Below are 72,089 nucleotides of genomic sequence, written 5' to 3' on the forward strand. Positions count from 1 at the left end.
GGGATGGCATTAAAAGGGAAATTAAAGAAGCGTGCAATAAGGGCACTGCAGTCATCATGGGTGACTTTAATCTACATATAGATTGGGCTAACCAAATTAGTAACAATACAGTGGAGGAGGAATTCCTGGAGTGTTTACGGGATGGTTTCCTGGACCAATATGTCGAGGAACCAACCAGAGATCAGGCCATCTTAGACTGGGTATTATGTAACGAGAAAGGATTAATTAGCAATCTTGTTGTACGAGGCCCCTTGGGTCGGAGCGATCATAATATGATCGAATTCTTCATTAAGATAGAGAATGAAGTAGTTGACTCAGAGACTAGGGTCCTAAATTTAAATAAAGGAAACTACGATGGTCTGAGGAGCGAGTTGGGTAGGATTGATTGGGAAATGTCACTCAAAGGGTTGACGGTGGATAGGCAATGGCAAACATTCAAAGACCGCATGGATGAACTACAGAATTTGTTCATCCCAGTTTGGCATAAAAATAAAACAAAAAAGCTGACTCAGCCGTGGCTAACAAGGGAAATTACGGATAGCATAAGATCCAAGGAGAGGACATATAAATTGGCCAGAAAAAGCAATAATCCTGAGGATTGGGAGCAGTTTAGGATTCAACAAAGGAGGACAAAGGGATTAATTAAGAAGGGGAAAATAGAATACGAGAGTAAGCTTGCAGGGAACATAAAAACTGACTGTAAAAGCTTTTATAGATATGTGAAGAGAAAAAGATTGGTGAAGTCAAGCGTAGGTCCCTTGCAGTCAGAATCAGGGGAATTTATAATGGGGAACAAAGAAATGGCAGACCAACTAAATACATATTTTGGTTCTGTCTTCACAAAGGAGGACACAAATAACCTCCCAGAGATGCCGGGGAACATAGGGTCTGATGAAAGGGTGGAACTGAAAGAAATCAGTATTTGTAGGGAAACGGTGTTAGGGAAATTGATGGGACTGAAGGCCGATAAATCCCCAGGGCCTGATAATCTACATCCTAGGGTACGGAAGGAAGTGGCCCTAGAAATAGTAGATGCATTGCTGATCATATTCCAACATTCAATGGAATCTGGAACAGTACCCATGGATTGGAGGGTAGCTAATGTTACCCCACTATTCAAAAAAGGTGGTAGAGAGAAAACGGGGAATTACAGACCGGTAAGCCTGACATCGGTAGTGGGCAAAATGCTAGAGTCCATTATAAAAGATGTAATAGCAAATGCTAGAGTCCATTATAAAAGATGTAATAGCAGAGCACTTGGAAAATAGTGACAGGATCAGACAAAATCAACATGGATTCACAAAGGGTAAATCGTGCTTGACTAATCTACTGGAATTTTTTGAGGATGTAACTGGTAAAATAGATAAGGGAGAAACAGTGGATGTGGTGTATCTGGACTTTCAGAAGGCCTTCGATAAGGTCCCGCATAAGAGATTAGCATGTAAAGTTAAGGCACATGGGATTGGGGGCAAGGTATTGACTTGGATAAAGAACTGGTTGGCAGACAGAAAGCAAAGAGTTGAAATAAACGGGTCTTTTTCCGAATGGCAGGCAGTGACTAGTGGGGTACCGCAGGGATCGGTCCTTGGACCCCAGCTATTCACAATAAATATAAATGATCTGGACAAGGGAACTAGATGTAATATCTCCAAATTTGCAGATGGCACAAAGCTGGGTGGGCATGTGTGCTGTGAGGAGGATGTCGAGAAACTCCAGGATGATTTGGACATGGGTGATTGGGCAGAAACATGACAAATGCACTATAATGTGGATAAATGTGAGGTTATCCACTTTGGTGGCAGAAACAGGAAGGCTGATTATTTTTTGAATGGCAATAGATTGGGAGAAGGGGAAGTGCAAAGAGACCTGGGTGTTCTTGTGCACCAGTCGCTGAAGGTAAGCATGCAGGTGCAGCAGGCGGTTAAGAAGGTAAATGGTATGTTGGCCTTCGTAGCAAGAGGGTTCGAGTACAGGAACAAGGATGTCTTGCTGCAGTTGTACAGGGCCTTGGTGAGACCGCACCTTGAGTATTGTGTGCAGTTTTGGTTGCCTTATCTGAGGAAGGACGTTCTTGCCATGGAAGGAGTGCAGCGAAGATTCACCAGGCTGATACCTGGGATGGCAGGAATGACGTATGAGGAGAGATTGTGTCGATTGGGCTTATACTCACTGGAGTTTAGAAGATTGAGAGGGGATCTCATCGAAACCTATAAAATTCTGTCAGGCCTAGACAGACTAGATGCAGAAAGGATATTTCCGATGGCCGGGGAGTCCAGAACCAGGGGTCATAGTCTAAGGATAAGGGGTAAGCCATTTGGGACTGAAATGAGGAGGAATTTCTTCACCCAGAGAGTGGTGAACCTGTGGAATTCTCTGCCACAGAGGGCGGTGGAGGCCAGTTCATTAAATATATTCAAGAAGCAGTTGGATATATTTCTTAAGGCTAAAGGGATCAAGGGATATGGGGAGAAGGCAGGGACAGGGTACTGAATTTGGATGATCAGCCATGATCTCATTGAATGGCGGAGCAGGCTCGAAGGGCAGAATGGCCTACTCCTGCTCCTATCTTCTATGTTTCTATGACAGGGTACTGAGTTTGGATGATCAGCCATGATCTCATTGAGTGGTGGAGCAGGCTCGAGGGGCAGAATGGCCTACTCCTGCTCCTATCTTCTATGTTTCTATTGATCTCACTGCTGTTTATGGGACTTTGCTGTGCATAAATTGGCTGCTGCATTTCCCTATATTACATCAGTGACTACATTTCAAAATATTTTAGTGGCAGTGAAGTGCTTTGGAACATCTCGTGAAAAGCGCTATATAAATACAAGTTCTTTCCTTAGTCACATGTGGGAGTATGGCATCTTCATTATTTTATATTATTACGCAGATAAGCTACACTGATTAAATTAAGCAAATCTAATCATAACTGATGGTCTGTATGTTCATGTATGAAATAAAGCAGCTTAACGATTCATATCTAGCTTCATATCACCAAGTTTTCTTTGATCATCCTTCAAAAAGAAACATACATGCAAAAGACACAGGTATCCAGTTCAGATCACAAGGAGGTAGTGTTAAACCCCTGGGTTTTGCTGTCGTATAGTTCAATATTGGGCAGTATCGGCACACCCCTAGATGTATGGCACTCAGATAGCTCAGACACTGGATTAACCAGCACCACTCTACCAGAGAGAATATCTGAGGCAAGGCCCTAACCTTGTAATACTAGCATTCAAAGAATCACCAAGTCACTGCAACATAAAATCATTGTTATGTGGTTTATCACATGAATGTCATGTCTTGTCTTTAAAAGCTTGTTCTTTTCGGTGTCAATGGGTGTCTTTTCATCAAAGGCTCCTGTTGCTGTGTTGGCTTTAGTTCTGTCTCAGGTTGCTGTGCTTAGTTGTGGCTGTAGTTTCTGGTCTATGAACTGCCTGATTAGCTCCACTTGTATTACGAGGTGTGTAAACAGATTACATAGAAACATAGAAGATAGGAGCAGGAGTTGGCCATTCGGCCCTTCGAGCCTGCTCCGCCATTCAACGAGATCATGGCTGATCATCCAAACCTTAGCACCCGGTCCCTACACCAACAGCCACCCACCCAAGCCCTATCCCCGTAACCCCACATATTTAATCCCCCCTAACACTAAGGGCCAATTTTTTTTTTTTATCATGGCCAATCAACCTAACCCGCACATCTTTGGACTGTGGGAGGAAACCGGAGCACCCGGAGGAAACCCACGCAAACACGGGGAGAATGAACCCGGGTCCCTGGCGCTGTGAGGCAACAGTGCTAACCACTATGCCACCGTGTAGCTCAGGTGTAGCTACAATTAATAGTTTTACTGTTTTCCACAGGTGTCCCTAGTTCTTCTTAAAGATTGTCCATAGATTGTTATGTGGCATGAGAGTAGAATTGACTAAAGTGGACTGGGAAAACAGATTAAAGTGTAAGACAGTACAAGAGCAGTGGTCTACATTCAAGGAGATATTTCACATCTTTCAAGATAAATATATTCCACTGAGGAAAAAGGGGAGTAAAAGAAAAGACAGCCATCCGTGGCTTAGTAAAGTAATAAAGGATAGTATTCGACTGAAAACAAGGGCATATAAAGTAGCCAAATCTAGTGGGAGGATAGAAGATTGGGAAGCATTTAAAAGCCAGCAAACAATAACTAAAAGATTAATTAAGAAAGGGAAGATAGATTATGAAAGTAAACTAGCAAAAAATATAAAAAGAGATAGCAAGAGTTTCTACAGCTATATAAAAAGAAAAAGGGTGGCTAAAGTGAATGTTGGTCCCTTAGAGGATGGGACCGGGAAACTAGTGGTGGGGAGCATGGAGATGGCAAAGACGCTGAACAAATATTTTGTATCAGTCTTTACAGTAGAGGACACTAAAAATATCCCAACACTGGACAAACAGGGGGCAATGGGGGGTGGGGGGGGGAGGAGCTAAACACGATTAAAATCACTAAGGAGATGGTACTCAGTAAAATAATGGGACTTAAGGCGGATAAATCCCCCGGACCTGATGGCCTACATCCTAGGGTCTTGAGAGAAGTGGCGGTAGGGATTGTGGATGCACTGGTGATCATCTTCCAGAACTCCTTGGACTCAGGAAAGGTCCCGGCAGATTGGAAAACTGCTAATGTAACACCCTTATTTAAGAAGGGAAGTAGACAAAAAGCTGGAAACTATAGACCAGTTAGCCTAACATCTGTGGTTGGCAAAATGTTGGAGTCCATTATTAAGGAAACAGTAACAGGACATTTGGATAAACATAATTTAATAGGACAGAGTCAGCATGGTTTTACGAAGGGGAAGTCATGTTTGACAAATTTGCTCGAATTCTTTGAGGATGTAACATACAAGGTGGATAAAGGGGAACCAGTGGATGTAGTGTATTTGGACTTCCAAAAGGCATTTGACAAGGTTCCACACAAAAGATTACCGATCAAGATAAAAAATCACGGGATTGGGGGTAATATACTGGCATGGGTGGAAGATTGGCTATCTAACAGAAAACAAAGAGTTGGGATAAATGGTTCGTTCTCGGGCTGGCAATCAGTAACTAATGGTGTTCCACAGGGGTCAGTGCTGGGACCCCAACTCTTTACAATCTATATTAACGATTTGGAGGAAGGGACCGAGTGCAACATATCCAAGTTTGCCGACGATACAAAGATGGGAGGGAAAGCAGTGAGTGAGGAGGACATAAAAAACCTGCAAAAGGACATAGACAGGCTAAGTGAGTGGGCAGAAATTTGGCAGATGGAATATAATGTTGGAAAGTGTGAGGTTATGCACTTTGGCAGAAAAAATCAAAGAGCAAGTTATTATCTAAATGGAGAGAAACTGCAAAGTGCTACAGTACAAAGGGATCTGGGGGTCCTGGTGCATGAAACACAAAAAGTTAGTATGAAAATGCAGCAGGTGATCAGGAAGGCCAATGGAATCTTGGCTTTTATTGCAAGGGGGATGGAGTATAAAAACAGGGAAGTCTTGCTGCAGTTGTACAGGGTATTGGTGAGGCCACACCTGGAATACTGCGTGCAGTTTTGGTTTCCATATTTAAGAAAAGATATACTTGCTCTCGAGGCGGTTCAGAGAAGGTTCACTCGGTTGATTCCAGAGATGAGGGGGTTGACGTATGAGGAAAGGTTGAGTAGGTTGGGACTCTACTCATTGGAGTTCAGAAGAATGAGAGGCGATCTTATCGAAACATATAAGATTGTGAGGGGGCTTGATCGGGTGGATGCGGTGAGGATGTTTCCACTGATGGGTGAGACTAGAACTAGGGGGCATAATCTTAGAATAAGGGGCTGCCCTTTCAAAACTGAGATGAGGAGAAACTTCTTCACTCAGAGGGTAGTAAATCTATGGAATTTGCTACCCCAGAGAGCTGTGGAAGCTGCAACATTAAATAAATTTAAAATGGAGATAGACATTTTCCTAGCAGATAAGGGAATTAGGGGTTACGGGGATTAGGGGTTACGGGGAGAGGGCAGGGAAGTGGACGTGAGTCTAGATTCAGATCAGCCATGATCCTATTGAATGGCGGAGCAGGCCCGAGGGGCCGTATGGCCTACTCCTGCTCCTATTTCTTATGTTCTTATGTAGGATCCGATATCCACTTGTCGTTGCTGGTACCAAAGAATTTGATACGCTTAGAGAAGGAAAATTTGTCAGAATTTAGCCAACAGGAAAAGGAAAATGGTTGCTAGCAAAACTGCAACAGCAAGTGGATATCGGATCCTACCACATAACAATCTATGAAGCTAGATATGAATCATTAAGCTGCTTTATTTCATACATGAACATACAGATCATCAGTTATGACCAGTTTCAATTAATTTAAACAGTTTAACTTATCTCTGCATAATAATATAAAATAATGAAGGAGCCATAATTCCCCTCCCCTCTCACCCCAGTGAGGGTGTGGAAATGTACCTTTTAAAGCTGAATATAGTTACATGTGCCCCTTTTTGACAAACAAAATGGAGTCCCGGTCCTCCCAGAAGCCTCTGCAGAAATGTCCTCTATTCCTTCCTTAAACATGTTAACCTTGACTAAACACTGTACACCATTGCTTATCTGCGTTGTAAACAAAGACCATTTACGTGAGTAAAGGGAACCTTACGCAAGCCACCTGGCCAGAGGCTTGGCCACCAGATAACAGAAGAAACATACTGTATGAAATATCTACGTTCCAAACAATACTGATAGTCTTAATAGTCTAGAATAAACAACTACCCGTTGTATTATCAATAGTCTTTCGCTACGCCAGACTTTAGAAATATGTAGAAACTTAGTTAAGGATTGAAAAACTCTTTGTCCCTTTGTCTGACTTGAAACACATGCTGAAACCATAACCTGTTTACTTTACTGTATAATATGTTGTTAATCTGTAATTCTGGAGAGAGTCTCTGCTTAGCCTTTGACTCAGCGGGACGCTCTCCTTGCGGCAAGTAAAAGTTTATTAAAAGAACATCTACCGGAGCTGATCGTTTCAGAGTCTCACTGAGAGTCGAGATCTCGACAGAGGGCCATACTGGAGTGTTTTCAAGAACCCAGACCTGGATGTGTACGCAGGCCACGTTACTGGATACATTAACAGACTGGTGGATGAATGCATTCCTACCAAGACTGTCCGTTTATTTCCTAATTGGAAACCATGGATGAACTAAGACATCCGCAACAAACTAAGAGAACGGCGTACCGCTTTCAAATCAGGGGACACCGAACTCTACAAGAAGGCCAAGTATGACCTCAGAAAGGCTATCAAAACAGCAAAAAGAGACTATAAGAACAAACTAGAGTCTCAGTATGGCAGGGGCTCCGACGTCAGACGCATGTGGCAGGGACTAAGGGCCATCACCAACTACAAGGGGAGCTCAGCGGGAGTCACCAACACCGATCCCTCCCTACCAGACAAACTGAATACTTTTTATGTTCGCTTTGAGAGGGAGAACACTGAGCCGGCCATTAAAACCCCCAGCCACCCAGAGGATTACACATTACAGCTGACTGAATCCGAGGTCCGGAGAACCTTCAGGAGGGTAAAAGCACGGAAGGCAGCCGGCCCAGACGGGGTTTCACCCCGTGTCTTCAAGACCTGCACAGACCAGCTGGCTCCTGTGTTCATGGACATTTTTAACATCTCATTGCAGCAGTCTGTTGTACCAGTGTGCTTCAAGGAGACAACCATTGTGCCGTTACCTAAGAAGACCAAGGTAACAGGCCTCAATGACTATCGTCCTGTGGCTAACATCTATAGCCATGAAGTGCCTGGAAAAGCTGGTCATGACACACATAAGCAGCATCATATCCGATTCCTTGGACCCGTTCCAGTTCGCATATAGGGCGAGCAGGTCTGTAGACGATGCCATCTCCCTAACACTACACACCGCCCTGGAACACCTAGACAGGAGGGACACTTACGTCAGACTGTTGTTCATTGACTACAGCTCTGCATTTAATACTATTATTCCCTCCAAGCTGGTCCTGAAACTGAGGGACCTAGGCCTGGGCACCCCCATCTGCAATTGGATTCTGGATTTCCTGACTGGTAGGCCTCAAGTGGTGAAAATAGGGAACAACACCTCATCCACTCTGGTCCTCAACACCGGAGCGCCACAAGGCTGCTGCCTCAGTCCTTGGCTGTACTCTCTGTTTACACATGACTGTACAGCCATACACAGCAACAACCAGATTATCAAGTTTGCCGACGACACCACAGTAATTGGCCTGATAAGCAACGATGACGAGACGGAGTACAGAGATGAGATAGTCCAGCTGATGAGATGGTGCAATGACAACAACCTTGCCCTGAACGTTGGCAAGACTAAGGAGCTCATTGTGGACTTCAGAAGCCACCGAGGGAACCATCGCCCCATCAGCATAGACGGGACACCAGTGGAAGTCATCAGTTGCTTCCGATTCCTGGGACTGCAGATCTCTGATGACCTGGCCTGGAACCATAATACTGAGGCTATGCTGAAGAAGGCACACCAGTGCCTCTGCCCTCTACGCTGCCTGAGGAAATGCGGCATAAGCACACAGTGGCTTGTGAACTTTTACCGCGGCACCATAGTGTCCTGACGAGTGGTGTCAATGTGTGGTATGGTAACACCACTGCACAGAACAAGAAAGCCATCCAGAGAGTTGTGAATACGGCAGAAAAGATCATCGGGTGTGCACTTCCATCCATCAAGGAGATCTTCCAGACCAGGTGCCAGAACAAGGCCCGCTCTATCATCCAGGACCCCAATCACCCTGGGCACAAACTGTTCTCCCTCCTGCGGTCCGGACGTCGGTACCGCAGCATCTGAACCAGGACCAGCAGGTTTAAGAACAATTTCTATCCACAGGCAGTGCGCCTACTGAACTGCTAACCACACTGCCCCACATATTATAGTTATATGTTTATGTAAATATATATATTATATACTTATATATATTACCATATATATTTATCATATTACATTACTATTATTTCCAGTGGTAATGGAGGCTTTTTTGCACTATTCATCATATCCTGCAACTTGGACTGTTATTGCTATACTTTCTGCTTATTTGCTTATTGTTTTTATTTATACTTGTTTTTACTTTTATATTTATATGCTTGTATTGTGGGAGTGGGGAGTAAGCATTCCATTGTACTAGTTACATATGGCAATAAAATGATCTTGAATCTTGAATCTACTCTTATGTGCAGTCAGGGCCCTCCCCATCCGTCTCGGCCCGCTGTCAGGCCCCCTGCTCCCCCCACTTCGGCTCGGTCAGGGAGCCCTCCCCGGCCCACAGTCAGGCTCCCTTCCGCGCCCCCCCCCCGTGTGTCAGGGAGGGACCACCCCCTCAGCCCAGTCAGGGAGGTTCTCCAGCCCCAGTCGAGGTCCTCCCTCTCCCCCCCAGTCAGGGCCCTCCTCTTTCTGCGCCCCCCCCTCACCAAAAGTCAGGGCCCACTCCCCAGCTGTGGCTCAGTGGGTCGCACACTCAACCGAGTCAGAAGGTTGTGGGTTCGAGTCCCACTCCAAGGGGACTTGAGCACAAAAATCTAGGCTGACACTCTAGTGCAGTGCTGAGGAAGTGCTGCACTGTCGGAGGCGCTGTCTTTTGGATGAGACGTTAAACCGAGGCCCTGTCTGCTCTCTCAGGTGGGCGTAAAAGATCCTATGGCACTATTTCTAAGAAGAGCAGGGAAGTAATCCCCGGTGTCTTGGCCAAGATTTACCCATCAACCAACAGAACAGAAACGGATTATCTGGTCATTATCACGTTGCTGTTTATGGGAGCTTTCTGTGCGCTAATTGGCTGCTATATTTCCTACATTACAACAGTGACTACACTCCAAAAAGTACTTGGCTGTAAAGCGCTTTAAGACGTCCGGTGATAATGAAAGGCGCTATATAAATGCATGTCTTTCTCCCTGCCCCGCCATCTCGGCGGCAAAGTTCCACCGGTGAACCTTCCATTGTTTGGACTGGTGCCGAGTCTGCGCAGTGCCTGCGCTCCCCGGCCTCGAGCCCTGTGATCCGCAGTCGCTGGTCCCCCGAGAATTGCTGGGCCTTGGGCCTGGAGCCCGCCAGACAGTCGGCGCCCAGCACAGCGACACAAAGAGCGAGGACGGCCGGCGGCGCGGAGACTCGCGCGATTGGGCGGCGGACGGTCACGTGGTGGCTATAAGAGGCCGCCGGCCGGGTTCCCGGATTTTTCCCCTTCTCTCCGACCGCCATTTTGTAGCGTGAATCGAGCAGCAGCAGCAACAGCGGCGGCGGCGCCAGCTCGGTCCCAGCAGCGTGCGAGAGCCGACAGAGAGCAGAGCGCCCGTGTCTCGGTCACCGCCTTCCTCCTCTTCCCCCACCCTGCCCGCGGGACCCGCAGGCGAGCACCGCCAAAAGGAATCGATCCCACCATGGACCCACAGTATAGTTATAACCCGCCGTCTGCCGGCCTCATGGACCAGACCATGGCGGTGTCCGAGGAGTTCCCCGAAGGAGCCAAAATAAACGCTAGCAAAAACGAGGAGGACGAAGGGTGAGCGAGTCCTTGCGGCCTGGAGCCTGTCTTCCCACCCACCATCGACACAAAGACCCGTTAACTCCCGGGCGGGCGGGCACCCCCTGTTGAGCCTGGGGAGGGAGGGAGCGGCCCTCCGCCCGGTGCCGGACTCCCCGCCCGCGTGCTCCGAATACCGGGCGCGGGCCGGCCGCAAGCCCCGCCTCTTGATTTCCTTGAATTTACTTTTTATGTGTGTGCGAAGAGCACTGACCCGACCCGGATTGGCGCTCTCTGGTTGTTCCGGGTTTCCGTTCTGGGTTTTTGTTTTGTTTGTTTGGCTTCATACGTGGCGCAATGACTCGGCGCCATGCTGTGTGTGACCTAGTTTCGGTATCCCTCCCTCCCTCCTCTCTTCCCCCGCTTCTACACGTTGGTCTGCTTTCGGTTGGGTTTTTTTTGCGGTGGAAGAAGAATGCGAATGTGGCCTCGCTGCTTCACCACTGACCTCGCCAGGCTTTTCTTTAATCGCTTCCCCGAGATCTTGAACATCGATGCACCGCGTTGAAACGATTTTTCAAGATGGTTACAAAATAAAGCTACGTCCTCGTATCTTTATACTTATTTTGGAAAAATATTTGGCGGGGAAACCCGACAGACGTATTGTATTTTGTAATAAAATATTAACACATTAGTAATATATAACATTCAAAAATTAAAACACACCCCCAGAAAGAAACATGGGAACGAGTAACTTATCCACAAGGCACGATAACCTGTTAAGATAACTTGTTTAACTTTTACTATGGCTTTTTGTTTAATTAGAAATATCGCATTCAAATAAAAGGATTGCCACAGTCACTATATATACATATTATTATTGTTCACAGAAAAATGTTCATTGGGGGTCTTAGCTGGGATACAAGCAAGAAGGATTTGACAGATTACTTATCCAGGTTCGGTGAAGTAGTGGACTGTACGATAAAGATGGACGCGGTGACGGGGCGGTCAAGAGGATTTGGTTTTGTACTATTCAGAGAACCTGCAAGCGTGGACAGGGTAAATCAAAATTCTAATACGGTTACAAATCACATCAAAATGTGTGTGTGTGTGTCTGGATAAAAGTTGTATTGGGAAATGTTTGGAATAGCATGTTACAAATGGGGATCAACTCTTTGAAAATCTGAATATCCAGTTGTGACATTTATAAACACAAACCTTACTGAGCTGCAAAATTTGGTTTCCCTCTTTTGGTTGCAATGTTTAGTGAAATTGGTAGGTTTTCAAGTATTTACGATGTCCTAGTTTGGATGTGCTACTGGTCTGGTACTTGATTCATGCTCTTCTGTAAGTAACGTCAATTGTGTTGACCCATCAAGTGTTGGGAGGGGTGTCTCATTTGCCTCCTTTGTTTGGTTTGTTGGTGGGGGGGGCGGAGGGGGATATCCGTTCCATGTGCAACTTTACAAATTGCAATCACTTTATTGGGGAATCAGTTTTTAGTGGCTATGCAAGAGTTAGCTTGCAGAAAGAAAGCTGTCTGGATATTCACTTGGAGAATGCTACTTCAAATGAGAGTTAGAATGCAGTGATTTATACCTAAATTCTTTCCATGTTGTGCATATATAGCTTGTGAGAATTTTGTTCAAAACTCAATCCATTTTTGAAGATATTTGTTGTCAGCAGGGACTGATACCAAGAAGCGTGCAGTTTGTGTTCTTGTGGCACTGACCTCTGCTTTTCACCCCAGGTCATGACTAATTGGCAGGAAGCTAGGTGAGTAAAGAGTAGATGTGATCATTTTAAGTACACAAATGTGCTTTTTGTTATTGATCCCCGCTGGGAAAAATATATTGGATTGAGGTAGGAGCTTCTCCTGTGCACCTGAATCTGACCTCTGCTACAAAAGTTTGAATATCTTCATAGCTTATGGTACCAGAAATTTATTTGAACAGTGCGACTATTTTGGTTCCTACTTAATATGATTGGGGTACAATTTTAAATAACTATGAATTTACCAGAAAGTATAATTTGGTCAAAAGTTAACAAAATATTAAATTTCAAAAGGAGCCTTGATATTGTAGAAATGCTCTTGGAGCTGGGAGAGTAACACAGCCAGTATTTCTGCTAGTGTTGCTATAGATGAGTGAGCACTGAACTCAAAACTGGGACTTAAGCAGATGGAAGAACTTCAAAGGTCAAGAGTTCATTTTCCCCATCTACTTGTCACTTTTTTGTTATCACAACTACTAGCAAACAATCCCTGACAGTTTTTAAATAAGGTTCAGTCAGTTGTTCTGATATTGATTGAATAAGTATGTATAGCTTCTGAAAATTGTAGTTTTAGTACAGAAACTGTTCTTAAACTCTTATAGGTCTTGGAACTGAAGGAACACAAGCTGGATGGGAGGCTCATTGACCCTAAAAGAGCAAAGGCAATAAAAGGCAAGGAGCCAGCTAAAAAAGTTTTTGTTGGTGGCCTAAGTCCTGATGTACCGGAAGAAATGGTTAAGGACTACTTTGGAGCATATGGAGAGGCAAGTTGTAACTCATAATCTCAGTGGCAGAAAGATTTTGATGTAAACAGCCACCATTTGTACTAAATATAGCTAGCTTCTATTTTTAGGCCTGTTAAAAACCTGCACTGTAATTTAGAGGGACATTACTTTGCTGATGTTCACAGGCATATTGTGCTCTGTGCATACAATAAATAAAAACTTATGAACGTTCCATTATGTGTATTAAAATACATTGGGGAAATGTTAACCAGGTTTTTCCATTGTAAATGTTGAAGCTTTACTCAAAATTTTGTGACACAAAGTAAGGGTAATGTGGAGAAGAAATACATACAAAGTGTGAAACTCACAAGGTACCCAATTTTATTGTGGGGTTGGGAGGAAATGTTCCCTTGTGAAGTTGCTTAAAGTTTTGTTGATTCAACTATTTTTAAGCACTAAATTACCACTTTATGGTGTTATGGTGCTTATAATTTGAATTGTTTAATTCAATTTTTGTATTAGAAAAAAACAGCTTAAAATTTTTGGGAATATATTGTAGTTTCTTTTAAGTAGTGAACTGAACAGGACTGTGCACAAAGACTTGAAATCTACCTGAATGGTTCCCTTGTAGATTGAAGGTATTGAACTTCCTATTGACAACAAGACGAATGAACGGAGAGGATTCTGCTTCATCACATTTAAGGAGGAAGAACCAGTAAAAAGGCTGTTAGAAAACAAGTATCATAACATAGGATCTAGCAAGGTATGTCCAGTAAAGTTTTTAATACAATTCAAGGGTAGCGCATTTGGGAGTAGAACTTTTTTTTTTCCCCCAACTACGGTAACGTGCATTTATATAGCACCTTTAACGTGGAGAAAGTCCCAAATGCTTCACAAAGGAATCATCTGAGAGAGAAATACACGCTGAGCCATAGGAAGAGATGTTAGGAGGGTTGACCAAAAGCTTGATGATTTTAGGGAGGGTGTTAAGGGGGGGTTGAAGAAAGTGGCAAGGCAGAGGGCTTTAGAGAGGATATTCCAGAGAATGTGGTGGTGTTGGCTGAATGCACAGCTGCCAATGGTGGGGTGAAGGGAAGGGGATGTGCACAAGAGGCTAGAGTCAGAAACGGACATTTTGCCGCGAGTGCTGGAGGAGGTTACAGAAATGGGGAAGTTGGGTTGTTGGAAGGATTTGAGCACAAGGATTTAAGAATGTTAAATTTGTAATGGGGGGTGGGGAGGAATCTATTGTGTCTAGGACACTTTTTATTCACTTATGGGATCTGGGCATCGCTGGTAAGGCCAGCACTTATTGCCCATCCCAGTTGCCCTTGAGAAGGTGGTGGTGAGACGCCGCCTTGAACCGCTGCAGTCCGTGTGGTGAAGGTACTCCCACAGTGCTGTTAGGGAGGGAGTTCCAGGATTTTGACCCAGCGACGACGAAGGATCGGCGATCTACTTTTAAGTCAGGATGGTGTGTGACTTGGAGGTGGTGGTGTTCCCAATCGCTTGCTGCCCTTGTCCTTCTAGGTGGATGAGGTTGCGGGTTTGGGCGGTGCTGCCGAAGAAGCAGTTGCTGCTGTGCATCTTGTAGATGGTACACACTGCAACCACGGTGCGCCGGTGGTGGAGGGAGTGAATGTTTAAGGTTGTGGATGGGGTGCCAATCAAACGGGCTGCTTTGGCCTGGATGGTGTCGAGCTTCTTGAGTGGTATTGGCGCTGCACTCATCCAGGCAAGTGGAGAGTATTCCATCACACTTGTGCCTTTTAGATGGTTGAAAGGATTTGGGGAGTCAGGAGGTGAGATACTCACCGCAGGATACCTAGCCTCTGACCAGCTCTTGTTGACCTAGTATTTATGTGGCTGGTCCAGTTAAGTTTCTGGTCAGTGGTGACCCCCAGGATGTTGATGGTGGGGGATTAGGCGATGGTAATGTCATTGAATGTCAGGGGGCGGTGGTTAGACATTTGCTTGTTGGAGATAGTCATTGCCTGGCACTTCAGTGGTGTGAACGTTATCTGCCATTTATCAGCCCAAGCCTGAATGTCATCCAGGTCTTGTTGCATGCAGGCATGGACTGCTTCATTATCTGAGGAGTTGTGAATGGCGCTGAACACTGCGATCATCCCCACTTCTGACCTTGTAGGTCATTGATGAAAATGGTTGGGCCTAGGACACTGCCCTGAGGAACTTCTGCAGCGATGTCCTGGAGCTGTGATAATTGACCTTCAACCACCACAACCATCTTCCTTTGTGCTAGGTATGACTCCAGCCAGTGGAGTGTTTTCCCCCCGATTCCCATTGACTTCAGTTTTACTAGGGCTCTTTGATGCCACACTCGGTCAAATGCTGCCTTGATGTCGAGGGCAGCCACCCTCCCCTCTGGAATTCAGCTCCTTTTATCCATGTTTGGACCAAGGCTGTAATGAGGTCGGGAGCCGAGTGGTCTTGGTGGAACCCAAACTGTATGTAAGAAGGCCAACGAGAGGAATCCCTGTTGGATCTAGTAATAGGAAATGAACCAGAGAAGATAAGGGAAGTAAGAGATGGGGAGCATCTAGGCAGTTGCACTCAACATAATACAGTTTAAGATCAAGATTGAGAAGGACATAAGTAAGGCAAAGACCAAAGTAATAAACTGGAAAAAGCTTTTTTTAGATGAGAATGGAACATGGGAAATAAACTAGAAAATAATTTTGACAGATAGAATAGCAGTAGGAAATATTTAAAATGGTTATCAAGAGAGTTCAGGAGAAATATATTCTGCTCAAAAACAAGAACAAACTAACCAATAATATGATACCATGGATGAATAAAGAGATGAGGGCAAAATTGAAGCTGAAAACAAGGGCATACACTAAATACATAGAAAACAAAGGCGGTGACAAAAGTGAATACAAAGAGGTTAGGAAAGAAGTAAAAAAAAAAACAATTAGGAAGGCAAAGAGGAACTATGAAATTAAACTATGAATGGATATAAAAACAAATGTGTTCTACAGACAAACAAAAGAAAAATAAGGATAGGGATACTAATGGATGCACAAGATAAACTTGCAGGTAATGACAGAAATATTGAATAATTACTTTCCCTCTATTCACCAGGGAAACTAACCAGGTGGAAATGACATTAAAGAGATCAAAAAAGACATGGTCATTTAAGATGGAATGGGGTGTGATGTGCTATCAATTACTCATAAAAGACTGAGAGTTAGAAGAGTAACTAAAGGCTTTTATTAACAACAGAATGGAGGTCTGCCTCGAGTGGTCGACCGGTCCAGGATACAAAGGGCTGGGGAGCAGTCACCTTTATACTAGGACCTGTGGGAGGAGTCAGCCGAGGCATGTACACAGTGGAATACAAACAGGACAAACAGGAATACAAACAGTGGTTTACCACATTCACCCCTTGTTTAAAATTGAGTCCGGCAGGGTGAAGTGTATTAAAAGTTAGTGTATTGGAGTCTCTCCGGAGGTCTTGTCTGCCGCTGTGATCGGCGTGGCGACGGCAGGGGTAGTGAAGCTTCCGGCGTCGAGTCCAGCGTAGGCTGTGGCACAGGCGTGTCGTCCTCGTAGATGTCGAGCGGGTCGCGGGGCCCAGGCCTGCCGTCTGCTGGGGCTGGATATCGGATCGTGGGGTGGGGGGGGGTGGTAGTGGGTTACTGCGGCCCCCGAGGGTGCAAGGTCTCTTATGGAGACTGTGTCCTCCCGCCCGTCCGGGTATGCGATGTAAGCATACTGGGGGTTGGCGTGGAGGAGGTCGAACCTCTCGACCAGGGGGTCCGTTTTATGGGTCCTCACGTGTCTTCTCAGTAGGACCGGCCCTGGGGACGTCAGCCATGGCGGTAGCGATGTCCCCGATGTGGACTTCCTTGGGAAGACAAACATTTTCTCATGAGGGGTGGCGTTAGTGGCAGTGCAGAGCAGTGACCGAATAGAGTGGAGCGCATCGGGGAGCACATCCTGCCAGCGGGAGGTTGGAAGGCCCCTAGACTTTAAGGCTAGCAGGACGGCCTTCCAAACTGTCGCATTTTCTCTTTCCACCTGTCCGTTCCCCCGGGGGTTGTAATTGGTGGTCCTGCTTGTGGCAATACCCCTAGTTAGCAGGTACTGACGGAGTTCGTCGCTCATAAACGATGAGCCCCGGTCGCTATGGATATAGCTGGGGAAGCCGAACAGGGTGAAGAGGTTGTTCAGACATTTAATGACCGTGGCACTGGTCATGTCCGGGCAGGGGAAGGCGAACGGGAAACGGGAGTACTCATCAATAATATTGAGGAAGTACACATTGCGGCCGGAGGAGGGGAGAGGCCCTTTAAAATCAACGCTCAGGCGCTCGAAGGGGCGAGTGGCTTTTATCAGGTGGGCCCTGTCTGGTCTATAAAAGTGCGGTTTGCACTCAGCGCAGACTTGGCAGTTCCTGGTCATGATCCTGACCTCCTCAATAGAGTAAGGCAGGTTGCGGGCCTTGATGAGGTGGAAGAACCTGGTGACCCCCGGGTGGCAGAGGTCATTGTGGAGGGCCTGTAGTCTATCGATCTGCGCGCTGGCGCAGGTGCCACGCGATAGCGCATCCGGGGGTTCATTTAGCTTCCCGGGCCGGTACAAGATCTCGTAGTTGTAGGTGGAAAGTTCGATTCTCCACCTCAAGATCTTGTCATTTTTGATTTTGCCCCTCTGCTTGTTGTTAAACATAAAAGCAACTGAACGCTGGTCAGTGAGCAGGGTAAATCGTTTTCCGGCCAGGTAGTGCCTCCAATGACGCACAGCCTCCACAATCGCCTGGGCCTCCTTCTCAACAGCGGAGTGTCTGGTCTCCGGGCCTTGGAGGGTTCGTGAAAAGAAGGCCACGGGTCTCCCCGCCTGATTGAGGGTAGCGGCCAGGGCAAAGTCGGACGCGTCGCTTCGCACCTGGAAGGGGATGGATTCGTCCACTGCGTGCATGGTGGCTTTGGCAATGTCCTCCTTGATACGGTGGAAGGCTAAGCGGGCCTCTGCCATCAAGGGAAAAGAGGTGGACTTGATCAGCGGACGGGCCTTGTCCGCATAGTAGGGGACCCACTGGGCGTAATAGGACAAAAACCCTAGGCACCTCTTCAGGGCCTTGAGGCAGTGGGGCAGTGGAAGTTCCATAAGGGGACGCATCCGGTCGGGGTCGGGGCCGATGACTCCGTGTTCCACAACACAGCCAAGGATGGCGAGGCGGTTTGTGCGGAATATGCACTTCTCCTTGTTATATGTCAGGTTTAGGAGTTGGGCGGTGCGGAGGAATTTTTCGAGGTTTGCGTCATGGTCCTGCAAGTCACGGCCGCAGATGGTCACATTGTCCAGATATGGGAAAGTGGCCTGCAACGCATTTTGATCTACCATCCGGTCCATCTCCCTTTGGAAGACGGAGACCCCGTTGGTGACGCCAAAGGGAACCCTAAGGAAGTGATAGAGGCGGCCGTTTGCCTCAAAGGCAGTGTACTGGCGGTCCTCAGGGCGGATGGGGAGCTGGTGGTACGCTGATTTCAGGTCAATGGTCGAGAAGACGCAGTACTGCGCGATCTGGTTGACCATATCAGCTATACGGGGGAGTGGGTAGGCGTCCAGCAGGGTGTAGCGATTTATTGTCTGGCTGTAGTCGATGACCAGGCGCTGCTTCTCGCCGGTCTTAACGACCACAACCTGGGCTCGCCAGGGGCTGGTGCTGCCCTCAATAATCCCTTCTTTCAGGAGCCGCTCCACTTCGGTTTTAATGAAAACCCTGTCCCCGGCACTGTATCGCCTGCTCTTTGTGGCGATGGGCTTAAGTCGGGGGTGAGGTTAGCAAACAGTGGTGGGGGGGTGACTCTGAGTGTGGAGAGGTTGCACCTGGTGCGCGGCGGGCAATTTGGAAGCTGCTGGCTGCGGACTGTGAGTGGGGGTAGGGGTCCACCGTACGCCATCGTAACACTTAAGGTGGCACTGAAAATCTAACCCCAGCAGGACGGCAGCGCAGAGGTCAGGCAGGACCAGAAGTTTAAAATGATCGTACACGGTCCCGTCTACTACGAGTGTCACCACGCGGTAGCCGCCGATGTCCGCCGACTGGGACTCGGAGGCCATAGAAATCCGCTGTTGCGCAGGCAGGACTGGGAGAGAGCAACGCCGCACCGTGTCGGGGTGGATGAAGCTCTCCGTGCTCCCAGAGTCAAAAAGGCAGATTGTATCGTGACCATTTACCTTAATGTCCATTGTGGAACTGGCCAGTTGGTGCGGTCTCGCTTGGTCCAGTGTAACGGATGCCAGCGTAGGGGTCGGTGTGTCGCTGCGGGTATCAGATGAGGCGGTGTCGGGGGCCTGCTGCGTCCCGGCTGTCATCCAAGGTGGCGGCGTCCATGATCCCCATGTGGCTGGAGGCGTCCAAAATGGCTGCTGTACCGGTGATTCGCACATGGCCGGGGAGGTCCAAGATGGCGGCCCGCATGGCCCACACGCGGCGCTGCTGGGGTTCGGGGTGGCTTTGGCCCTGCAGACGCTAGCGTAGTGTCCCTTCTTCCCGCAGCCTGAGCAGATCGCGTTTTTCGCCGGGCAGCGCGCTCTGGGGTGTTTTGCCTGGCCACAGAAGTAGCATTTCTGGCCTTGGGGCACTGCTGTCTGGCCTTGGGACACTGCTGCGGTAGTTGGGCCGTTGTTGGGGTGTGGCTGGGGTGGCACGGCGCTATGAGGCGGTCCTACCGTGTCCCAGGCTGTCATTCCCCGCGGCGTCCACGGTGCAGAGGAGTAGGCATCCATGCCCTGGTAGGCTGCATCCAACGATAGTGCGAGTTCAGAGGCCTTGTTGAGGTCGAGGTTACTCTGCTCCAACAGTCGCTGTCGGGTGTAATTGGATCTGTGGCCCGCTACAAAAGCGTCCCGGATAAGTTCCTCTGTGTACACGGCGGCCTTTACATCCTTACAACCACAGGCCCGGCCAAGCACAGACAGTGCCTGAAGGTATTCCACGGTCGATTCCCCAGGTTGTTGTTTACGACTCCCCAGAAGGTGCCTGGCGTACACTTCGTTCACTGGGCACGTGTACTGGTCCTTGAGGAGCTTGATAGCGTCCGCGTACGAGGTCGCGTCTTGGATGACCGAGTACACTCGGTGGTTCACTTTGGAGGTCAGGACATCCAGCTTGTCCTCGTCCGATTTGATTGCTTCGGAGGCGGTCAGGAATTTTTCGAAACACTTAAGCCAGTGAGTAAACTTGGTGGATGAGTCCGCCTCCCGATGATCTAAGTCCAGGCATGCTGGTGTGAGGATCTTCTCCATTATAAAAATGTTGTTAATAAAATTGATGCGCTATCAATTACTCATAAAAGACTGAGAGTTAGAAGAGTAACTAAAGGCTTTTATTAACAACAGAATGGAGGTCTGCCTCGAGTGGTCGACCGGTCCAGGATACAAAGGGCTGGGGAGCAGTCACCTTTATACTAGGACCTGTGGGAGGAGTCAGCCGAGGCATGTCCAGGCATGTACACAGTGCAGGACAAACAGGAATACAAACAGTGGTTTACCACAGGGTGATAATTGAATAATTAACCAAACTTGGAGAGGATAAAACCCTGGGTCTGGGTGGATTGCATCATTAAAAGAAGCGAGGGAAGAGATAGCAGAGGCACTATTACATGTATATAACACTACTCTCTTTTCTAATGAATTTTTAGAGGACTGGTGGACAGCTAATGTTATTTCTATATTTAAACGGGGAGATAGAACCAGTTCAGGAAACAAGAGACCAGTTAGCTTAATATCCATGGTAGGAAAAATAATCTTTACTCTTGAGATGTAATAGAATAACCTCTAGAAACTGAAAATATAATAAAGAATTGTCACCTGATTTCAAAAGGGATGGGCATGCTTGACCAACCTTATTGAATTCTTTGAAGAAGTAATAGTAAGAGTAGACGAGGGTAATGTAGATGTAATATATTTGGATTTTCAAAGGCCCTTCAATAAGGCACTGCATAGTAGACTCATGACTAAGGTCAGCGGATGTGGAATCGGGACAAGTAGCAAAATGCATAACAAGCTGGGTAGGGGTTACGGGTAGCTTCTTAGACTGGCAAAGGTGGAAAGTGGTGTTTCACAGGGATCGGTGCTGGGACCAATGTTCGCATTTACATAAACAATTTGGACTTGGAAATCAGAAGTACAATTTCTAAATTTGCCAATGCCAAATTGGGAGGTATAGTCAATACCAAGGAAGACGGTGACAAATTACAAGATACTAAACTTGCAGCATGGGTGTGTAATTGGCAAATTAATTTCAATATAGGTACGTGTGAGGTGGTGCATTTTGGTAGGAGGAATGAGGAAACCATCTACTCCTTAGAAAATAAGAGTCTAAATGGGGTAGAGGAGCAAAGGGTTCTGGGGTACAGATACACAAATCACTAAAAATAGCAACACAGGTTAATAAGGCCATAACAATAGTAAGCAAAGCACTCGGATTCATTTCTAGAAGGATCGAATTGAAGAACTGCAAAGTTATGTTAAACTTGTGTAGGACCTTGGTTAGACCACATTTGGCATACTGTGCACAGTTCTGGTGTCCATATATTAAAAAGGATATCGAGGCACTGGAGAAGGTGCAAAAAGATTTACAAGGATGATACCAGAACTAAAGTTATACCTATTGGGAAAGACTGAACGGGTTGGGGTTCTTTGTTCTGGAAAAGAGAAGATCAAGGGGTAACCTGATAGAGGTCTTTAAGATTATGAAAGGGTTTGATAGGGTAGACTTGGAGAAAATGTTTCCACTTGTGGGGGAGTCCAAAACTAGGCGTCATAAATAGTATAGGAGAAACTTCTTTACCCAGAGAGTGGTTAGAATGTGGGAGTTTCTACCACGTGGCATAGTTGAGGCGAATAGCATAAATGCATTTAAGGGAAAGCTAGATTGGTGAAGTCAAGCGTAGGTCCCTTACAGTCAGAATATGGGGAATTTATAATGGGGAAACAAGGAAATGGCAGACCAACTAAACACATACTTGGTTCTGTCTTCACAAAGGAGGACACAAATAACCTCCCAGAGATGCCGGGGAACATAGGGTCTGAAGAAAGGGAGGAACTGAAAGAAATCAGTATTTGTAGGGAAATGGTGTTAGGAAAATTGATGGGACTGAAGGCCGATAAATCCCCAGGGCCTGATGGTCTACATCCCAGGGTACTTAAGGAAGTGGCCCTAGAGATAGTAGATGCATTGCTGGTCATCTTCCAGAACTCGATAGACTCTGGAACGGTACCCATGGATTGGAGGGTAGCTAATGTTACCCCACTATTCAAAAAAAGGTGGTAGAGAAAAAGCGGGGAATTATAGACCGGTAAGCCTCACATCGGTAGTGGGGAAAATGCTAGAGTCTATTATAAAAGATGTAATAGCAGAGCACTTGGAAAGCAGTGACCGGATCGGACAAAGTCAACATGGATTTACAAAAGGTAAATCATGCTTGACTAATCTACTGGAATTTTTTGAGGATGTAACTGGTAAAATAGATAAGGGAGAACCAGTGGATGTGGTGTATTTGGACTTTCAGAAGGCTTTCGATAAGGTCCCGCATAAGAGATTAGCGTGCAAAATTAAGGCACATGGGATTGGGGTCAAGGTATTGACTTGGATAGAGAACTGGTTGGCAGACAGAAAGCAAAGAGTTGGAATAAACGGGTCGTTTTCCGAGTGGCAGGCAGTGACTAGTGGGGTACCGCAAGGATCGGTCCTAGGACCCCAACTGTTCACAATATATATTAATGATCTGGACGAGGGAATTGGATGTAGTATCTCCAAATTTGCAGATGACACAAAGCTGGGTTGGAGGGTAAGCTGTGAGGAGGATGTCGTGAAACTCCAGTACGATTTGGACAGGTTGGGTGATTGGGCAGGAACATGGCAAATGCACTATAATGTGGATAAATGTGAGGTTATCCACTTTAGTGGCAAAAACAGGAAGGCAGATTATTATTTGAATGGCAATAGATTGGGAGAAGGGGAAGTGCAGAGAGACCTGGGTGTTACTGTGCACCAGTCGCTGAAGGTAAGCATGCAGGTGCAGCAGGCGGTTAAGAAGGCAAATGGTATGTTGGCCTTCGTAGCAAGAGGGTTCGAGTACAGGAACAAGGATGTCTTGCTACAATTGTACAGGGCCTTGGTGAGACCGCACCTTGAGTATTGTGTGCAGTTTTGGTCACCTTACCTGAGGAAGGACGTTCTTGCCATGGAGGGAGTGCAGCGAAGATTCACCAGGCTGATACCTGGGATGGCAGGAATGACGTATGAGGAGAGATTGTCAATTGGGCTTATACTCACTGGAGTTTAGAAGATTGAGAGGGGATCTCATCGAAACCTATAAAATTCCATCAGGTCTGGACAGACTAGATGCAGGAAGGATGTTTCGGATGGCTGGGGAGTCCAGAACCAGGGGTCATAGTCTAAGGATAAGGGGTAAGCCATTTAGGACTGAAATGAGGAGGAATTTCTTCACCCAGAGAGTGGTGAACCTGTGGAATTCTCTGCCACAGAGGGTGGTGGAGGCCAGTTCATTAAATATATTCAAGAAAGAGTTGGATATATTTCTTAAGGCTAAAGGGATCAAGGGGTATGGGGAGAAGGCAGGGACAGGGTACTGAATTTGGATGATCAGCCATGATCTCATTGAATGGCGGAGCAGGCTCGAAGGGCCGAATGGCCTACTCCTGCTCCTATCTTCTATGTTTCTATACACGGAGAAAGGATTACAAGGTTATGCTGATGGGGTTAGATGAAGAGGGGTGGGAGGAGGCTCGTATGGTGCATAAACACCGATACACACTAGCTGGCTGAATGGCCTGTTTCTGTGCTGTACATTCTATGTAATTTTAAATTTGAGGCTGGGGGTGCTGGCAGCCAATCTAGCAATGTAGATCAGTGAGGACATGGGTGAGTGGGGTGGTGTGAGATAGGATACAGGTGGCATAGTTTTGGATGAGCTGAAGTTTATGGAGATTGCACAGTTTGATGCATGTCTGGTTTTATACCATTCTTTGGTTAAATTCTCCTTTCAGGAACATTTCACTTAACGTTTTGCAGAGTGCTCCTTTTTAAAAAAAAAAAAAAAAACTTTGCAACGTTTGAGGGTTTTTCAAAAGTTTTTTCTCTCTTTTCCATACTGTTTACTATTTTATAAACCTCTAAGAATTGCCACTTTTTAAGGATGAAAGGCCCAAGATTCTCCACAGGCTAATGGCCCCTCTGGAAACCAGAAAAGCCCCAGACAAAAACAGTTCTTCTATTTTCAAATGGGGAGAACCGAGAAAGCAAGCTATAAGCTGAGCTGAGTGCAATATCTCCTGTGCCACTTGCAGCATCTTCAACTAGTTTGGCAAATACAAGACGAAACCCCTTAAACACTATTTGATAGTTAACACAGATTCCTGGGGAAGGACCGATCATGTCTGACGTATGCCAGCTCCTGGTATTTCTAATTGGAAATACACCCAAACACAAGAAAGATAGATGTGGAAGGCCATTCAGACCATTTTAGTTCATGCATCCAGAGAGACCCCACAGTCCTCCCATTGTAGCATTTCTTAAATAATTCCAATATTTTCGCCATCCCAGGTGTTGATCACTTTGTGTGAAGAGCAGCTTCCTTATAAATGTTTATTTTACTAGTTTGAGCAGCTTCCTTATAAATGTTTATTTTACTAGTTTGAACCGGTGTCCCATTTCCTACTCATGACTTAGTTTTAAGTAATTTTCTGGATTTACCTTTGCCACACTGATTACTATCTTGTATACCCCAAAGATTCCTCTTGGTTGTCTCTTGCGTTCCACCAGTCTTTCTGCATAGTGTAGACCTCTAGCACTGGGGATTAGCTTTGTGCCTCTTCACTGAACTGATTTCAGCATTTGAACATCTTCCTGTGTGTCGGTGACCAGAACAGTACTCGGTGTGGTCTGACCAGAACACTATATACAGTTTGATCATGGCTTCCTCGGACATGTTTTCTGCTGCTTTGGCTATATAGTCCTGCATTTTATTTGCTTTGTTGATGCTGTTCTGCAGTGGCTGGATACATTAAGTCTACTCTTGGGTCTATTTCAGTTTCACCCATAGCTATTTCAACACCATTCTTGGAATATGTATGTTTGCCATTTGTTCTTCCTATGTGCAGTACTTTACACTCGTCTGCATTAAATTGCACCTGCCACTTGTGTATTTTATCCAACTTGTTTTGTATTTTCTGAGCTGCTTCCTCAGATTCCACTGATCTTTCTAGTTTATCATCTGTGAAGTTAACTGGTTTGCACTGAGTTTCTGGATTTTGAGTTCATCTAAATTACAAACTGTAGGGTTTCCAGTGCTGATTCCTGGGACACCCCACTCAGAACTCTCCACTCCCTTTCCCTGTCATGACTCCTAACAAGTACCTGTTGTTTGCTACCCTTCAGTCACTTTCATATCTATTCTCAAAATTCACCTTGAATCCCCACTGCATTGAACTTGTGTGGAACATTTGGACGTCCAGGTTCACCATGTTGTGGGGCTTACCATCATGCACTTAGATTGTAATTTTCTCCAAAAAAAAAGTCTAAAGGAGTTTGGTCAGGCAGGATCTTCCCCATCTGAATCCATGTGGACTGCTGTTTACTGTGTTAATGTACCAATGCTCCAGATCAATTGTATTAGTTTACATGGTATTGAAGTAAAATACCCTTTTTCAAAATGGACATCACAGTTGCCTGTTCTAAATATGCTGGTCAAGTATCCGGTGACACCCTTATGTCTGTCAATGTCTTGCAAATCTCCGTAGTTTCTCTTGGGGGACCCTGGAATAAATACTACCTTTCCTAGCAGTTTTTGTTCTCTTAGCATGTCACTTCCTTCTCATTAATTCTACTTGGATTATTTCTATTTAGGGGAGGACATGTTGGTCGTCATACTTTGTGTATACTTGAATGAAATAATTGTATGTTGACCATCTTCTGTTTAGCCCTGTTTGCAAACATTTTCTCTTCGCGTGCTGCTGTCTTATTAGAGAACTGAGAGAATTTATGTTTTGTGTGCTAGTATGTTTTTCCCCCCCCAGGTTGTTTCTCCTCTGATCACCCATTTAACTTGTTTCTATATGTTCCTGTATTCATCCCAGTGAACTCCTTCTCCTTTGTCCCTGCAGGATTTCTGGAGATTTTTTCTTCCTGCTTAATTTACTTTTGATTTAATTTGTAAATTAATTTAGGGTCGCACTTGCTGATTCTAATTATTTCTTCTGCACGCTCAGCATTTTGACTTGAGTGGATGATAATCTGAGCACCATTAAAGTGTTGTTGAGCAATACCGTTAATCAATTTGCTTAAGCTGTTCTCTCAGTTCTGAAGGGCCTTTTTATACCTAGCTCCTGGTCCTCACTATTTTTGAATCCTGGGTCATGTCAGTCTTGGATCATCTGTGGTCACTATCCCTGTGACTTGCATTTCCTGTATGTTGTCTGGGTCACTTCACAATAACTGAATAAAGATCTACATTGCCTCTTGGCTTCCCTGACACTGGGTCATACATTACACAAATTGCAAACTACTTGGGTATTCCCAATTTATATTTGGTTGGTTGAAATTGTTCATTAAAATAATGTACCCTTCTAAATCTCCATCAAGCAAATTGTCATCCTCTTTCTGGTGATCTGTAGAATACACTAAGTGTTAATTTTGTCTTTTTTGTGTTAAATGTATTTAACCCGATTAGTTCATTATGTAATTTTCCACCTCCCACAGTATCACCTTCATTAATCTACTAGGTGTCCCTGACAGAGTTACACCACCTCCCTTTTTGTCCACTTCTATTTTCTGAACTCACTATACCCTATGTTACATTCATTATCAGCTACGTTTTTGACATTCCTACTACATCATAATTCACCACAGCCCCCAATTCTGGCATTTTATTCCTAATGCTGCAAGTGTTTCTGGCCCCACAGAGTACCTGTTCTCTCTCTGGTCCATGTATGTCTGAGTTTAGTGCTGATGTCCACACCAGATTGCCAGCAACTTTATTTCCATCCTGTTTTCTTGGTGATCTCCACTCCTTTTGCAAAACAAGTGTGCTAGCGAACATTATTTTGCATCCGTTATTTTTTGGGACCGTTCTTGCGTATGTGACTTCTAAGGCTTCTATATTTTTCCATGTTGTTTAGTCCAATGGACTACAACCACTAGGTCTCTTTCTGCTCTCTTCTAACCTTTCATAAGTACTGCTCCAGCTGCAGATGGACAACTTGCTATTCTATAGATATCGTCAGGATGACACGTACCACTTTCCTGAAGAGTTCTGACTAATCTGTGCTTTTCAAGCTGCATATTTATACCCGGTACATTCTCTTTTTAGTTATCTTCTGTGACCTTTGTTTCCATTGGCATTATTTGACTGTGCCTGGTTACTGTTTTTGTAATCTGAATATCTTCTCAAGATTTCTTGCCTTTCCTGCCACTTTTTCTGACCTTCATCTGTCCAATGTCCCATTTCCTTGGTTTCCCTTACTACTTGTCTTGGCAACCCTTTTACCTGGTTGTACTGGTTGTCTTTGGTTCCGATCTCTGATGACTCACTTCTGAGGTCTGATGCCAGCTTAGCCATTTCACTGATGACTCGTGGCTATGCTGATAATAAATTGGGCTCTTTTAAGGATCCATCCTGCTGACAGCCCTGTGTCCAGCTAACTTAGTGCAACTTTTGTGAGGTTTGCAATGCTGCCTGTATCTTGGAGCTTTCATGACATCTGGTTGTCTATCCTTTGGAGTGCTTTTCCTTTTGAAGAAATAGTCTCTGCAGTTTCACCCCTCTTTGCTATCTAGGCAGTGGAAGTCTTGTCCATATTTCGTTGGGTGTGTTTGCAATAAAAAACTTAGTTTAGAGAAATAATATGAATGTTCTTTACCAATTTTCTCCCTTCTCTTGAAGTCATTGACTGGGATCCATTCTTCATGTGCAAGTCTAGATGCTGTCTTTTTTCAAGCTTTTTGACTCTAGATGGCATCACGTCTGAGCCCAGTCCTTGATCAGTTTGGAATTCTTGCTGAGTTTCACCTCCTTAGCCCAGTGCGCTGAGGTGAATGTCGCACCTTGGCTAACTCAGCACAGACTGGGAATTTATTTGTAATCTGTAAATGTTTGTTTCCATTTGCTTAGTGAAGCCGTTGTGCTGCATGTTGTCATTTGCACCTTAGATCTTATTCTGACATCATAGGAAGTGGGTTTTTTCAGTCTTTCCATAGCTTAGGGGTTTCTAACCTGTGGCCTGGGTGCTGCATATAGCCCTGGAGCCTGCCAAACTCTACCCTAGAAGCCCAGCAAACTCAGTCATATTTGCATTTATAATTCTTGTTGGTTTGCCTTGGGTGCATTTTGTGGGCCTGGTGATTTGGAAAGGGCTGTTTTTAGCAGACTGTTGGTACCAGCAACTTGAGGTACATGCAAATGACTGGAAATATGGATTTAAACTTTAGACATGGCTTCTGCGCCTCCATGGTACTGATCTGTATGCTTGTGAAGACAATTAACACTTACTGGAGATCATTAGAAGCAGCAGTTATATCTTTTTACAAACTGCTTTGAGGCGAGATTGCCGAGCTATTTTTTTTATTCGTTCATGGGATGTGGGCATCGCTGGCAAGGCCAGCATTTATTGCATCCCTAGTCGCCCTTGAGAAGGTAGTGGTGAGCCGCTGCCTTGAACCGCAGCAGTCTGTGTGGTGAAGGTACTCCCACAAGGCTGTTAGAGAGGGTGTTCTGGGATTTTGCCCCAGCAATGATGAAGGAACGGCGATATACTTCCAAGTCAGGATGGTGTGTGACTTGGAGGGGAACTTGGAGCTGGTGGTGTTCCCATGTGCCTGCTGCCCTTGTCCTTCTAGGTGGAAGAGGTCACGGGTTTGGGAGGTGCTGCTGAAGAAGCCTTGGTGAGTTGCTGTAGTGCATCTTGTAGATGGTACACGCTGCAGCCACGGTATGCTGGTGTTGTAGGGAGTGAATGTTTAAGGTGGTGGATGGGGTGTCAATCAAGCGGGCTGCTTTGTCTTGGATGGTGTTGAGCTTCTTGAGTGTTGGAGCTGCACTCATCCAGACAAGTGGAGAGTATTCCGTCACACTTCTGACTTGTGCCTTTATAGATGGTCAAAAAGCTTTGGGGAGTCAGGAGGTAAGACACTCTGCAGAATACCCAGCCTCTGACCTGTTCTTGTTGCCACAGTATTTGTGGCTGGTCCAGTTAAGTTTCTGGTAAATGGTCACCCCCAGGCTATTGATGGTGGGGTATTCGGCGATGGTGATGCCATTGAATGTCATGGGGTGGTGGTTAGACGCTCGCTTGTTGTAGATAGTCATTTCCTGACGCTTGTGTGGCGCGAATGTTACCTGCCACTTATCAGCCCAAGCCTGAATGCCGTGCAGGTCTTGCTGCATGCGGGCATGGACTGCTTCATTATCTGAGGAGTTGTGAATGGCGCTGAACACTGCAGTCATCAGCGAACATCCCCATTTCTGACCTTATGATGGAGGGAAGGTCATTGATGAAGCAGCAGAAGATGGTTGGGCCTAGGACACTGCCCTGAGGAACTGTGATGATTGCTCTCCAACAACCACCTTCTTTGTGCTAGGTATGACGCCAGCCAGTGGAGAGTTTCCCCTCGATTCCCATTGACTTCAGTTTTACTAGGACTCCTTGATGCCACACTCGGTCAAATGCTGCCTTGGATGTCAAGGGCAGCCACTCTCACCTCCCCTCTGGAATTCAGCTCCTTTGTCCATGTTTGGACCAAGGCTATAATGCGGTCTGGAGCCGGTGGTCCTGGCAGAACTCAAACTGGGCATCGGTGAGCAGGTTTATGGTGATTTAAGTGCGGCTTGATAGCACTGTCTTCTACACCTTCCATCAGTTTGATGATGAGAGTAGACTGATGGGGCAGTAATTGGCTGGATTGGATTTGTCCTGCTTTTTGTGGACATACCTAGGCAGTTTTCCACATTGTCGGATAGATGCCAGTGTTATAGCTGTACTGGAACAGCTTGGCTAGTTCTGGAGCACAAGTCTTCACAATAGCCGGGATGCTGTTGGGGGCCCAAAGCCTTTGCTGCATCCAGTGCGCTCAACTGTTTCTTGATATCACGTGGAGTGAATCAAATTGGCTGAAGACTGGCTTCTGTGATGGTGGGGACCTCCCGAGGAGGCCGAGATGGATCATCAACTCGGCACTTCTGGCTGAAGATGGTTGCAAATGCGTCAGCCTTGTCTTTTGCACTCGGGTGTTGGGCTCCACCATCATTTGAGGATGGGGATATTCATGGCGCCTCCTCCTCCTCCCGTTAGTTGTTAATGGCCCTCCACTGTTCACGACTGGATGTGGCAGGACTGCAGAGCTTTGATCTGATCTGTTGATTGTGGGATCGCTTAGCTCTGTCTATAGCAGGCTGCTTCTGCTTTTTAGCATGCATGTAGTCCTGTGTTGCAGCTTCCCCAGGTTGGCACCTCATTTTCAGGTACGCCTGGTGAACCAGGGTTGGTACCCTGGCTTGATGGTAATGGTAGAGAGAGTTATGCCAGGCCATGAGGTTACAGATTGTGGTGGAATGCAATTCTGTTGCTGATGGCCCACAGCGCCTCATGGATGCCCAGTTTTGTTCAGAATTGATCCCATTTAGCACGGGTGGTAGTGCCACACAACATGATGGAGGGTGTCCTATGTGAAGACGGGACTTTGTCTCCACAATGACTGTGTGCGGTGGTCACTGCTACCAATACTGTCATGGACAGATGCATCTACGACAAGTAGATTGGTGAGGACGAGGTCAAGTAGGTGTTTCTCTCCCCACCTGTTGCAGGCTGAGACTAGAGACTATGTCCTTCAGGACTCGGCCAGCTTGGTCAGTAGTGGTGCTACCAAGCCACTTTTGGTGATGGACATTGAAGTCCCCACCCAGAGTACATTCTGTGCCCTTGCTACTCTCAGTGCTACTTCTAAGTGGTGTTCAACATGGAGGGGTACTGATTCATCAGCTGAGGGAGGGCGGTCGGTGGTAACCAGCAGGTGTCAGTGTTGTTTCCACAGTAAGGCCATTATTCTTCATGGCACGAACGCTCTGTTAAGGACAGATCTAGCAGCTCAAAACTGGACATCCATGAAGAGCTATGACCCAGCAGCAGCAGAGCTATATATCAGCACAACATGTAACTAGGGGAATTTAGATCTTGGCTGTCTGCCCTGGCTCAGTGGAGCACACTCACCTCTGACTTAAGAGTAGTGGGTTCAAGCCCACTCTAGACACCAGAGCACATAATCTAGACTGACACTTCCGTGTAATACTGAAAGTGTACTGCACTGTCGGAGGTGCTATGTTATGGATGAGATGTTAAACCGAGGCCCTGTCTATCCTTTGAGAAATTAATGGGACTGAAAGCCGATAAAGCCCCTGGATCTGATATCCTACATTCTAGGGTTTTGAAAGAGGTGGCTATAGAGATAGTGGATGCATTGGTTGTCATTTTCCAAAATTCCATAGATTCTGGAACGGTTCCTGTGGATTGGAAGGTAACAAATGTAACCCCACTATTTTAAGAAAGGAGGGAGGGGAAAAAATGGGGAACTACAGACCAGTTAGCCTGACATCAGTCGTAAGGAAAATGCTAGAATCTATTATTAAGGACGTGGTAACCAGGCGCTTCAAAAGTAATAATAGGATTGGGCAGAGTCCACACGGATTTATGAAAGGGAAGTAGTGTTTGACACATCTGTTAGTTTTTTGAGGTTGTAACTAGCAGAATAGATAAGGGGGTACCAGTGGATGTGGTGTATTTGGATTTTCAGAAGACACACGAGGTTATTAAACAAAATTAGGGCTCATGGGATTGGGGGTAATATACCAGCATGGATTGAGGATTGGTTAACGGACAGAAAAAAATAGAATAGGAATAAACGGGTCATTTTCGGGTTGGCAGGCTGTAACTAGTGGGGTACCGCAAGGATCCGTGCTTGGGTCTCAGCTATTCACAATCTATATCATTGATTTGGATGAGGGGACCAAATGTCCCCAGCAAAAGTTTGCTGATGATACAAAGTTGGGTGGGAATGTAAGTTGTGAGGAGGATTCAAGGAGATATAGATAGGCTAAGTGAGTGGGCAAGAATATGGCAAATGGAATATAATGTGGAGAAATGTGAAGTTATCCACTTTGGTATGAAAAATAGAAAAGCAGAGTATTTTTTAAAATGGTGAGAGATTGGGAAATGTTGGTGTCCAGAGGGACCTGGGTGTCCTTGTACACGAATCACTGAAAGTTAACATGCAGGTACAGCAAGCAATTAGGAAAGCAAATGGTAGGTTGGCCTTTATTACAAGAGGATTTGAATATAAGAGTAAAGACGTCTTACTGCAATTATATAGGGCCCTGGTGAGACCACACCTGGAGTATTGTGTACAGTTTTGGTCTCCTTACCTAAGGATATACTTGCCATAGAGGGAGTGCAACGAAGGTTCACCAGACTGGTTCCTGGAATGGGGGGATTGCCCTATGAGGAGAGATTGAGTAGACTAGGCCTATATTCTCTAGCGTTTAGAAGAATGAGAGGTGATTTCATTGAAACGCAATTCTTAAGGGGCTTGACCGGGTTAATGCTTGAAAAAATGTTTCCCCTGCCTGGGGAATCTAGAACACGGGGTCACAGTCTTCGAATAAGGGGTCAGCCATTTAGGACTGCGATGAGGAATTTCTTCGCTCAGAGGATGGTGAATCTTTGGAATTCACAACCCCAGAGGGCTGTGGAGGCTCAGTCGTTGCATATATTCGAGAGAGATCGATAGATTTTTAAAATATTATGGGAATTAAGGGATATGTGAATAGTGCAGGAAAATGGAGATGAGGTAAATGATCAGCCATGATCTTATTAAATGGTGGAGTGGGCTCAAAGGGCCAAATGGCCGCCTACTCCTATTTCTTGTGTTCTTTCAGCTGGCTTTACAGCCAAGCCTTATCCTCACCTTGTCCTCATGTGCAATATCGCTGAGGCTAATTGTGGTGACCCTGGTCCTGGCCAAGTTTTCATTAGCTAACTCTGTCTGTTTGCGTTAGCTGCTCGCTGATTAGAGGGTGAGATGGGTGATTGGCTGGATGGTACATTGAGTTAGACCCAGGACTTTTTGGCACTGGGCCTCAGGTTCCAATCAAACAAAGACTGCTGGGTTGAGACTCTACTTTCTCTGCTGACTAAAGGTCCTAACTGAAATCAGTTTGGATGAGTTTCAATATAAAGTTTCTCTTTCTGCTTCTCTCCACTTCCCCTGCCGCCAGAGTGGTTAGCAGTGGATAGTGGTTTCCTTTTAATATTCAGTTGTGACCAGTTAGGTTCACTATGTATATCAATGATTTGGATATAGGCCTAGAGGGTGTAGCGTTGCAATTTGCAGATGGTACCAAAATAGTAGGTAAATTCTTTAGAAGTCCAAAGGAAACCGTAATGGGATATTTAATAAAATGATGGAAATGGGCTTAAAAAGTGACGGGTGGAATTCAATGTCAGTAAGTGTAAGGTGATGCATTTTGGTTTTTAAAAAATAACAGCAGTATTATACTCTGTCATGGAAGAGCAGAAGGACATGGGATACAGGTATATTAAAGGCAACACCCCGGGTTGATGAGACTTTCTCTTTTTAAAGAGCCAATAGAATATAAAAAACCTATGCCTGAAGAGTACTGTGTACAGTATTGAGTTCCACCCTGCAGGAAAGATATTGCAGAATCACTAGGATGCTGCTTGGTATGAGGAAACACAAATATAAAGACTTGAAAAAGTGGGAGTCTTCATTAGAACAATACAGATTATGGGATATTATTAGAAGTATTTAAAATTATGAAAGGATGGGCTAGGTTAGATAGAAGCAGACTGTTTCCAGTAGCTGGGCTATAGATACAGGATTAAATGCAAGAAATTTAGAATGGACACAGGTGGCAGGTATACTATATAAAAAAAAAAAATACCATTTTTGTGTAGTTAATTCTGTTTGAAATCCTTACATGTGCTTCAAGTTATGTTTGTCTCTTGTATTGTCTACAGAGTAAAATATACTGTTTACGGTGACTATGTTTTAGCAACATTTACTTTATGAATTCTTTTAACCTAATACTTTTGCACTTTTAACAGTGTGAAATTAAAGTGGCACAACCCAAGGAAGTCTACAGGCAACAACAGCAACGAGGAGGCAGAGGTGGAGGTGGGTTTGGTGGAAGAGGTCGTGGTAGAGGGGGTAAGTTAATTTCCTGGCGAGTGGGTTTTGAACATGAAATGGTTTCTTTACTGGAACAGTAAAGAAATGCATGGCTAGGTAACTACCGGTTTATCCGGTTAACCTTTTCCCACTTGTTCGATGGGGGATTCAGTCTAGTTCTGACTGTTGGGTGGGAAAGAGTTAAAACACATCTTCTTGAGGAAGAATGGTATGGCATTACTTTGTTAAACAACATGGCTGCCAAGCAGTCTTGATCTAGATCCTTTTTAACAATATAAAGAATCTCTATCGGGTAATGTACACAGCACTTGGTTCACAAAGTTGTAGTTAGTGGAGGAGTATGCTAAAAGGTACACTAAACTTGTCTTGCAAGGCTTGTGTTTACAAGGAATGGGAGAAATAAAAGGCTATCACCTTGGGATTTCCATTTCCCCATCTTGTGTAAGAGTAGTAATGGAAAAGACTTGAATCACAAGTCAGCGAGTGATACTTATGGTAATTGTTACGCCCATTGGCTATTGACCTGACTTTCAGCGATGATCCTTGCAGGTTTTCTGTACATAACCCAAGGCTGTATCTCTGCTCTTTTTTTTCTTGTACCCTGGTTTAGGGTTTTTGGGTTAGTTGGGATGGGGAGTAGACTTAACAGTAGAATATAATTGTAGCTATCTTGAACCTGCTTATTAACTTAGTGGTTACTTTTACGTAACGGTACAATAAAATTACTTGAAGAAAAGTATTTGGTGTAACTCCTAGTGGGAACACTTTATCCTTTTAATAATGAAAGAAACATAAGCATTTTCCACAATTCCAAGATGCATTCATCTGTCAGATTATAACTGAAACACTTTATGGTCACTATACAAATTTCAAATACAGATTTGCTAAAAATGTTGCTGGAATTGAAATGGGTTCACTATTTCTCAAGTAGGTACCTAGATTTATGTAATGTATCCTCTACACTTTCCCTAAATCTAGGAGCTATGTAGTTCTATAAATATTTGTGAGGCTCTTGTTTTGTATTAAGGAATATGCCTTCATATTTAAACAGCTTGGCATTGACAAGTGGCACTCCTGTATGAGCAAGTTGCAGTGTAAACTGGATTTATTGTGTACACAAACAATGTGTTGGCATTGGATTCTCTTATGTAGTCTTTCTATTTCTTCATGTATGATACAGTAGAAGTCTCCTGCAGGTTTTCTGGGTTTTAGCATAGGATACAATGAGTAGTGTGCTGCAGGCTTTCTTTTTACTTATGGTTTTAGGTCTCGGGTTTCCTCTTGCAGACATTCTGGGTTATGGCATGCCTTCGAACAAACTCCAAAGTTGTTTGTATTACTATCTTTTCTTAGGACAAAATCAGAACTGGAACCAGGGATACAACAGCTACTGGAATCAAGGTTATAGTAGTTACAACAATGGCTATAGCAATCCAGGTTACAATGGATATGGAGGTTATGATTACTCTGGGTATAACTACAACAACTACGGATATGCTCCAGAATATGATACCTACAATAGTAAGTTACAGCATTTGGCTAATTGGCTGGTAATACACTTTTTGTGAAGTGGTAAGGTTTCAGAGACGTTGGTAAACTGCCGAAAGGCCTCAACAGGTGTATTTATTTGCTGAAAGTATTGTAACAAAGAAATCATATTTTAAAGAACAAAACTTTTATGGGAGGGGTGTTAAAGCTTTGTAGCCCCTCTGATGTCTCTTCTGTTTTCCTTGGTGCTGTTAGTTAAGCACCATTTTATCTTTGCTGTTTATTTAACTACATGAAGTCTGCATGTTATTTCTGATGACACCACATTGGTGTCCTTCAAGGTGCTTCATCTATAGATAGATTGAATTGGCCAGAAAACTTTTGGACCTAAACTTCTGTAAAGGATTAAGGTAGTGGAACCAGCTTGTTTTATGTTTGGAGGCTTTTTGTTATTACCAGTGATAAGGGGAGTGTTTAGCCAGCTTTTGTCCAGGTAACAGAGCGTTCCATCTTGGAGAGGAGGAAAAACTAACATTACTCATATCTCCTCGTAGCAAATGTGCCTCCTGATGGTCAATCAAGGAGCGGCATTGATGGTCGTGGAGAAGTCTGCGGCCTGGACTGCCTCACCCTCTCTGCTGAAGGAGGCTGTTTAGAGGCAAGTGGCCAGGTGGGTAAAATTATAGGGGTGAAAGAAGAGAATAGGATAAGCCGTAAATCAAAATGAGCTTTTACCCGTTTTCTGCAACCTGCAGAAAATCAAATTTTGGTACTGGAACTCTTATTTTGATCCAGGTATTACTAAGTTAGGCCAAAGATGTTTGTAATGATTAAATTTGTAAATGGGCCACTTTGTTGGTATGTTTTGTAATTTTGTGTATATGTAGATATACAAATTGCATGTTAAACTTGTAAAATCCAATCGCTTTGACAGGTCAGCAGAGCAGCTATGGAAAGGCATCTAGAGGTGCAGGCAGTCACCAGAATAACTACCAACCATACTAAAGAAAAATTGATATAGTTATTTCACTGCAGGTATGTAACACATCTTGTTGCAGCTAATGGAGGAAAAAAGCACTTAAATAATTTGCCAGTGTATGTTTTTAATAATGTAAAATGCCAGATTTTGTAATTTTAAATTTTGCTTTAAGCACTGAACATCAGGTAACCGTAGAGTTTTCACTTCAAGTGATTTGCAGCATTTTGTAACAGGAGGTGTTAAAGGTCTGAGGGATTAACACATTTTAACAAGTCTGTAAATTTAACAGGTAAAGTACTGCTAATGGGTGCAAATAAAGGACCCAGCAAGACGAAAGAAAAAGTTGCCTTCTAACTCTGACATTATACCTTGTTTGTACCCGCCAGCGGGAACTTCATTGCAGGACACGTGTCACCCTGACCACACGATTCTCTTGGGGCCGCGCATTGCGGACAGAACGTGAGGTGTGCTCGTGAAAATGCTGCCCTGTGGTATGGTCTCTTCCAACATCATGTATCAACGTTAAAGATAAACTGGAAAACTTCAGCCTTTGTCTTCAGTCATCTTTACATATATTTATATATATATATATATATAACATTGGATAAACATTTCTTACAGGCATTTGCATTTGTTTTTTTAATGTATAATGACTTCTTACTGCATAATTAATTCAGTATTCTTTATTTGGTAACATCTTGTATTTCAGTTATGGATCTTCAGTGTGGTAATTTTTTATTTAAAGTTAAATGTTAATGCTGTTTTTTTTCTTTGTAGCTCAGTAGTGAAAACTACAAATGATAACCAAACAACATCAAGCAAGCTGTAGTATATTTTGGTTTGACTGGGTTAAATGTGTCAGACTTGATAAAACCAAGTCTGATGTCACTAGATCTGCTGCAGTAAAATGCTTTCCAGTGCAGCACCTTGAAGTATTGGCCAGTGTGTGTTATAATCTTGTGTGAAACTTTGAACTTCTTTCCTGTTCTAAAACATTTGTACTCTCTCCTAGGTGGAGAAACGGAGGTATAAGCATCATTGTAGCAGAAGAGCATGTCAAGAGGAAATGTTAAATCTGAAAGCATCTTTGTTTCCCTTTTGGGACTTTTTTGTACCACATTAAATCTGAAATCAACATCTTTTGTGTCCCAAATGTATATAGCATCTAAACATTTTTTATGTTGTAGTTACTTTTGCTTTGTACAACTTGAGAAACGTATTCCTTTAACTTCTGTGTACTGTGATAGTATATAATAAAGTTGCTACTAACTGGTGTGATGCAACACTTGTTTGTTGGCGTACCCTGTTGTATGTGATGCATTGCATCTGTTGCTGAAATAAAATTGAGTATGAATGCTCAAATGTTAATCGTGGTTTTCTACATGCCCATGTATTTCTGATTTAGATGTTGAGGAAAAATAGCCTATTGGTTTACTGTACAATTTGGGGTGGAGAGGAGTGTCCTTGGTTATAGATACAGTAAACTATTGAAATTCAATTGCTCAGATCTTCATGTATTTAGGCTCATGGTAGTGAAAAATATCTTAACTATAATGTCCTTTAATCTATAATATGGGATTATGTACTCGTCATTTCTAGATTTTTCAAAAGGCCTTCGATAAGGTACCACATAATAGACTAATGAATAAGGTCAGAGAATGTGGAGTCTAGACAAGTAGCAGAATGGATAGCTAGCTATTCAGAGTAGCAGAAGGTGGGAAGCGGTATTCCACAAGGATCAGGGCTGGGACCAATACTGTTTCACAATTTATATTAATGATTTTGACTTTGGAATCAAAAGCAATTTCTAATTTGTGGGGGCAGGGGATAGTCAATACTGAGGAGGAGGACTGCAGCAAATTGCAGGAAGACATTAATAAACTTGCAGAATGAAAATATAATTGGCAAATGAATTTCAACACGAGTTATTACATTGTGGTAAGAAAAATAGGGAGGTCACATATTACTTGGAAAATAAGAATCTAAATGAGGTAGAAGAGCAAAGGGATCTGGAAGTACAAATCACAAAGTAGCAACACAAGTTAATAAGGCCATTTATGTAAAAAAAAGCAAACCAAGCACCAGGGTTTAGTTCTAGACAGATAGAATTGAAAAGTAGGGAAGTTATGCTAAACTTGGATTGAATCTTGGTTAGACCACACTTGGTGTACTGTGTACAATTCTGGTTGCCACATTATAAAAGATAGAGGCACTAGAGGGTGCAAAAAGATTTACAAGTATGATACCAGAAATGCAAGTTTATACCTATCGAGAGGATGAACAAGCTGGGTCTCTTGGAAAGAGAAGGCTGAGGGGTGACTTAATAGAGGTCTTTAAAATGATGAAAAGGTTTGATAGATTGTGGGGAAGAGCAAAACTAGAGGCCATCAATAAACGAATCACCAAGAATTCAAAAATGAGGAATTCAGAAGAAACTTTTTTATCCAGAGAATGGTGCGAATGTGGAACTCGCTACCACAGGGAGTGGTTGAAGTGAATAGGTATATTTAAGGGGAGGCTAGATAAGCATAGGAGGGAGAAGGGAATCGAGGGTTCTGCTGCTAGATGAGGAAAGCCGGGAGGAGGCTTGTGGAGCATAAATGCCAGCATAGACTAGCTGGGCTGAATGACTTGTTTGTGTTGTATATCCTATGTAATCAACATTATGCATCATCTAAAAATGCATACATTGAGCAATGTGCATGAGATCTGAAGGTTAGCTCATCAGGATTGGCTCTTGCCCTCTAGTATTGTTTTCCTCCCCCACCCTTCCGAAGTGAGTCTTCATTCCATTCATACAAATTTGAAGCCTTCGGTATGTTGGCTCTCCTGGGGTCAAGTTTGTGGCATATGATGCTCTTTTACCCTGCTGTGAATATATCCATGCGGAGAATGTCTTTGAAGGTTTTTTTTGGACTCCTTGCTTCTGTAGATGCCAAGTTCACATTCCACATCTGTTGAAATTTTAGCTTGGCCTCATTGGTGTTTAATAAGACAAACTATGCTATATATTCATAATCAAACTTTAAACCTTGAGGCAATTATAGTGGCTGTTACTAATGTCCAAGCATAGAATTGAATTCTGTGTTAATGCAACTTTAGGTGGATTTGAATTTTAACATGATGGTAAATCATTTGTTCGGGTGAATTCCAGACTCCGCTAAGACATTGTTGGAAGTGGATTGAATTAACTTTAAGTATGCTGCAAATTGCAAGTTCTAAGGTACCATACTGTGCTGATTTAAATTAGATGAGACTTCGGTCAGCTGCCAAAAGTCCACACATTGCAATTTAAAAAAAAGTAACTGATGGGTGCATACTGTTGCTGTGGAGATACTGCTAACTTTCCCATAGAAACATAGAAGATAGGAGTAGGACATTTGGCCCCTCGAGCCTCTTCTGCCATTTAATGAGATCATGGCTGATCATCCAAATTCAGTACCCTGTCCCTGCTTTGTCCCCATATCCCTTGATCCCTTTAGCCTTAAATATATCTAACTCCTTCTTGAATATATTTAATAAGTTAGCCTTAACTGCTTTCTGTGGTAGAGAATTCCACAGATTCACCACTCTGGGTGAAGAAATTCCCCCTCATCTCAGTCCTAAATAGCTTACCCCTTATCCTTAGACTATGACCCCTGGTTCTGGACTCCCCTGCCATCGGGAACATCCTGCATCTAGTCTGTCTAGTCCTGTTACAATTTTATAAGTTTCAATGAGATCCCCTCTCATTCTTTTAAACTCTAGCGAATATAAGCCCAATCGACTCAATCTCTCTTCATACGTCATTCCTGCCATCCCAGGTATCAATCTGGTGAATCTTCGCTGCACTCCCTCCGTGGCAAGAACATCCTTCCTCAGATAAGGCGACCAAAACTGCACACAATACTCAAGGTGTGGTCTCACCAAGGCCCTGTACAACTGCAGCAAGCCATCCTTGCTCCTGTACTCACATCCTCTCGCTATCAAAGCCAACATACCATTTGCCGCCTTAACCGCCTGCTGCACCTGCATGCTTACCTTCAGCAACTGGTGCACAAAGACACCCAGGTTTCATTGCACTTCCCCTTTTCCTAATCTATTGCCGTTCAGATAATTGCCCTCCTGTTTTTGCCACCAAAGTGGATAATCTTGCATTTATCCACATTATACTGCATCTGCCATGCATCTGCCCATCACCAACCTGTCCAAATCGTACTGGAGTTTCTCTGCATCCTCCTCACAACACACGCACCCACCCAGCTTTGTGTCATCTGCAAACTTGGAGATATTACATCTAGTTCCCTCGTCTAGATCATTAATATATATTGTGAATAGCTGGGGTCCGAGCACCGATCCCTGTGGTACCCCACTAGTCACTGCCTGCCACTTGGAAAGAAACCCGTTTGTTCCAACTCTTTGCTTCCTGCCTGCCAACCAGTTCTCTATCCAAGTCAGTACCTTGCCCCCAATCCCTTGTGCTTTAACTTTACATGCTAATCCCTTATGTGGGACCTTCTCAACAGCCTTCTGAAAGTCCAAATGCACCACATCCACTGGTTCTCCCTTATCTATTCTACCAGTTACATCCTCAAAAAATTCCAGTAGATTAGTCAAGCACGATTTACCTTTTGTAAATCCATGTTGAATTTGTCCGATCCTGTCACTGTTTTCCAAGTGCTCTGCTATTACATTTTTTATAATGGACTCTAGCATTTTCCCCACTACTGATGTCAGGCTTACCGGTCTATAATTCCCCGTTTTCTCTCTGCCACCTTTTTTGAATAGTGGGGTAACATTAGCTACCTTCCAATCCATGGGAACTGTTCCAGAGTCTATAGAATTTTGGAAGATGACCAGCAATGTATCTACTATTTCTAGGGCCACTTCCTTAAGTACCCTAGGATGTAGATTATCAGGCCCTGGGGGTTTATGGGCCTTCAATCCCATCAATTTCCCTAACACCATTTCCCTACAAATACTGATTTCATTCAGTTCCTCCCTCTCATTAGACCCTATGTTCCCCGACATCTCTGGGAGGTTATTTGTCCCCCTTTGTGAAGACAGAACCAAAATATGTATTTAATTGGTCAGCCATTTCTTTGTTCCCCATTATAAATTTCCCTGATTCTGACTGCAAGGGACCTATACTTGGCTTCACCAATCTTTTTCTCTTCACATATCTATAGAAGTTTTTACAGTCAGTTTTTATGTTCCCTGCAAGCATACTATCATACTCTATTTTCCCCCTCTTAATCCCTTTATCCTCCTTTGCTGAATCCTAAACTGCTCCCAATCCTTAGGTTTGCTGCTTTTTCTGGCCAATATATATGTCCTCTCCTTGGATCTTATGCTATCCCTAATTTCCTTTGTTAGCCACGGCTGAGTCACCTTTTTTGTTTTATTTTTATGCCAAGCAGGGATGAGCAAATTCTGTAGTTCATCCATGCGATCTTTAAATGTTTGCCATTGTCTATCCACCGTCAACCCTTTAAGTAACGTTCCCCAATCCATCCTACCCAACTTGTGCCTCATACCATCGTAGTTTCCTTTATTTAAATTCAGGACCATAGTCTCTGAGTCTAATACTTCACTCTCCATCTTAATGAAGAATTCTATCATATTATGATCGCTCCACCCCAAGGGGCCTCGCACAACAAGATTGCTAATTAATCCTTTCTCATTACATAATACCCAGTCTAAGATGGCCTGATCTCTAGTTGGTTCCTTGACATATTGGTCCTGGAAATCATCCCGTATACACTCCAGGAATTTCTCCTCCACAGTATTGTTACTAATTTGGTTGGCCCAATCTATATGTAGATTAAAGTCACCCATGATAACTGCTATGCCCTTATTGCACATGTCTCTAATTTCCCATTTAATGCCATCCCCAACCTTAGCATTAATGTTTGGGGGCCTGTATGCAACTCCCACTAACGTTTTCTGTCCCTTGGTATTTCTCAGCTCTACCCATACAGATTCCACATCATCAGAGCTAATATCCTTCCTTACTATTGTGTTAATCTCTTTAACCAGCAATGCTACCCTACCTCCTTTTTCTTTTTGCCTGTCTTTCCTGAATATTGAATAGCCCTGGATGTTGAGTTCCCAGCCTTGGTCACCCTGGAGCCATGTTTCTGTAATCCCAATCATATATCCATTTACATCTATTTGTGCAGCTAATTCATCCACCTTATTACGAATGCTCCTCGCATTAAGACACAAAGCCTTCAGGCTTGTTTTTTTAACACTCTTAGACCTTTTAGAATTATTATTTACTGTGGCTATGTTTGATTTAAACCCTTGATTTCTCTGACTGCCACTTTTGCTTTTCTCCTTCCTGTCTTTTGCTTCTAGCCTTGTTTCCCTTTCCTCTGCCTCCATGCACAGGTTCCCAACCCCCTGCCATTTTAGTTCAAACCCTCCCTGACAGCACTAGCAAACACTCCCCCAAGGACATCAGTCCCGGTCCTACCCAGGTGCAAACCGTCCAATTTGTACTGGTCCCACCTCCCCCAGAACCGGTTCCAATGTCCCAGGAATTTGAATCCCTCCCCCTTGCACCATTCCTCTAGCCACGTATTCATCTGAAATATCCTTATATTTCTACTCTGACTAGCACGTGGCACTGGTAGCAATCCTGAGATTACTACCTTTGAGGTCCTATTTTTTAATTTACCTCCTAATTCCCTATATTCAGCTGTTAGGACCTCATCCCGGCTTTTACCTATATCGTTGGTACCTATATGCACCACGACAACTGCCTGTTCACCCTCCCGCCCCCCCCCCCCCCACCAGAATACCCTGTAGCAGCTCCGAGACATCCTTGACCCTTGCACCAGGAAGGCAACATACCATCCTGGAGTCTCGTTTGCAGCCGCAGAAACACCTATCTATTCCCCATACAATAGAATCGCCTATTACTATACCTCTCCCACTCTTTTTCCTCCCGTCCTGTTGCAGCAGAACCACCCACGGTGCCAGGAAGTTGGCTGCTGCTGCCTTCCCCCGATAAGCCATCTCCCTCAACAATATCCAAAGCCGTATATCTGTTTGAGAGGGGGATGGCCACAGGGGACCCCTGCACTACCTGCCTGCGCCTACTACTCTGCCTGGCGGTCACCCATTCCCTGATGCGCTGTGGGCCATCAGCAGCAGCAGAATTGTATTTCACCACAATTTGTAACCTCATGGCCCAGCATATCCCTCACTCTACCATTACCATCAAGCCAGGGGACCAACACTGCTTCAATAAGGAGTGTAGAAGAGCATGCTATGTGCAGCACCAGGCATACCTAAAAATGCGGTGCCAACCTGGGGAAGCTGCAACACAGGACTACATGCATGCTTGCTGTACCTGCATGCTAGCTTTCTATGTTTCTTGCATGGGGACACCCAAATCTCTCTGAACACTGACATTTGAAAGGTCCTGGGAGCGAAATAGAAATTGTCCTCCAGAGCCGCATTGGCAGACCTGAAAATGAATGGGGTGAAGGCTATGCATGCCCCCACCCTCCCCCTGGCTGAGCCACCGCCGTGAAGTGCAGAGGAAATCACTTACCAGAGTTTGGCATATGATCACAAAGAACCTCCAGCGCTTTGAGAATTAAAATTTCATCTCTAGAGGCTGAAACGTCTGGTGTATGTGAAATAAAATAGCTTTAAAAAAAAACATTGTTCAGTAGATGCCAATGTTCATCTATGACACTGGCATCTACCCAACAATTTGAAAAATTGCTCAGGTATGTCCTAGCCACAAAAAGCAAGACAAATCTAACCCAGCCAATTACCAACCTACCAGCTTCCTCCCAATCAACAAAGTGCTGGAAAAAGTCATCAATGCCACCATCAAGCAACATTTAATCACCAATAACTTGCTTAGTTCAAGTTCCTGCAGAACCACTCAGCCCTTGATTTAGTCACAGCTTTGATCCAAACATGGATGCCAGAGTTGAATGCCAGAGGACAGTAGCTGCCCTTGGCATGGAGTCAGCATTCAATTAAGTATGCCACCAAGGAGTTCTATCAAAACTGAGGTCAATGGGAAAACCCTCAAGTGGCTGGAGTAATATTTAACACACAAGAAGATGGCCGTCGTTGTTGGAAACCAATTATTTCTGCTGCAGAACATTGATGCTAGTGTTCCCCGGGGAAGCATCCTTTGACCCAACCATCTTCAGCTGCTTAATCAATTATCTTCCCTCTGTCATACGGTAGGGTTGTTCACTGGCAATTCCTCTGAAAATGATGCAGTCCATGTCAATCTATAGCAGGACCTGGACAACATGAAGCTTGTGTTGATAATTAGAGCATGATATTCACACCACCTAAGTGCTAGGCAATGTCCATCTCTAAAAAGGCCTATCCATCATCCACCCTCACCTTTAAAGGCACCAGCAAAACAGAGTCCCCCACCATCACCATCTTGGGGATCAGAAGCTTAACTAGACTATTTACATTAACACACTGGCTACAAGAACATGGCTGAGGCTGCATATTCTAATCAGTGGTTCACCTCCTGATCCTTCAGTGCCATCTACAAGACTCAAGTCACGAGTGTGATAGAATACTTGCCGCTCACCTGGACAGGGGCAGCCATGACACTAAAGATGCCCAATGTGAATCCAGAACAAAGCAGTCTGCTTGATTGACACGCCTGCTGCTGAACTCATTATCCACCCCCTCTAACACCAGTGCAGTGTGATTACAAAATCTACTATCAACAAAATGCAGCAACTCACCAGATTTACCTTTGGTGTCCCGGGGAAGAGGTACAGTCATTCAATATATTCATTCCATCACACTCCTGACTTGTGCCTTGTAGATGGTGAAAAGGCTTTGGAGAGCCAGGAGATTAGTCATTCGCCACAGACTACCCAGCCTCTGGTCTGCTCTTGTAGCCACAGTATTTATGTGGTTGGTCCAGTTAAGTTTCTGGTCAATGGTAACCCCCCAAGATGTTGGTGGTGGGGGATTCGGCAATGGTGATCCCATTGAATGTCAATGGCAGGTGGTTAGGCTCTATCTTGTTGGAGATGGCCATTGCCTGGCTCTTGTGTGGTGCGAATGTTACTTGCCATTTATCAGCCCAAGCTAAATGTCGTCCAGGTCTTGCTGCAAGCGGGCACAGACTGCGTCATTACCTGAGGAGTTGCGAATGGAACTGAACACTGTGCAATCATCATCATCAGTGAACATCCCCAGTTCTGACCTTATGTTGGAGGGAAGGTCATTGATGAAGCAGCTGAAGACGGTTGGGCCTAGGACACTATCCTGAGGAACTCCTGCAGCGATGTCTTGCGGCTGAGATGATTGACCTCCAACAACCACAACCATCTTCCTTTGTGCTAGATACAACTCCAGCCAGTGGAGAGTTTTCCCCCTGATTCCCACTGACTTCAATTTTACAAGGGCTCATTGATGTCACACTTGGTCAAATGCTGCCTTGATGTCGAGGGTAGTCACTCTCACCTCACCTCTGGAATTCAGCTCTTTTGTCCATGTTTGGACCAAGGCTGTAATGAGGTCTGGAGCCGAGTGGTCCTGGCGGAACCCAAACTGAGCATCGGTGAGCAAGTTATTGGTGAGTAAGTGCTGCTTGATAGCACTGTCGATGACACATTCCATTACTTAGCTGATGATTGAGAGTAGACTGATGGGGTAGTAATTGGCCGAATTGGATTTGTCCTGTTTTTTGTGGACAGGACATACTTGGGCAGTTTTCCACATTGTCGGGTAGATGTCAGTGTTCTGGCTGTACTGAAACAACTTGGCTAGAGGTGCCGTTAGTTCTGGAGCATAAGCCTTCAGCATGACAGCCGGGATGTTGTTGGGGCCCATAGTCTTTACTATATTCAGTGTGCTCTGCCATTTCTTGATATCACGTGGAGTGAATCGAATTGGCTGAAGACTGGCTTCTGTGGTGGTGGGGACCTCAGGAGGAGGCAGATATGGATCATCCACTGGACCCTTCTGGCTGAAGATGGTTCTAAAAGCTTCAGCCTTGACTTTTGCACTCACGTGAGGATGGGGATATTCATGGAGCCTCCTCCTCCCGTTAGTTATTTAATTGCTCACCAGCATTCACAACTGGATGTGACAGGACTGCAGAGCTTTAATCTTATCCGTGATTGTGGAATCGCTTAGCTCTGTCTATAGCATGCTGCTTCTGCTGTTTAGCATGCATGTAGTCCTGAGTTGCAGCTTCCCCAGGTTGGCACTGTAATGATCAGTAACCTGTCATTCTAGAATGGTACACTAGGTGGAGCTGTATGTTGCTGTATGTTTAGCTGTATATATAAGAGTGGATTACCCACAATGCACTAGGCTACCCACAAGGCAGTAGTCAAGATGGATGCTGTAGAAGTCCACATGGCATGAATAAAGTGACTAGCTAGAAGTTAGCTGTTCATAATGAAAACGACTAGTTATTAATGAACATAACATGGTACCAGGATTGGTAAAATCTGCTGAATATTGTGAAACGTGACATGGAGACTTTGAAGCCACCAGAGGGTTTGAAACTCACGGGGAATATCGACTGCAATTGGCGGACTTTCAAACAACAATTCGAACTCTACATTGCTGCCATCGGATTCGGTACGAAGCCAGATGCAAGGAAAATAGCGTTGCTGCTCACGGTTGCAGGCCCGCAGGCAATAGAGGTATTTAATACGTTTGTATTTGATCCAGAGCAGGACAGAAAAAAATTGGATGATGTGCTCCCAAAAAGAACGAAACCTATGAGAGGTACATGTTCTGTTCATGGACACAGCAGCAAAATGAGACTTTTGATAGCTTTGTGACCGATCTGAAACTGAAAGCACAGACATGTAATTTCTCTGATCTGAAATCATCCATGATTCGTGACCAGATTGTGTTTGGTATTCATGATAAAAAGGTCAGGGAACGTCTGTTGAGAGAAACCGAGCTAACATTGGAAAATGCTGTGAAAATATGCCAAGCCAGTGAGCTAGCTCAAAAGCATGCGAAGACTTTCAGTGAAATTAATAATGATGCGATTGTAGTAAGTGATAGTGCTGCTGTCGGTGCTGTGTCCTACAAGGGGAAGAAATGTGCGCAGAACAGGAATGAAAAGCAATCGGAGGAAGGAATTTTTAATTGTAAACGCTGTGGTTACAAACACCAGTCACGACAATGCCCAACGTTTGGAAAAATGTGCACAAAATGCCATGGAAAGAATCACTTTGCCAAACAATGCTTTTCAAAAGTAAAAACAAAGAAAGGGCAACAAGCCCAAGCCAATGTGATTGAGGACACTGATTTAAGTGAGACATTTTATGTAGGAATGGTGTCATGTGAAAATATCAAAAAGGATACAGAAAATGTGCAGCCCTCGGGAATGGACAATGCTGAACATAAAGTTAATGCAGTAAAAGAGGACAAATGGATGATCCCACTGCAGGTACATGGAGCATTAGTTACATTGAAACTAGACACTGGGGCAAAAGCAAACTTAATCAGTATGTGTGCCATTAAAAATATGAAAGAAAAGCCCAAAAAACAGAAAAAGTCAGTACTACTGAAGAACTATAATGGACAGAAAATAGATAGCTTAGGTGTATGCAGACTTAAAGTGACAGTCAAAGACAAAGTGCATCATCTCATGTTTTCTGTTGTGGCTGAAGGACTTGATTCACTACTAGGTGACAAAGCTTGTGAGGACTTAGAACTGGTCAAGAGAGTCTACCGTATAAACTGTGCCATAAGCAGACCAGATGACTCGGTGGATTCTGTAGTGAGTAATTTCCAGGATGTGTTCAAAGGATTTGGAGTTCTACCATTCACTTACAAGATCCAGCTAAAGGAGGATGCTCAGCCAGTGGTACATGCTCCACGGAGAGTTCCAGCACCCCTGCGTGACCGGCTCAAGAAAGAACTGGACAGAATGACCACACTAGGAGTCATCAGGAAAGTCAAAGAGCCAACAGACTGGGTTAACTCCATAGTATGTGTAAAGAAAAAGAAAAATGATCTAAGAATATGCATGGATCCAAAGGACTTAAATGCAAACATAAAACGTGAACACTACCAGATTCCCAAGCGAGAAGAAATCACCAGTGAAATGTCAGGTGCCAGATACTTCACAAAGCTCGATGCCTCACAAGGATTTTGGCAACTAAAACTGGATGAAGAGAGCACCAAATACCGTACCTTCAACACACCATTTGGCAGGTATTGTTTCCTCAGAATGCCTTTTGGGATAATATCTGCATCTGAAATCTTTCATAGAGAGCGATGGAACACATAATTGAAGGTCTGGAAGGTGTTCAGGTCTATGTTGATGACATCATCATCTGGGGCTCCACACTGAAAGAACACAATGAGAGACTGACTAAAGTGCTACAGAGCATACGCCGGAATGGACTGAAGCTCAACAAAGCCAAGTGTCAGTTTGGCGTCCAGGAAGTCACTTTCCTAGGAGATAATCTATCTGGTAAAGGAATAGAGCCAGGTATGGAAAAAGTAAACGCCATACTCAACATGCCCCGACCCACTGACAAAAAAGGAGTGCTATGCATCATGGGGATGATAAACTTCATTGGAAAGTTCATTCCTAACTTGTCAGCCAAGACAGCCTGTCTGCGAGAACTGCTACATAAAACAAATGAGTTTGCATGGACAGAAAGACATGAACAAGAGTGGATGAACCTCAAAACAGTGCTGACAACCACACCTGTACTCAACCTTCTTTGACCCAACAAAGAGAATCAAAGTGTCAACGGATGCATCAAAAGATGGCTTAGGCGCGGTCTTGCTACAAGCAAAGGGTGAAGATTGGAAGCCTGTTGCCTATGCCTCCAGGTCTATGACTGATTCTGAGTGTCGATACGCCCAGATTGAAAAGGAATGTCTAGGCTTGGTAGTTGGACTAGAAAAGTTCCTGGCTACATATATGGACTTCCCACCTTCACAGTTGAGACAGACCACTGCCCACTGGTTGCCATCATAAAAAAAAATCTGAATGAGATGTCTCCAAGGATTCAACGACTCATGATGAAGCTGCAAAGATATGACTTTGAACTGATCTACACACCAGGCAAACACATAGTGTTAGCAGATGCACTATCCCAAGCACCCACAATGAGTCATGTGAGCTCTACTGAAGAAGACGTGGATGTTCATGTGAGTATGGTCACTGCTGCGCTGCCCGTGTCAGACACAAAATCAAAGCAAATAGCAGAAGAAACAGTAAAAGATACAGTGTTACAAACAGTAATAGAGAACATTCACAATGGTTGACCAAAAGGTTCCTGTCCAAAGTACTATCACATCAGGTCAGAGTTGAGTGTCGCAAGTGGACTATTACTAAAACAGAACAGAATAGTCATTCCACAGGCTCTACATCAAGACATGCTCAAAAGGATTCATGAGGGACACCTCGGAATTGAAAAATGCAAAAGGAGAGCAAGAGACACTGTTTATTGGCCTGGCATAAATAAGGACATTGAGAACATGATAGGCGAATGTGAGACATGTCAGAAACACCAAAACAAACAAGCAAAGGAACCAATGATAGTAGCTGACTTACCAACAGCACCATGGCAAAAAGTTGGTATGGACCTCTTTCATTTGAATGGTAAAGAATATCTAATAGTGATTGACTACTATTCTAACTATCCTGAGATGGCGCTGCTCTCAAGCACCACAGCAAGCAGTGTCATAATGCATGTGAAATCTATCTTCGCCAGACATGGAATTCCCAGGATTGCCGTTAGCGACAATGGTCTGTGCTTCAACTGTAAGGAGTGGCAACAGCTTGCAGCACAGTATGACTTTCAACACATCACATCCAGTCCTTTGTATGCTCAGTCGAATGGTAAGGCAGAAAAAGGCGTTCAAGTTCTCAAACAGCTACTGAAGAAAGCAACAGAAAGCAAGTCTGATCCTTATCTCGCCCTGCTTAGCTACCGAGCCTCACCTTTAGACTCTGGTTTTTCACCTGCTGAACTCCTAATGGGTCGCAAGTTGCGCACCACGCTACCCTGCTGTGTAAAAGAAAAGCAGAGTAAGGAACTGAGACAGAGACTTCAACTGTTAAAGCTGAAACAGAAATCATACTATGACAAGTCATCCAAAACTCTGAAACCATTGACAAGGGATGATGTTGTCAGGATTGAGGATCCAAATGCATGGAACAGGAAAGCTACAGTTCTTGAGGAAGTAGGACCAAAGTCATACACTGTTAGAACTGAGGAAGGACAGATTCTCAGGAGGAACCGCTGTTCCCTCCTAAAAACACAAGAGACTATCCAAGAGCAGATTGATGACAATGCTGAAACTGAATCTTGTCAATCACCACCAGAACAATCTAACACAAACACACATACAGGCTCTCATGAAAACACATCAGACTTACCTGTGCTGAGAAGATCCATACGTGACGTAAAAAAGCCTGATAGACTTAATCTTTGAGTATAAAGTAAAGCTTTGAAAATGTGTTGACTGTTGTGAAAATGTTTATGTTTATAGAGCACTAACAAAAGTGTTACTGATATCATCTTTATCGTTTTTCTTGAAAGTTGATTGATATTGATTTTGTTTAACCTCAAAGAAAGGGGGATGTAATGATCAGTAACCTGTCATTCTAGAATGGTACACTAGGTGGAGCTGTATGTTGCTGTATGTTTAGCTGTATATATAAGAGTGGACTACCCATGATGCACTAGGCTACCCAAAAGGCAGTAGTCAAGATGGATGCTGTAGAAGCCCACATGACATGAATAAAGTGACTAGCTAGAAACTAGCTGTTCATAATGAAAACGACTAGTTATTAATGAACATAACAGGCACCTCATTTTTAGGTCTGCCTGGTGCTGCTGCTGGCATGCTCTTCTGCACTCCTCATTGAACCAGGGTTGACACTGCCCTGAGGAACTCCTGCAGCAATGTCCAGGAGCTGAGATAATTGGCCACAAATAACCACAACCATCAAATTGGAGTGAATCAAATTGGCTGAAGACTGGCTTCTGTGATGGAGGGGACCTCAGGAGGAGGCCGAGATGGATCATCAATTCCAATTCTGGATGAACATGGTAACAAACGCTTCAGTCTTGTCTTTTGCACTCACGTGCTGGGCTTCACCATCATTGAGTATGGGGGTGTTCATGGAGCTTCCTCCTCCCATTAATTGTTTAATTGTCCACCCCCATTCACAACTAGCTTTGGCAGGACTGGTAATTGGTTGGGTTAGATTTCTCTTGCTTTTTGTGGCTAGGACATACCTGGGCAATTTTTCAAATTGTTGGGTAGATGCCAGTGTCATAGATGCACATTGGCACCTACTGAACAATGTGATTTTTTTAAAGCTATTTTATTTCACATACACCAGATGTTTCAGCCTCTAGAGATGAAACTTTAATTCTCAAAGCGAGGGAGGTTCTTTGTCATCATATGCCAAGCTCTGGTAAGTGATTTTCTCTGCACTTCAGGGCAGTGGCTCAGACAGGGGGAGGGCAGGTGCATGCATAACCTTCACCACATTCATTTTGAGGTCTGCCAATGCGGCTCTAGAGGACCATTTCTATTTCGCTCCCAGGACCTTTCAAATGTTGGTGTTCAGAGAGATTTGGGTGTCCTCGTGCAAGAAACACAGAAAGCTCGCATGCAAGTACAGCAAGCAATAAGGAAGGCAAAAGACATGTTGGTCTTTATTACAACGGGGTTCGAGTATAAAAGTAAGGCAGTCTTGCTACAATTGTACAGGACCTTGGTGAGACCATACCTGGAGTACTGTGCACAGTTTTGGTCTCCTTATCTAAGGAGGCGGTGCAACAAAGGTTCACTAGATTGATTCCTGGGATGAGAGGGCTGTCCTATGATGAGAGATTGTGTAGAATGGGCCTATACTCTCTGGAGTTTAGAAGAATGAGAGGTGATCTCATTGAAACTTACAAGATTCTGAAGGGGATTGACAGGGTAGATGCTGGGAGGTTGTTTCCCCTGGCTGGAGTGTCTAGAGCTAGGGGGCATAGTCTCAGTATAAGGGGTAGGCCATTTAAGACTGAGATGAAGAAGAATTTCTTCACTCAGAGGGTTGTGAATCTTTGGAATTCTCTGCCCCAGAGGGCTGTGAATGCTGAGTCTTTGAGTATATTCAAGGCTGAGATCGATAGATTTTTGGACTCTAGGGAAATGAAGGGATATAGAGATCGGGCGGGAAAGTGGAATTGAGGTCGATGATCAGCCATGATCTTATTGAATGGCGGAGCAGGCTCGATGGGCCGTATGGCCTACTCCTGTTCTTAATTATTATATTATGACCCTCTGTCACCCACCTTTGGCTTCCAGGTTCAGCCTGCAAGTCTGTGCAGTTTTCGGCTCGGCCTTCAGACCAGGTAATTTGGCATTCCCCACTTTTCAAGCCCAGTGCCCTTCCTGCCATGTCAGTCAAATCTTTAAGTTTGAACAATCAACAAAACCTAGCTTCACCATTGCCTCTAGTGTTGTCCTTTGGACATTTGTTTGTTTTCCAGCCTTGTCTAGCACCCATTAGATGTTGCCGATCAATTTATAATAATCTATTTCTCTTCTGTAGAGTTTTTTCTAATTTTCCCTTTAAATGAGACATTATGGGCAGGATTTTCACTCAGGAGTTGGGTAGGAGGTGGGACTACAACTTTCGGGTTGTAGTCCCGCCTCCATCGAGATGCGGCCAATCCACGCGATTTTAACTTGATTGACCTTGTTGAGCCCACCCAGCGGGTTCAGCAGGCCAATTAAGGGCCACCCGGCAACAGGTGACGTCACAGACTGAAATTTCATCTGTCAAGAGGTTTTGACAGATGAAATATCAGTGTTTCACAGCTGTTTGAAGCTGTCAAACACTGACAGTCTTACTTCTGACCTGAGTCCTTCTCCACAGACTCAGTTAGAAATCTCTCCTGCACAGTAAGCTGAAGGCTGTCACTTTTAACAGTTCACAGCCATTCTGCTTTCTGTGCTGGTGAGATGAGGGACTCCCGGGACCTAAAGGAAGGAAGACTGAAAAGGTAAGGTCATTTAAACTTGTTTAATCACTTCAGACACACCAAACACACTTACCTTTGCACTCATGCACACATCACTCACCTGAACACCGACATCTCGACCCCTCCAAGTCCTTCAACCCGACGGCCCGCCTCCTCTAACTTGGCGTGGTTTGGAGCCGTCGGGAATCCCACACTTCAACCTTAAAAATAGGGATTAGGCTAAAAACTGACTGCTAACAGGCAGTTAATTGGCACTAATCCCTTCCCGCCTCGGGGAGGCGGGTCCCAGTGCGGGGCGGGTACCCGCCTCCTTTGAAACTGGCATGGAGGTGGGTTTGGGTGCGGGATGGGGTCGGGACCCCTGATTTCAGGATTTTAACCTCCCCACACCTCCAATCCCGACTCCACGGCCCAGTGAAAATCCTGCCCTATATCTTGTGCATATATTCTTCTTTCTATTTTTTAAAAGATTTGTTTCAAAACAAAATAACTTTTAGGAACAAGTCATTCCGCCCAACAGGCCTCAACTCTTTCACAAATCAGCCTATGTTCTCACTATATGCTTCCATCCCTTATTTCCAGCAATACATTTGATTGTTCATTGAACCCATTTATATTGTTTGTTTCAATGACCTTCCCTGGTAACTTATTTCATGCCTCTTTTTGTAGCCAATCTTCTCTCACTTTCCCAAAAGTTGCTGGCTAATGCTGGAAAGGTGCTGGAAGCTTTCTGGCATCTCACTCAAGTGCCTATGCTTCACAGTGAATGTGAGCATAGTGTCCTTTATGGAAAGAAACCTGACATCCTGCCTGGTTTGTATGTGACTCCAGTCCCACACCAACATGGTTGACAATTAATTGCCCTCCGAAGTAGTCTAGCAAGCCACTCAGTTACCATGACCTTCAGCTAAGGATGGGAAATTAATGCTGGCTTTGCCAGCGACACCCACATCCCTAGAATACATTCCTTTAAAAGTTCAATGTTGAATGGCATCCTTGTTCTGTTGACCCTGTCCTCATAGGATACATAACTTTTAGACGGGATAGGCAAAATGGAAAAGGACGAGGGGTAGCCCTGATAATAAAGGATGGGATAAAGATAAGGAGAGAAAGGATCTGAGCTCCGAAAATCAAGAAGTAGAATCAGTTTGGGTGGAGCTAGCATAGAAACATAGAAGATAGGAGCAGGAGTAGGCCATTCGGCCCCTCAAGCCTGCTCCGCCATTTAATGAGATCATGGCTGATCATCCAAATTCAGTACCCTGTCCCTGCTTTCTCCCCATATCCCTTGATCCCTTTAGCCTTAAGAAATATATCTAACTCCTTCTTGAATATATTTAATGAATTGACCTCAACTGCCTTTTGTGGTAGAGAATTCCACAGGTTCACCACTCTCTGGGTGAAGAAATTCCTCCTCATCTCTGTCCTAAATGGCTTACCCCTTATCTTTAGACTGTGACCCCTGGTTCTGGACTCCCCCGCCATCGGGAACATCCTTCCAGCATCTAGTCTGTCTAGTCCTGTTAGAATTTTATAAGTTTCAATGAGATCCCCTTTCATTCTTCTAAACTCCAGCGAATATAAGCTCAATTGACCCAATCTCTCCTCATACGTCATTCCTGCCATCCCAGGTATCAGTCTGGTGAATCTTCGCTGCACTCCCTCCATGACAAGAACATCCTTCCTCAGATAAGGCAACCAAAACTGCACACAATATTCAAGATGTGGTCTCACCAAGGCCCTGTACAACTGCAGCAAGACATCCTTGCTCCTGTACTCGAATCATCTCGCTATGAAGGGCAACATACCATTTGCCTTCTTAACCGCCTGCTGCACCTGCATGCTTACCTTCAGCGACTGGTGCACAAGGACACCCAGGTCTCGTTGCACTTCCCCTTCTCCCAATCTATTGCCGTTCAGATAATAATCTGCCTTCCTGTTTTTGCCACCAAAGTGGATATCCTCGCATTTATCCACATTATACTGCATCTGCCATGCATCTGCCCAATCACCCAACCTGTCCAAATCATACTGGAGTTTCTCTGCATCCTCCTCACAGCACACACACCCACCCAGCTTTGTGTCGTCTGCAAACTTGGAGATATTACATCTAGTTCCCTCGTCTAGATCATTAATATATAAGTACCCTAGGATGTAGATTATCAGGCCCTGGGGATTTATCGGCCTTCAATCCCGTCAATTTCCCTAACCATTTCCCTACAAATACTGATTTCATTCAGTTCCTCCCTCTCATTAGACCCTATGTTCCCCGACATCTCTGGGAGTTTATTTGTGTCCTCCTTTGTGAAGACAGAACCAAAGTATGTATTTAATTGGTCAGCCATTTCTTTGTTCCCCATTATAAATTATATGTTCTTATGTTCTTATAAATTCCCCTGATTCTGACTGCAAGGGACCTACGCTTGACTTCACCAATCTTTTTCTTTTCACATATTTTACAGTCAGTTTTTATGTTCCCTGCAAGCTTACTCTCATACTCTATTTTCCCCCTCTTAATTAATCCCTTTGTCCTCCTTTGTTGAATCCTAAACTGCTCCCAATGCTTAGGTTTGCTGCTTTTTCTGGCCAATTTATATGTCCTCTCCTTGGATCTCATGCTATCCCTAATTTCCCTTGTTAGCCACGGTTGTGCCACCTTTTTTGTTTTATTTTTATGCCAGACAGGGATGAACAAATTCTGTAATTCATCCACGCGATCTTTAAATGTTTGCCATTGCCTAGCCAGCGTCAAATACTTCACTCTCCATCTTAATGAAGAATTCTATCATATTATGATCGCTCCGCCCCAAGGGGCCTCGCATAACAAGATTGCTAATTAATCCTTTCTCATTACATAATACCCAGTCTAAGATGGCCTGATCTCTAGTTGGTTCCTCGACATATTGGTCCAGCAAACCATCCCATATACACTCCAGGAATTCCTCCTCCACAGTATTGTTACTAATTTGGTTAGCCCAATCTATATGTAGATTAAAGTCACCCATGATAACTGCTGTGCCCTTATTGCACGCGTCTCTAATTTACTGTTTAATGCCACCCCCAACCTCAGTATTACTGTTTGGGGGTCTGTATACAACTCCCACTAATGTTTTCTGTCCCTTGGTGTTTCTCAGCTCTACCCATACAGATTCCACATCCTCAGAGCTAATATCCTTCCTTACTATTGTGTTAATCTCCTCTTTAACCAGCAATGCTACCCCACCTCCTTTTCCTTTTTGCCTGCCCTTCCTGAATATTGAATACCCCTGGATGTTGAATTCCCAGCCTTGGCCAATGGAATGTTGGCTTTCATTGCTAGGGGGATAGAATATAAAAATAGGGAGGTATTGCTTCAGTTGTACAAGGTATTGGTGAGACCGTACCTGGAATACTGCGTACAGTTTTGGTGTCCATACTTAAGAAAGGACATACTTGCTCTCGAGTCAGTACAAAGAAGGTTCACTCGGTTAATCCCGGGGATGAGGGGGTGGTCATATGAGGAGAGGTTGAGTAGATTGGGACTCTACTCATTGGAGTTCAGAAGAATGAGAGGCGATCTTATTGAAACATATAAGATTGTGAAGGGGCTTGATCGGGTGGATGCGGCGAGGATGTTCCCAATGATGGGTGAAACTAGAACTAGGGGGCATAATCTTAAAATAAGGGGCTGCTCATTCAAAACTGAGATGAGGAGAAACTTCTTCACTCAGAGGGTGGTAGGTTTGTGGAATTTGCTGCCCCAGAAAGCTGTGGAAGCTACATCATTAAATAAATTTAAAACAGAAATAGATAGTTTCCTAGAAGTAAAGGGAATTAAGGGTTACGGGGAGCGGGCAGGAAATTGGACATGAGTCTGGGTTCGGACATGGCCCTGTGGGTAGTGGAGTGGGCCCAGGGGCCGTGTAGCCTTGTTCTGCTCCTACTGTGTTCTAATTCTGTTAGATTTCAGGAGATGGTTTTATTCCTGTTCCTGGCTGGGGTGGAGATCGCCTTTACAGAAGGTAAGTACTGTAGAAAATATAGGGACAAAGTGATCTCCTGGAAGAATTTCGATCGCCTAGATGGGTCGGAGAGGAATTTCCCAGATTTTTCTCTCCCAAATTGGCCATTGGGTCTTTATCTGGTTTTTCGCCTCTCCCGGGAGATCACATGGGTTCGGGTGGATGCAGAGTGATAGAAGATTTGAGGTTAGGATCAGATCAGCCATGATCTTATTGAATGGTGGAGCAGGCTCGAGGGGCCGATTGGCCTACTCCTGCTCCTATTTCTTATGTTCTTATGTAATCCCAATTATATCATATCCGTTTACATCTATTTACGCAGCTAATTCATCCACCTTATTATGAATGCTCCTCGCATTAAGACACAAAGCCTTCAGGCTTGTTTTTTTAACACTTTTTAGAATTTTTATTTACAGTGGCCATGTTTGATTTAAACCCTTGATTTCTCTGACTGCCACATTTGCTTTTCTCCTTCCTGTCTTTTGCTTTTATCCTTGCTTCTCTTTCCTCTGTCTCCCTGCACAGGTTCCCAACCCCCTGCCATTTTAGTTTAAACCCTCCCCAGCAGCACTAGCAAACACTGCCCCAGGACATCGGTCCCAGCCCTGCCCAGGTGCAAACCATCCAGTTTGTACTGGTCCCACCTCCCCCAGAACCGGTTCGAATGTCCCAGGAATTTGAATCCCTCCCCCTTGTACCATTCCTCTAGCCATGTATTCATCTGAAATATCCTTCTATTTCTACTCTGACTAGCACGTGGCACTGATATCAATCCTGAGATTACTACCTTTGAGGTCCTATTTTTTAATTTACCTCCTAACTCCCTATATTCAGCTTTTAGGACCTTAGCCCGGTTTTTACCTATATCGTTGGTACCTATATGCACCATGACAACTGGCTATTCACCCTCCCCCTCCAGAGTGCCCTGCAGCCACTCTGCTAAGAACCAGCAAGTGGTAGAAAACATTGGTAGGAGTTGTTTATAGGCCCCCAAACAGTAGTTGTAATGTAGGGCAGAGTATAAATCAGGAAATTAGAGGCGCATGTAACAAGGGTAATACAGTAATCATGGGGGACTTTAAACTACATATAGACTGGGCAAACCAAATTTGCAGTAATAGTGTGGAGGACGAATTCATGGAATGTATGCAAGATAGTTTTCTAGATCAGTATGTTGAGGAACCAACTCGGGAACAGTCTATTTTAGATCCAGTATTGTGCAACGAGAAAGGGTTCATTAATATCCTTGTAGTAAAGGGGACTTTAGGGAAGAGTGACCAGGATAGAATTTTAGATTGAGTTTAAAAGTGACTTCGTTAAATCCGAAACTAGGGTCTTAAATCTAAACAAAGCAAACTACGTAGGTATGAGGGGCAAGTTGGCTAAGGTATATTGGGAAACTACATTAAAAGGTATGACAGTGGATGAGCAATGGCTAGCATTTAAAGAATTAATACATAATTTACAACAAATATACATTCCTTTAAGGCACAAAGACCTCACAGGAAAAGTGGTCCAACCGTGGCTAACAAGAGAAGTTAAAGATAGTATCAGATCAAAGGAAGAGGCTTACAGTTTAATGCTGCCAAAAAGAATAGTAAGCCTGAGGATTGGGAGGATTTTAGAATTCAGCAAAGGAGGACCAAGAAATTGATAAAGAATGGGAAACTAGTATATGGGAGTAAACTAGCGAGAAACATAAAAACAGACTGTAAAAGCTTCAATAGGTATGTAAAAAGGAAAAGATTAACGAAAGTAAATGTGGGTCTCTTACAGGCTGAGACAGGAGAAATTATAATGGGGAATAAGGAAATGGCAGAGAAATTAAACAAATACTTTGGCCGCGAATTTAATAGAGGAGGCGGGTTGCCTGGTGGGCAGGTTCCAGTCCCGCTGCCTGTTTCAGCCGCTCCTGAATTGAGATTTTAAGTGACCTATTAACTCCTGTTGTGCATGCTGCCCGGTCCAATGAGTGGGATCGGGTCTGTTAATCGCCTCTGATGACATCATTGCTGCAGTTGTTTTTAAGGGGCCCATGTAGCCTCAGCCTTTCATTTCTCGTTTCTGCTTATGTTTGAATGGGCCCAGGCTACAATGAGTGCTGCAAAAGCCAAGGCCGCTCCACGGTTTAATGAGGACACCCTCCAAGCTCTTGTGGAGGGAGTAAGAGGGTGCAGAGAGATTCTATTCCCTCCCGATGGCCGGAGGAAGCCTCCTCAGCAAACAAAGGCAACCTGGCTGCACATTGCTGAGGAGGTCAGCGCACGGTCCATTTGTTCACGCACCTGGGTCCAGTGCCAGAAACGGTTTAATGATCTCCTGCGATCAGCAAAAGTGAGTACCACATCACACTTACCTTCAATCTGCTTCCCTTCTCTTCTCATCACCTGCACTCTGCTTTGTAAGCCTGCTCCTCCACATCCCACCTTACCCTTACTTCCCTTGCACCCTTACCCATCCATCTCTCTCTCTGTACTGAATCACTTCACCATCCTACTATGGACCCCTCACACTCGCTCTCACTGTTATGCAATGACAACAACTAACAACGCACAGGGAGCTAGCTTCCTCTTGGCACCTCACTCCATCTTGGTCTCCCTCTAAGCTTCAATGTTATGGATTCTTCACAGTTACTCCATCACTCTCGCTGAAACTCCACTTGTGTCCCTCCTTGCAGGAAAAGATAGCCCACAATAAGAGGGAGAGAGCGAAGACAGGAGGAGGGGCTCCATCCTTGTCAAAATTGAGAAGTGCTGAGGAGGCTGCGCACGAGATCATTGGAGGTGGTGAGGATCTGGAAGTGGGGGACGGAGAGACGGGCACACTAGACAAAGCTGGTGACAGAATAGAGTTTCATCCCTCTCATTTAGATTTCATGATTGACTGCAATGGCATATGATGTTCATAGAGATTGACTTTGGATCATCTGCACAATAGGATGTGTCGGCTACCTCAAAATCAGATGTCTAACTGATGCCTTTACTCTCCCACAGGACCATCGAGTGCCTCCCTCCCCACTGTCCAGGAGGAAGAGCCAAACGACTCCTCAGAGGAACCTGGAGCCTCTGAGGGAGCAGCGTCACCAGGACTCAGCGCACCCAGCACCAGCGCAGATACGCACACCTCGGTGGGTCCTTCGCGACATAGAGTAGTGTTGTCACCTGGTGTATCACAGCTCACAAGTGAGCATCAGCAGATGGTGCAGACAGTGACAGCAGTGGAGAGTCCTCATCGGAGGTCCCAGGACTCTCCAAGCTCTGCTCAGCTGCATGTAGACACTGTGCCTCTGGGGCCATCCAGAAAGAGACCGGTGCTGGAACTCCAGGAACAAGTGTAGGAGTCTCTGACAGGGTTTGTATCCAGGGTAACTGCGAGTGTGGAGAGAATGGAGGGGTCCATCTCTAACATGAGCAGAGCCTTTGTGGAGGTAATGGCGCATGAACATGCCACCATGGAAAGGGTGGCAACCTCCATGGAGGACATAAGTCACCAGACACATGAAAACATGGTGACTCTTCTAAATAGATGGTCTGCTATGGAGAATAGATGGGCATCTATTGAGGAGAGTCACCATAGGTACATGGACGTCCCCGTTTTGAGGATTGTCAGTACAGAGACAGGTCCTCATGGCCCCACTGATGTGCAGCAAGGTGCTCTCCAGCCACTTGCTAGCAGTGAAGTGCGGGTGACCCATGAGAGGGATGTTGGTGGCAGACAATAAGGAAGTGTGGGCTCCTCTCCAAGTGCTCTCGGTCAGATCCCCAGAGTCCTCACCCAACTAAGATGGCCGTCTCAGCCCCTGCACAGCCGCAGGAAGAGCAGACTGTGGAGGAGCCCTCCCAGGCTCCCAAAGCCAGAGGTCACCCACCAAAGGCATCTAAGCAGGTGCAGCATCAAATTGAGCAAGGTGCCTCTCCATCTGCTAAAGCCACAGGGGAAGCACCACGTAGAAGCACACGTAAGAGGAAGTTAACACACAAATAGTCACAAGGGTAGTCACTTGGGTGTTTTGTTCTGTTGTATATTTTCGATTGTCATCCTTTTGTGATGATATTAAACAAAAGTGACGGTAAACAGTTGAAGTTCTGGCTTATGTGTTCTGGGAAATGGAAGTTGCACATTGTGGGCTCTGGGTGACTTGCATTTGTAATGATGGTGCTGAGAGTGATATGAAAGCACCGTTTATTGGACGGCACCATTCATAGCCATATGCCAGCCACCTGTGGTTGAAGCATAAGCTTACGCGAATCTGGCATGGATGAGTGCATCCTTTGCGTGACAGCCAGCAACGTGCTCGAGTGCTGCTGCATTGGTCACATCTGGCCCAGCAAGGTGTGCTTCCTCCTCCTCCTCCTTGGCCTCCTCCTCCTCGTCCGCCCGCTCTTCTTCCGAGGATGCGCTGTGCTGAGTCACTTGTTCCTCAGGCAGTGCTAAGCCACGCTGCTTGTAAGATTTGCAAAATTTCTGCATCTCCCCGAAGGTTATTATCAACAAAAGGGACCCTGCATGGACATTTTAAATTGAAAAGTGTACCCAAGATGGCATCCGTGCCTCGTGGCAGAAAGCCTGTGGGATTCCAAAATGGATTCTACAGCGCAGACAGCTTGGGGGAAATCGAAACTAAGGCTGCAGTCTTTCTGTAAAGAGAAACTTTGTATTTTGGAATGAGACAGGACTCTGAATTATGTATTAGACCGAATTGGAGGCAGATCTCAATTCAGTGAGGCCTATAGTTAAATCCATCAAACAGGCTGCATACATAATCGGAAACAGATTAAACCCAGCCATCGAGGCCAGACAAGCCCATCAAAGAAATTTCAGGACAATACAAGTCAATTATCGGGCCGGTAGATGCAATTACCGGCCATCTAAAAACCATCAGTATAGATTGCTACCATTGTTTAAACTAGCCCGCCAAGTTTAAGACAAAGAACTAACCTGATTTGGCGTGAAGATACGGATTTTCGAAAGGAGTATAATTGAAGGCCCCAGGTAGCAATCTCTCTCTCTTGCTCTTGCCCTTGACTCTGCTCTCGTGGCTCCGGCCTCTTGGGCTGCCGCTCGTACTCGTGCCCTGGCCTCGTGGCGGGTTCTCTCCCCGGAGCAGATTTTCAGTAGCCAGAAACACCATACCAACTGCTAGGAAGGGGAGCGAGGCCCAAGTCCACAGCCATCCAGGATGCCCAGGCCGCAGAAAGGGGCGAGACGAAGTTGAGCAGGTAGCCCAGGACTCGTATAGTAGTCTGATGAGACGAGACGAGTGGAGACGAAGAAGACGATAATAACTCGATAAGGGCAGAGCAGGGCAGCGAAAAACGTATCGATAATTAAACCAAGCGCCTGGTTATAAGCTGACGCTTGGGGAAGAAAGTCCTTGAGGACGGTGGGGGCAAACGCCTTGAACACTGCAAATAAACACAGGTGTCCACGCCATGACGAATATGCTAGAGTTCGAAGGATGGGTAGTAAAATTTAAGCAGTAAAAACTGCTAATCGTCTCATCGACGTAACGTTACCGCCGACGACCACCCGAGGGAGAAGAAGAGGAGAACCCATCGAGACGAGACGACGACAGTAGCAGAGGGGAGAAGGTGTGTCGCAGGAGCCGACCCAGCACCGCACTCCTGAGGACCACGTGGTGACGAGGTACCTAGAAGGACCAGAAACCAGACTTCAAAACTTGCACTCATTAACAGTTGGCTTGTATCTTTGGATTGGTCCCTCATAGCTTAATCTAGTTAGGTATAGGGGGTGGGATAAGGATAAGGGGATTGTTAAGATAGTTGTTTTCCCTCGATGTGCCGTGTGTTCCCCATTCCCTGTATAAGTGCATTTGCCTGTAATGTTATAGTGGTAACTTCTTTTAAGACTATTAATTTTTCCTGTTCAATAAAATCTTGGTTTTTGCTTGCATCCAAACCACCTGTCTACTCAAGTTTTCTGTATTGCTGCCTGTACCTAAGTCCGGTGTCTAGAACCCAGAGGCGTGGGAGTGATTCGAACCGCTCACAAACAGTCAGGGGCATAACTGACTGGGCGCACGCGCCACACCCGCCACCCCCTTACAGAAATGGCGACCACGGCAGGACACCGGCATCAGGGTTGCGATATGGTAGACAATGGTTCAGATGAGCGAACCGTTATGGAGGAAAGGATTTCTGATTATGTGTTTAGCAAGGTGAATATCACTAAGAAGTGGATCACCACTCTGTTAAAGGCTGGGCGTCCAGTAGATGCAGCAGCCAAGTGGACAGAGGGAAAGGAACACAAGAAGTCCTTAGAGAAGGCAGCTTGGCTGATGTGCTTTAAAAGCAGATCCAGCTTCTGGACGGGCTCATTGCCGCACAGGCAATCGAGTTAAGGGAGTCAGCCCTGGAGATCCAGGATAAGGCTCTCGCAGGGGAAAAGTTGTTAGTAGCTTTGCAGGCTTTGAACCAAGAAAGAGTGCGTCTAGTGAGAGAACACAAGGCCCAGTTGGAATGCCAAGTCACCGAGGCCAAGGGAAATGAGTCAAGGTTGCCGGAGAAAAACGCCCGCATGGCAAGGCAGGTTAGGGAACAGGAAGAGAAAGTGCAGGAGGTAAAAGCCGCTTATAAGTTTGCGAATGAACAGGGGTTTGAGGAGGCAGACCATGGCCCCTGTAAAGAGAGGGTAGAGAATCTGAGCCGGGCCCTCCGGAAGGCAAAAGGCATGGTATGCCTCATAAGTCCAAAGGTAGGTCAGGCAGATTTTATGGGGAACGAGGGGAGAACAGTTCCAATGTCACCGGTAGTGCCTAGGGTTGACCCGGTTGAGAGAGAGGAGACCTCACGACCACCACCCATAGCGCCAAGTTTCAGCAAGGTTTGGCAAAAGGCGGGGGTGGAACCCAGAGTGGAGCCAGAGGTGGAGGCGGTGGTAGAGCAACCCCCGCCCGAAAAGTCGGAACCGGAACCGATGTGCCCAGCACGGCATCGGAGGTTCGGCCCACCCACCAATGGCGAAGATGAGGGACCCCTCCAAAACCAGTTCGTATTACCCTTCGACACCCAAATGCTCAGGGTTATGGTCAACCATATCCCGAAGCTTTCCGCAAGGGGAGACCCCTCGATCCACTTCAGGGAAATAGAGCAGACCGCCAGCATCAACGACTGCGATGATGCTGAGAAGGCCAAAATGCTGCTATTCTTCCTGGAGAGTAATCTCCTCCAATCCCTCTCTGACGAGTGTAAAAGGGGGCAGAGCGGGTATGAGGAGCTTAGAGATGGAGTTCTAGAGGCCATGGGGATGGATGAGGGAAGTCCTTTCTCCCGCATGGAGAAGACGGTACAGCTCTCAGGGGAGACCCTGCAGCCTTTTGCGGACCGGTTGTGGCTGGTGTACCGGAAAGCCTGCCCGGGGACGCGGGACCGGGGATTCCTGAACGGGGATTCTCCGACGCATTGGCTCTGTTGTCTAGTGGTGAACAGCTTGCCACAGATCCGGGCCAAGGCAGAAGCCTGGTTTGACCCCAAAGATCCCCAGACCACAGAGATCACAGTAATTAGACAGCTCACTCTGGCCTATAAAAACGGTAGGGGAGCCGATGCAGACCCACCCAAGGGTAAGCTGCATGAGGTAAAACCCAGACCGGGTAGGAAAGAGTGGCACCAGGAAGTGAGTAACCCCCCCAGCACAAAGACCAATTGTTACGGGTGTGGGAAGGATGGTCACTGGCAGAAGGAGTGTAAGAACCCTTGGAAGGATAACAAGGGAAAGCATCCCACAGCCCCAGCCCAAAAGGCAGGGGTAGGGACCCCTTCCGCAGAGGTCGAGTCGCTTTTGGATGCCATGGGGTCCTTACTGACTGGCCAGGGGAGAGTAGCAGCCGCCACCGGTGCTCTCACCCCGTCAGCCCCATCGAACCCACAACCGTGACTAGAGCCAGTGCAGCCTGTTTATCTGTGTTCGCTCCGATATGATGAGTGGAGGAGACCCATGTTGGAAATGGAGGTGGAAAAGGTAGCGGGGGCCTATCTGTTGGACACGGGGGCATTGCGCACCGTGATCTACTCAGCTAACCCCACCACCTCACCTCTCTCCAGCGGGGTCCCATACAGTCTATCGGGGTTCACGGGTAAGGAACAGGCTGGCTCGGTCTCCATCCCGCTCGCCATTCGGAAAGGACCGCTCCGCTCCAAGTGGACGTGTGCCCTGATGAATTGGGAAGTGGAGGGTGGAAGAGGGGTCCTGGGGGCCGACTTTATCGTAGGTCATGGGATCCTGATCGATTTGAGGAATCACTGCCTCTGGGGGGCAGGAAAAGTAAAGAACGATGAGATCGTAGTTATCCTGGGTAAGGAAGGGAAGGGGACCCTCTGCACCATGAAGCCCAAAGAGGATTATAACCTCGGGCTCATGGTCAGCAACACCCCACCAGAGTTCCAGGCATTTGTGCAGGCCCACCTGGCCACATTTGCCACGCACAAACACGACTGCGGGAGGGTCACAGGGTTTGAGGTCAGAGTAGACGGGGAACCCATGGCCCGACCACAGAAACAGTATAACTTCCCCAGGGAAGCGGAGCCGGACATGGAAGCAGCCATGTCCTCGTTAGTACAGCAGGGAGTTCTGAGGCCAATAGCCACCCATGTAAACTCTCCGTTGTGGCCGGGTAGAAAACCGGACAATTCCTGGAGGGCCACGGTGGACTATCGGGTGCTCAATAGTAACATCCCAGCCTGTGCACCTACAGTGGCAGCAGTTGCCGACCTGATAGGGAGTATTCCAGCATCCGCGACTGTACGGATAACCGTAGCTGTCGTAAAGACAGCAGGGTTTGATTGACAGTTGGTTGACGGCTGATGTCATATCCGGGGGCGGGATTCGATGCCATCTTGGCCATGCTTCAGATACTGTACTAGAGACACAGAGTCAGGACTGAATAAATGGCACTCCACTACAACTGCTTGTGAGACTCGTAATTACGTTATTAAGATAACAGTACATGGTACCAGGATTTATAGAACTCACGATAAGGACATACTACAACAATGGAAGGAATAAAACCCCCGGCTAATCTGCAACTAGAAGGAAATGTGGATGAAAATTGGCGTGTCTTCAAGCAACGCTTTCTTCTCTACCTCACAGCGATTGACGCTTCGACTAGCTCTGGAACATGTAAAGTAGCTTTGTTGCTAACAGTGGCTGGCTCGCAGGCAATCGAGCTGTTTAACACATTTACCTTTGCAGCCGAAGATGATAAAAATGATCTGGACAAGGTGATAGAACGGTTCGATGAATACTGCACTCCAAAAAAAATGAAACGTATGAGAGATTCGTGTTTCGCTCCTGCGTGCAAAAGCAAGGAGAATCCTTTGATGTTTTTTTGACGGACTTGAAAATAAAAGCACAAACATGCAACTTTAGGGACCTGAAGGAATCGATGATACGCGATCAAGTCATTTTTGGAATACTCGACAAGAAGGTGAGGGAGAGAATGCTTAGAGACAATGACCTAAATTTGGATGCAGCAGTGAAAATATGTCATGCTAGTGAACTCTCAGCCATGCACACGAAAACTTTCGAAGGGAGCAGCACAGCAGAAGGGAGCGCCCTGGGGCTGAAAAACCTGCCGGTGGATGTGGTACACAAAAGGGACACAAGAGGGCCCACGGAGTTCAAGACGATGACGCCTTACGAATGCAGACGGTGCGGTAATAAACACATAGCCAGACAGTGTCCTGCTTATGGGAAGAACTGTGCAAAATGTAAAGGCAAGAATCACTTTGCCAAGATGTGTTTTTTGGAAGAGAAAACTGAAGGTAAAAAGACAGTGCATGCTATTGAGACTGAAGAGACGGGAGCAGAGACTTTGTTTGTTGGTATGGTGCAAAATGAGTCAAAACAGGGCAAAAATGCTAATGAAGTGCACTCTGTAGGACCAAAGACTATACAGGTACTAAGGCAAACCTCATAAGTTGGAGTGATGCACGGAATCTCAAAGTGCAACCTAAAATACTGAACAAGACAGTGTCTTTGAAGGCATACAATGGACAAAGCATTGAAACAAAAGGAACGTGTAGGCTGAATGTTAAGGTAAAAAATCACATTCACCCTTTGACCTTTGTTATAGTGCCTGAAGGACATGAGTCACTGTTGGGGGATAAGGCCTGTGTGGATTTGGGCTTGGTAAAATGAATCTATACTATCAATGAACAGAACTGTGTGCAGCGTGCCCCCCAAGATAGTACAAACCTGACTCATGAGAATATAGCACACAAATATGCAGATGTCTTTCAGGGTTTCGGAGCAATGCCCTTTACATACTCCATCAAACTGAGAGAGGATGCACAACCTGTGATTCACGCACCCAGGAGAGTTCCAGTGGCTCTCCGTGAAAAACTGAGGAAAGAGCTAGACCGCATGGAGGGACTAGCTGTCATAAAGAAGATTGAGGAACCGACTGACTGGGTAAATTCCATGGTCTGCGGCAATTCAAAGAAAACTGATAAATTGCGTGTCTGCATGGATCCCAAGGACCTTAACGCCAACATCAAAAGAGAGCACTACCAAATTCCAAAGAGAGAGGAAATAGTCAGCAAAATGACAGAAGCGAAAGTCTTCTCCAAGATGGACGCCTCGCATGGTTTCTGGCAGTTGAAACTTGATGAAGAAAGTGCTAAGCTGTGCACTTTTAACACCCCGTTTGGTCGATACTCCTACCAGCGTCTGCCCTTTGGTATTAGCTCCGCCCCAGAAATCTTTCACAGAGCAATGGAGCAAATCATCGAAGGCCTGGAGGGAGTGCGGGTGTACATGGATGATCTGGTAGTATGGGGCTCCACTCAGGGGGAGCACGACACCAGACTGGAGAAAACACTTCAGAGAATACAGCAGTATGGACTCAAACTAAATAAAGACAAATGTCAGTTCAGTGTCAATGAAATCACATTCCTCAGAGACAAGATCTCTTCAGAGGGGATTCAGCCAGACAAGTCAAAGGTAAAGGCTATACATGACATGGAGAAACCAAAGGACAAGAAAGGGGTTCAGCGGGCCCTTGGCATGGTTAACTACCTAGGAAAATTCATTCCAAATCTAGCAGTGAAAACTGTTCATCTGAGAAAACTGCTACACCAAGAGACAGAGTTCCAATGGGAACATGAACATGAGAGAGAATGGAAGGGGCTGCTACACATTCTAGCAAGTGACCAGAGCATCGGACCTGTGAGGGAGCAGTGACCGGCGGCAGTTTAAAAGCGGCGGCTGATTCAGCGAGGCGAGGCCCGACCAGAGCATCAGACCTGTGAGGGAGCAGTGACCGGCGGCAGTTTAAAAGTGGCGGCTGATTCAGCGAGGCGAGGCCCGACCAGAGCATCGGACCTGTGAGGGAGCAGTGACCGGCGGCAGTTTAAAAGCGGCGGCTGATTCAGCGAGGCGAGGCCCGACCAGAGCATCGGACCTGTGAGGGAGCAGTGACCGGCGGCAGTTTAAAAGCAGCGGCTGATTCAGCGAGGTGAGGCCCAACCAGAGCATCGGACCTGCGTGGGAGCAGTGAGGCGTACCAATTCAGCAGCAGGGGAGAGAGGTAAAAAGTAATCAAAATGTGACATCACCAGGAAGCAGGTAAGTGATTGGTTGGTGAGTATTTCTTTCTTTCTCCTTTACATTACAAGCTTAAATTCTGCGGTTTATATTTTCTTGGGTCTCTGTGGTGTAGTGGGGACAGCTGGTAAATAAGCGCCCTAGAGTATATCTTTAACTGGTGGTATTGAATTAATTTAAATTAACTAAAGGGGTAAGTCATGCCAGGAGAGCCCAGCCCCGTGTTATGCTCCTCTTGCTCTATGTGGGAATTCAGGGACGCTGCCAGTGTCCCTGACGACCACGTGTGCCAGAAATGCATCCAGCTGCAGCTACTAACGGGCCGTATGGAGGCGCTGGAGCTGCGGATGGATGGGTTGTGGAGCATTCACGATGCTGAGAGGGTCGTGGATTACACGTTTGATGAGTTGGTCACGCCGCAGGGTAGGGCTGCACAAGCAGAAGGGAAATGGGTGACCACCAGGCGGAGCAATAGAAGCAGGCAGGTAGTGCAGGGGACCCCTGTGGCCATTCCCCTTTCAAACAGGTATACCAGTTTGGATACTGTTGAGGGGGATGACTCACCAGGGGAAGGCAGCAGCAGCCAACTTCCTGGCACCAGGGGTGCTTCTGCTGATCAGGAAGGGAGGAAAAAGAGTGGGAGAGCAATAGTGGTAGGGGATTCTATCGTAAGGGGAACAGATAGGCGTTTCTGTGGCCATAGACGTGACTCCAGGATGGTTTGTTGCCTCCCTGGTCCCAGGGTCAAGGATGTCACTGAACGGCTGCAGGGCATCCTGAAGGGGGAGGGTGAACAGGCAGAGGTCGTGGTTCACATTGGGACCAACGACATAGGTAGGAAGAGGGATGAGGTCCTGCAGCAAGAATTTAGGGAGCTAGGTAGCAGATTAAAGAGTAGGACCTCAAAAGTTGTAATCTCTGGATTACTCCCGGTGCCACGTGCTAGTGAGTATAGGAATAGGAGGATAGAGCAGATGAATGCGTGGCTAATGAGTTGGTGCAGGAGGGAGGGCTTTAGTTTCCTGGATCACTGGGCCTGCTTCTGGGGAAGGTGGGACTTGTACAAGTCGGACGGGTTGGACCTGAACCAGAGCGGGACAAATATTCTTGCGGGGAGGTTTGCTAGCACTGTTCGGGGGGGTTTAAACTAAAATGGCAGGGGGATGGGAACCTGAGCAGGGAGACAGAGGAAAGGAAAACAGGGATAAAAGCAAAAAATAGGAAGGAGAAAAACAAAAGTGGCAGTCAGAGAAATCAACGGTTTAAATCAAACGTGGCCACAGTAAATAATAATTCTAATAGGTCTAAGAGCATTAAAAAAACAAGCCTGAAGGCTTTGTGTCTTAATGCGAGGAGCATTTGTAATAAGGTGGATGAATTGGCTGCGCAAATAGAGGTAAACAAATATGATTTGGTTGGGATTACAGAAACATGGCTCAAGGATGGCCAAGACTGGGAACTCAACATCCAGGGGTATTCGACATTCAGGAAAGATAGGCAAAAAGGAAAGGGAGGTGGGGTAGCATTACTGGTTAAAGAAGGGATTAATACAATTGTAATGAAGGATATTAGCTCTGATGATGTGGAATCTGTATGGGTAGAATTGAGAAATACTAAGGGGAAAAAAACATTAGTGGGAGTGGTATATAGACCCCCAAACAGTAAGGCGGAGGTTGGGGATGGCATTAAAAGGGAAATTAAAGAAGCGTGCAATAAGGGCACAGCAGTCCGCATGGGTGACTTTAATCTACATATAGATTGGGCCAACCAAATTAGTAACAATACTGTGGAGGAGGAATTCCTGGAGTGTTTACGGGATGGTTTCCTGGACCAATATGTCGAGGAACCAACCAGAGATCAGGCCATCTTAGACTCGGTATTATGTAACGAGAAAGGATTAATTAGCAATCTTGTTGTACGAGGCCTCTTGGGTCGGAGCGATCATAATATGATACAATTCTTCATTAAGATGGAGAATGAAGCAGTTGACACAGAGACAAGGGTCCTCAATTTAAATAAAGGAAATTACGATGGTCTGAGGAGCGAGTTGGGTAGGATTGATTGGGGAATGGCACTCAAAGGGTTGACGGTGGATAGGCAATGGCAAACATTCAACGACCGAATGGATGAGCTACAGAATTTGTTCATCCCAGTTTGGCATAAAAATAAAACAAAAAAGGTGACTCAACCGTGGCTAACAAGGAAAATTAGGGATAGCATAAGATCCAAGGAGAGGACATATAAATTGGCTAGAAAAAGCAATAATCCTGAGGATTGGGAGCAGTTTAGGAGTCAACAAAGCAGGACAAAGGGATTAATTAAGAAAGGGAAAATAGAATATGAGAGTAAGCTAGCAGACAACATAAAAACTGACTGTAAAAGCTTTTATAGATATGTGAAGAGAAAAAGATTGGTGAAGTCAATGGCAGACCAACTAAATACATACTTTGGTTCTGTCTTCACAAAGGAGGACACAAATAACCTCCCAGAGATGCCAGGGAACATAGGGTCTAATGAGAGGGAGGAACTGAAAGAAATCAGTGTTTGTAGGGAAATGGTGTTAGGAAAATTGATGGGACTGAAGGCCGATAAATCCCCAGGGCCTGATGGTCTACATCTCGGGTACTTAAGGAAGTGGCCCGAGAGATAGTAGATGCATTGCTGGTCATCTTCCAGAACTCGATAGACTCTGGAACAGTACCCATGGATTGGAGGGTAGCTAATGTTCAAAAAAGGTGGTAGAGAAAAAGCGGGGAATTATAGACCAGTAAGCCTGACATCGGTAGTGGGGAAAATGCTAGAGTCTATTATAAAAGATGTAATAGCA

The 72,089-nt window shown here is 45.3% G+C and overlaps 1 protein-coding gene across 7 annotated transcripts; it reads left to right on the forward strand.

The window, feature by feature from the left end:
* The first annotated feature begins 10,022 nt into the window (after positions 1-10,022).
* hnrnpdl (heterogeneous nuclear ribonucleoprotein D-like) lies at positions 10,023-38,091 on the forward strand. Of its 7 annotated transcripts, none has more exons than XM_085964996.1 (10): positions 10,023-10,544; positions 11,396-11,564; positions 12,881-13,042; positions 13,635-13,766; positions 34,172-34,274; positions 35,610-35,777; positions 36,299-36,414; positions 36,679-36,779; positions 37,110-37,214; positions 37,736-38,091. In XM_085964996.1, the coding sequence occupies exons 1-8, from the start codon at positions 10,423-10,425 to the stop codon at positions 36,763-36,765; spliced, it is 1,059 nt and encodes a 352-aa protein (XP_085821122.1). In that variant the 5' UTR covers positions 10,023-10,422; the 3' UTR covers positions 36,766-36,779; positions 37,110-37,214; positions 37,736-38,091. The 7 variants fall into 7 exon arrangements, with proteins under 7 accessions (XP_085821122.1, XP_085821141.1, XP_085821133.1 ...); XM_085965015.1 differs by having other exon boundaries at positions 36,299-36,402; XM_085965021.1 differs by having other exon boundaries at positions 10,026-10,544; positions 34,172-34,241.
* Positions 38,092-72,089: the final 33,998 nt, after the last annotated feature.

This window comes from Somniosus microcephalus, chromosome 2, assembly GCF_052327205.1.
Source record: "Somniosus microcephalus isolate GS21.2 chromosome 2, FLI_Smic_1.0, whole genome shotgun sequence".
NCBI classification, from domain to species: Eukaryota; Metazoa; Chordata; class Chondrichthyes; order Squaliformes; family Somniosidae; genus Somniosus; species Somniosus microcephalus.

Coding starts and splice junctions, on each gene's coding strand:
- hnrnpdl (XM_085964996.1), top strand. CDS start 10,423: ATGGACCCACAGTATAGTTATAACCCGCCGTCTGCCGGCCTCATGGAC. Junction 10,545..11,395: donor AAAAACGAGGAGGACGAAGG/GTGAGCGAGTCC, acceptor TATTGTTCACAG/AAAAATGTTCATTGGGGGTC. Junction 35,778..36,298: donor AGAATATGATACCTACAATA/GTAAGTTACAGC, acceptor ATCTCCTCGTAG/CAAATGTGCCTCCTGATGGT.